This window comes from Capricornis sumatraensis, chromosome 9, assembly GCF_032405125.1.
Source record: "Capricornis sumatraensis isolate serow.1 chromosome 9, serow.2, whole genome shotgun sequence".
Classification (NCBI taxonomy): Eukaryota; Metazoa; Chordata; class Mammalia; order Artiodactyla; family Bovidae; genus Capricornis; species Capricornis sumatraensis.
This window is the reverse complement of record NC_091077.1, coordinates 101226331-101283421: the sequence shown is the minus strand read 5'-3', so window position 1 is coordinate 101283421 and position 57091 is coordinate 101226331. Positions and strand designations below refer to the sequence as shown.

At 40.0% G+C, this 57091-nt stretch overlaps 1 protein-coding gene and 1 pseudogene across 1 annotated transcript; both read left to right on the top strand.

Moving 5' to 3' along the window:
• Positions 1 to 5929: 5929 nt before the first annotated feature.
• On the top strand, positions 5930 to 39668 carry GIN1 (gypsy retrotransposon integrase 1). Its single transcript, XM_068981183.1, has 8 exons — positions 5930 to 5974; positions 19510 to 19655; positions 21411 to 21604; positions 23215 to 23520; positions 31055 to 31246; positions 31336 to 31509; positions 31961 to 32246; positions 39094 to 39668. Exons 2-8 carry the CDS (start codon positions 19517 to 19519, stop codon positions 39366 to 39368), a joined length of 1566 nt encoding a protein of 521 aa, XP_068837284.1. The 5' UTR covers positions 5930 to 5974; positions 19510 to 19516; the 3' UTR covers positions 39369 to 39668.
• Positions 39669 to 47303: 7635 nt separating this feature from the next.
• LOC138086363 (large ribosomal subunit protein uL18 pseudogene) lies at positions 47304 to 48142 on the top strand (annotated as a pseudogene).
• Positions 48143 to 57091: the final 8949 nt, after the last annotated feature.

Sequence of the window (57091 nt, the reverse complement as noted above, 5' to 3'; positions counted from 1 at the left end):
TTGATGCTGGGAGGGACTGGGGGCAGGAGAAGAAGGGGACGACTGAGGATGAGATGGCTGGATGGCATCTCGGACTCGATGGAAGTGAGTCTGAGTGAACTCCGGGAGTTGGTGATGGACAGGGAGGCCTGGTGTGCTGTGATTCATGGGGTCGCAAAGAGTCAGACACGACTGAGCAGCTGAACTGAACAGTATTAGATGTGGCAATACAAAGTAAACATGAACCTTTTTCTTAAGGAGCTTAAGCTCTAGAAGGAAGACAGCCAAGTAAATTAACATTTTCTGTTTTAGTGTGGTAAGTGCACCAACAAAGCTGGAAACAGAAATATGCAATAAGGTCTCTATTCATCTAAGGAGGCAACAAAGAGAGCTTTTTATCAGTACATATAAAAGCATGTTCACTTACATATGCATATATGTATGCAAGTATGTATATATGTACACACTTTATGGCATTACTTTAAAATTGTACTTTTCCCCTAATTTAGCTACTCTAATGAAAGCAATAAAAATCCTGTTCTACAGGCAGAGTTGAAAATTAATTTTCAAAATTAGCTAGTGTCCATTATGAAAAGGCTAGAGTACATAAAAATGAAATTTTAGAGATCAATAATACCATGACCCAGTGGCAGAACTACTGAATGTAACTCCTAGTTATGGAATTACGGGGCTGTGTTTACTACTGGACCCTTTACAATATAGTTTCCCACAAGTTCGAGCTCCTTTACACATGTATTATGTGTGAGTAGAAATATGCTTTTGGAGAAAAATGTGTATCCTGTACATTTCTTTCAAGAGTATTAATGAATGATTTACCTGTCCCCTTCTCTTCATTTAAATTCTGTTTCAGTCTTCAACACTGCTTCAAGTATATAAATGTATGTCCCCCATCTGATTAAGGCTTTAGGTCTGAATGTCTCATTCACTCATTTGGAGAGAGACAACACACAAATCAACAAATAAATGTATATTAGGAAGACCTCAATAATATAGTGATATTTGAGTAGAAATCCGAATTAAATGAGGAAACCAGTCATGGAGTTATATGATAAGAGCATTCCAGATAATAAACAAACTATAAAGGTCCTAAAACACAGAAATACTTGGCATATTTCCTATGACCAAGGAAAAGTAAGGAGACCATTGCAGCTGGAGCAGATCAAGCAAACAAGGAAAAAATGGCGGGAAATAAAGTTGGAAAAGTAACTAGGATGCATACAGAGGACTGAGAATCCCCAGTAAGAGTTTTCAATTTTATTAAATGTGACTGGATTTAAGAGAAAGGGAGAAGTAGAGGCAAGATATACTGACAATTCTTTAGAAGTGCTTTGCTATAAAGGTAGGTAAAGGCCTTCTTGTTTGTTTCTCTTTTGATATATGAATGATACAAATACCAGCTAGTGGTTAAAAGTGTGGATTCTGGAGCCAAAAAGACTTGATGGTGAATCTTAATTCCAGTAGCTGTGTGACTTTGAGCAAGTTATTTAACCTCTCAGAGCCTCAGTGAAAGTGAAGTAGCTCAGTTGTGTCCGACTCTTTGCAACCCTGTAGACTGTAGCCCACCAAGCTCCTCTGTCCATGGGATTCTCCAGGCAAGAGTACTGGAGTGGGTTGCCATTTCCTTCTCCAGGGGATCTTCCCGACCCAGGGATGGAACCCAGGTCTCCTGCATTGCAGGCAGACGCTTTAACCTCTGAGCCACCAGGGAAGCCCAATTGTACCTACCTTTCAAGTCCTTTGACAGATTAAGTTATATTTTAAAAGGTCTTATATCCCACTGGAGAAGGAAATGGCAACCCACTCCAGTGTTCTTGCCTGGAGAATCCCAGGGATGGAGGAGCCTGGTGGGCTGCCGTCTATGGCGTCGCACAGAGTCGGACACGACTGAAGTATCTTAGTAGTAGTAGTATATCCCACTGCTCAGGCAATATTCCATACCAATTTTATCAAAACATTTGGGAGAAGGGCTCAGGTACTTTTATGGCTCCTCAGATTCTAATGTGCAGCTGACTTTGAGAACCAGTGTACAACTCAAAAACAGAAGGGGGAGTATAGAACAATGGAAGCACATAGTAAGCAAAACGTGTTTGCCCCTTCTGAGAGCATGCTATTATTATAGCAAATCTGATGATCTGATAAAAAACTCAAGTGATGAAACAGAGTCTTGTCTTCTCAATGCTTGGCACATCAAACATCAAGTACCTAACAAATATTCCTCCACAAACTTTTTCTTAACAATTTCCAAGATTTTTTCTCTGAATCATTCCCTTTGACCTTTGGTCACCTGCAACCTTGACACTATTTAACTGTTTTGGTTACATATATCCCTTCAAAACATGATAAGCTTCAAGAGAATGAACATTTATTCAACATTGCTACCTGATAAGTAATTTGTAAACTCAGAGCCTCCCAACACATAGCCTCATCATGAATCAATACTTTAAGCATATGCCCAAAAAATTGCCTCAGCATTTTTGGCACCTGGAACCCCCTGGCCAGTTGCCTCCAACACTGCTCTCTTCAGTTTCTCCTGGAAACACTGCACAAACACTTATCATTTTCCATGCATGCTCTAACAAGAAAGAAAGTTTGGAAGCAGTTATGACTTTGTGATTTAGCAATTATTCTCAGCAATACTAGGATTAGAGATATTTTCCTCATTTGATAAATGCTTGCAGTATATAAATGTCCATCATTATAAATGAGGTTCACATGAAGCAAAGAAAGTTCTAGAAATTCAACTGTAATCACACAATCAATAAGAGTTGTAAAAACAAATCAAATCCAGGTCCAAAGACCATCATAAACACTTAAGGGCAAAATCAGGACTCCACAGTCCTTATCACAGCATTATAGTGAGTGAAGTCGCTCAGTCGTGTCCAGCTCTTTGTGACCCTGTGGACTGCAGCCTACCAGGCTTCTCCTCCCATGGGATTCTCCAGGCAAGAATACTGGAGTGGGTTACCATTTCCTTCTCCGGGGGATCTTCCCGACCCAGGGATCGAACCCGGGTCTTCCGCATTGGAGGCAGATGCTTTAATCTCTGAGCCACAGGGAGGCCCTATCACAGCATTACACATACTTAATAAATACTTATAAAACTAAAAGTATGAAATGAATCTATTTTTTGTTCCCCCTACCCAAGTGGAATGTACACTGAAGCACAAGATGATATTGCATGGGCATGACAGGAGAGTAAAGACATTCTAAATGAATTGCTATTTCACCTGAATCCCTGATAAACCAAATATAGTATATGCATTTCCACATTATAGAGTATTTCAATCAACCTACATCCTCTGTCACAAATTCCAAAACACGTAACTGTTTGACTTTAAAGACATTATATTATACAAATATCAAAGTTGAGCCTTTCCCATTTTTAAGATTCTTTCTATAGCAATAGTCCCATAAAGGACTGGCTACATCAGAATTACCTGAGAATATCTGTAAAAACCAAAGTTACTAGACCTACCACAAATCTTCTGCAGCAGCATTTCTTAACCAGATAATCTATATTTTAGCAAATCAATGTATAGCCAGATTTGGTAATCTGTTTATTTGTGCAAAACACAAATACCTCTTAAGGCTGACTTCTAAATTTGAAATTAGTACATGCTACTGAAGTATCCACACTCAAAAGCACTGGTTCTCAAACTCTATATTGCGTTGCAATCACTTGGAGGGCTTGTTAAACCACTAAACTAAGAGCCTGGAGGTCACACCTCTGCCAACCCTCAAACACCCTCTCCCATCCTTTATGCTCCATAGCACTCTGGATCTATCTTAATGTTTCCACTAGAGTTATGGTTTTCCTCCCCAGCTTTTTGTGAAAATTTTCAAATATTCAGAGAAATGGAAAGAACAGCTTACTGTAAACTCCTATATACCCACCACTGGACTCAACAACGGCTCTACTATCTAAGCTGTTGACTTCAACACATGCCACCTCTAAAAATATTAGTATGCATCTCCCAAAAGCAAGGGCATACTCTTACATAACCACAATATCATTTCCACATAAGAAAATCAATGGTTCCACCATACTATTCAAATGTAGTTGAATGGATGCTTTTAGAGAACAAAGATGTCATATATATACATTCCCAGTACTTTTACATAGCATTTATTTGGGTGAGGAGTAAGTGTTCCACCAATTGCTAAATTTAACACCCTCACAACCACCACCCTGCAAGTCAGGAGTTTAAAACTTAAACAGCAAGCTTTGATTTGATACAACCTGCACCTTCTGCCCAACCATTTAATCACTTGCTTTAAACAAAGCCATGTAAATTATTTTGGCTTATGAATTATTTAATTCTGCCTCAGAATAGTAAAGCTCCATGAAAACAGCTTGTGCCGGTCGTCAGACACAAGTAGAAATCTCAAATATTTTTCTTAGCAATACTTTCAGCTACTGAAAACGTTAGGAAAGAAACTGGAAGCCATGACGCGTACTGGTAGGACAAAGGTAATGTAACAGTTAAAAAATTCAGATTGTTGAAGTCTGAAAAACCGGCTTTTCAATACAGGTTCGAACGTTTACTAGCAGCAAAAATTTACTAGAGCAAGTTAAGTGAGGCTTAGAGATGAGCCTTAGTTCCTACCTCTGTCAAATGAGAATAGTAGTCTAATTCACCTGATAGAATCGTTCACAGAAGTACAGAAGAAAATACGTAAAGCACTTGGGACACACAAGAACTCAGTGAATTGCAGCTATCTTTTTTTAATTTGCTTGAAACCAAACCTTTATTTTTCACGCGGAATTTTCAGCAGCGAAGAAAACCCCGTCCCACTGCAGAGCTAAGATGAGCAGGGAGGCTTCCTATTTCCACAGCCAAGCCTCCCCGCACGCGGACGCCGAGGCTAGCGTTCTGCACAGGACTGCAAAGGTCGCAGGCGCCAGGAAGCCGCGGAGAACCTGGTCCGGGGTCCCCAGCCTTCACCCCTTCTCCCTCGGAAGCGCGAGGACGCCACCCTCTCCCAACCGGTTCGGCGAGACAGGGACCCGCAGCCTCCTCCGCGGAGGAGGACGGGGCTTTGGGTCTCCTCGAGCGGGGCCTCAAGCGGGGTGGAGGGAGGAGGCGAGGGGCAGAGAGACGAAGACTGAGGAGGGAAAGGGAAAACGGCCGTTCTCCACCTCCCCTCCCCAAACTCGAGATTGCCGACTCTGGTGGAACGAAACCGCCAGAGCCTCGCTAGCGCCTTGCGAGCTAAGGTGAGACCTCCGTTATCTCAAAAGCCCAGAAGAGGGAAGGAATGGAGGAGGAGGAAGTCGCGGAGGAAAAACGCAGACGCCGAAGGATCCCTTCCAGGCTGTGACGGCCACTCCTCCACACCCGGGCCGCCTTTCTCTCTGGCCACACGCCCGGCGGAGGAGCGGCAGCCAGAGGTTTCAAACAGCTGCCCTGCGGCGGCCGCAAACCTCTGGGGACGACGCTCCGCATCTCCATTCTCCACGGTTCTCCATTCTCCTCAGTTCTCGTCCCCCCCCCCCAGCCCCCCGCACCTGCCACGGCTGCGGTCGTCACGGGAACTGCAGGAGATGTCCGAGTCCATTCAGGGACTCCATTCCCCCCCTTAATCCCGGGGGAGCGGAGGTTGGGGGGCGGTCAGGATTGAGGCGCCCGTCAAAGACTCCAGCTGCTGGCAGGAACGTGGGTCCTCTCTCCTCAGCAGCACCTGAAAGGCCCACAAAAGAGGTACCAAAGGTACTACCGCAGCTCGCGAAGCCCGATCACGCCTCTTCCCCTCCCCCTCCGGGTCTCACACAGAAACCTCCCCGGGCGGAATGATTTCCGGCGAGAGCCGAACGGTCCGCGCCTAACCTTTTCTGACCGCGGCTCCGAGACACCCGCCCCCGGCAGAAACACGCCCCCTGTAAACCACCACGCGGATAGTTCCGCTTCCGGCAGCACCACATAAGTCGCGAGAGGAGGCTTAAGTCTTGACGGTAGCCTTTTGGACCACTTCGGTGAGTGGTCGTTTTAGTATACTCTCACAGCTGCTGATCATTTTAAACTGAGGCGTGACCTGACTAATTTCAAAGCTGGGAGAGGCGACCGGTTTAAAGGGTTTAATTGGCTTTGTGAAGATTGCGCAGGCGCCGTTGGGGCGGGAGGGCCCTGTTTGCGGCGTTACGCCGCCGCCTCCCGCCGAGCGGCCAGGGGGCGAGTTCCGTTGTCGGGCTGAGGGAGGCTCCTATCCAAGATAAAATTATTGGAGGAATTAAGTAATAATTATTAACAGTATTCGCTGGTTTCATTTAATGTTTTACCAGGGACAAAGTGTGAAAAAAAAAAAAAAACCTAATTGAACCCTGAGTTTTACTTAACGGGTCATTTTCTTGCTTACGCTAAATTTAGCTGGACCTTGCCCCTAAGAGTTAGTTAACAAGTAATCAGAATGCTCTGGAAATGCTCAAAGTGGCGTCTGAAACAGAGCAAACTCGGAAGTTGAGTGTGGCATTTGGCTGAAAGGAAAGGATTCTCCTCCGCTCCCCTTACTTTATCCTGTTTGTCATTTCATCAGGTATTTCCCTTTTTTGCCCCAGATCAAAAATCGGGGAGAGCAATGCGAGCTTACAAGAGAATCTTGTCCTTTTGTTTTAAAAGAAAATTACACCTCTGTGGGTTTTCTTTTAAATTAGTATGTCAGAACCAAAATGGAAAAATAGTTTTTTTAAAAATTCATTTTTCACACGTGGCTCATTTGCATATGGAGATTAAGGCGTTTTTAAGTGAAATTTGCACGCTGAAGCTAAGCAGGTTATAGGGAAGTGTCTTGTGTAATTGGATTTCCCAGTCGTCTTCGTTAAAATTGTGCTCTTCCAATTTTTCGTAGATTAAAATAGAGTAATGCAGGAATAAAATTAATGATCCTTAGTAAAATGCTCATTGAAATATTACAGATTTTAAGTTTTAAAGTTGAAACTCGTGCATATTATAACCTTTTAGAGGCTTAAATTAGGTGGTCCTGCTGGGTTTTGCCCTAGGTGAAACACAGTTAAATCCTAATTTTATTTAAAGTGGTACTTAACTGCTTTTGTTGCTCACAAGATAAAGTTACTAAAGGAATTAAGTAATAAGTATTTACACTTAAAAGAAGTATTCACTGGTTTCATCAAATGGAGTAGCCATCATGGTCAATAAAAGAGTGCCAAATGGAGTACTTGGATGCAATCTCAAAAATGAGAGAATGATCTCTGTTCATCTCCAAGGCAAACCATTCAATATCACAGTTATCCAAGTCTATGCCCCAACCAGTAACACTGAAGAAACTGAAGTTGAACGGTTTTATGAAGACCTACAAGACCTTTTAGAACTAACACCCCCAAAAGATGTCCTTTTCATTCGAGGGGACTGGAATGCAAAAGTAGGAAGTCAAGAAACACCTGGAGTAACAGGCAAATTTGGCCTTGGAATGCGGAATGAAGCAGGGCAAAGACTAATAGAGTTTTGCCAAGAAAATGCACTGGTCAAAGCAAACACCCTCTTCCAACAACACAAGAGAAGACTCTACACATCACCAGATGATCAATGCCGAAATCAGATTGATTATATTCTTTGCAGCCAAAGATGGAGAAGCTCTATACAGTCAACAAAAATAAGACCAGGAGCTGACTGTGGCTCAGATCATGAACTCCTTATTACCAAATTCAGACTCAAATTGAAGAAAGTAGGGAAAACCGCTAGAGCATTCAGGTATGACCTAAATCAAATCCCTTATGACTATATGGTGGAAGTGAGAAATAGATTTAAGGGCCTAGATCTGATAGATAGAGTGCCTGATGAGCTATGGAATGAGGTTCGTGACACTGTACGGGAGACAGAGATCAAGACCATCCCCATGGAAAAGAAATGCAAAAAAGCAAAATGGCTGTCTGGGGAGGCCTTACAAATAGCTGTGAAAAGAAGAGAAGCGAAAAGTAAAGGAGAAAAGGAAAGATCTAAGCATCTGAATGCAGAGTTCCAGAGAATAGCAAGAAGAGATAAGAAAGCCTTCAGTGATCAATGCAAAGAAATAGAAGAAAAGAACAGAATGGGAAAGACTAGAGATCTCTTCAAGAAAATTAGAGATACCAAGGGAAGATTTCATGCAAAGATGGGTTTGATAAACGACAGAAATGGTCTGGACCTAACAGAAGCAGAAGATATTAAGAAGAGGTGGCAAGAATACATGGAAGAACTGTACAAAAAAGATCTTCACAACCCAGATAATCATGATGATGTGATCACTAATCTAGAGCCAGACATCTTGGAAAGTGAAGTCAAGTGGGCCTTAGAAAGCATCACTACGAACAAAACTAGTGGAGGTGATGGAATTCTAATTGAGCTGTTTTAAATCCTGAAAGATGATGCTGTGAAAGTGCTGCACTCAATATGCCAGCAAATTTGGAAAACTCAGCAGTGGCCACAGGACTGGAGAAGGTCAATTTTCATTCCAATCCCAAAGAAAGGCAATGCAAAAGAATGCTCAAACTACCGCACAATTGCACACATCTCACACGCTAGTGAATTAATCCTCAAAGTTCTCCAAGCCAGGCTTCAGCAATATGTGAACCGTGAACTCCCTGATGTTCAAACTGGTTTTAGAAAAGGCATAGGAACCAGAGATCAAATTGCCAACATCCACTGGATCATGGAAAAAGCAAGAGAGTTCCAGAAAAACCTCTATTTCTGCTTTATTGAGTATGCCAAAGCCTTTGACTGTGTGGATCACAATAAACTGTGGACAATTCTGAAAGAGATGGGAATACCAGACCACCTGACCTGCCTCTTGAGAAATCTGTATGCAGGTCAGGAAGCAACAGTTAGAACTGGACATGGAACAACAACAGACTGGTTCCAAATAGGAAAAGGAGTACGTCAAGGCTGTATATTGTCACCCTGCTTATTTAACTTATATGCAGAGTACATCGTGAGAAATGCTGGGCTGGAAGAAACACAGCTGGAATCAAGATTGCCAGAAGAAATATCAATAACCTCAGATATGCAGATGACACCTTATGGCAGAAAGTGAAGAGGAACTAAAAAGCCTCTCGATGAAAGTGAAAGAGGAGAGTGAAAAAGTTGGCTAAAGCTCAACATTCAGAAAACGAAGATCATGGCATCTGGTCGTATCACATCATCGGAAATAGATGGGGAAATAGTAGAAACAGTGTCAGACTTTTTTTTTTTTGGCTCCAAAATCACTGCAGATGGTGACTGCAGCCATGAAATTAAAAGATGCTTACTCCTTGGAAGAAAAGTTATGGCCAACCTAGATAGCATATTCAAAATCAGAGATATTACTTTGCCGACTAAGGTCCATCTCGTCAAGGCTATGGTTTTTCCTGTGGTCATGTATGGATGTAAGAGTTGGACTGTGAATAACGCTGAGCACCAAAAAATTGATGCTTTTGAACTGTGGTGTTGGAGAAGAGTCTTGAGAGTCCCTTGGACTGCAAGGAGATCCAACCAGTCCATTTGGAAGGAGATCAGCCCTGGGATTTCTTTGGAAGGAATGATGCTAAAGCTGAAGCTCCAGTACCTTGGCCACCTCATGCGAAGAGTTGACTCATTGGAAAAGACTCTGATGCTGGGAGGGATTGGGGGCAGGAGGAGAAGGGGACGACCGAGGATGAGATGGCTGGATGGCATCTCGGACTCAATGGATGCGAGTCTGAGTGAATTCTGGGAGTTGGTGATGGACAGGGAGGCCTGGCGTGCTGCGATTCATGGGGTCATGAACAGTCGGACACGACTGATCGACTGAACTGAACTGAGGGACAAAGTGTAAAATATAATCAGATTTGACCCTGACAGTTCATCAATTAGCAATTGTAATCAGCTTTATTGCCTTTTCTTACTCCTAGGTATTTCAACACACAAGCAATTATTTGTCAAAGAATTCTTGAAAATATGAGCATATCCATAAAAAAGAAAATGAAGACGATGTAAGATTTATGTTATCTTCATCTTTAGAACTCAAGCCACCTAATTCTCCCTTGTAAATGATTTCTTTCCTTAATAATATTTGCAAATAGACATTTTGTTTATATTTGCTCTGAGTATTACAGCTTAAAGCCATTTTCTCAAATTAACTGCTGGGATGGTTTCTAGGGACCAAGTAGTGAATGTACTTTTGAGAAGGGAAAAATTATTAGTTCTTTTAAGTTTCACCAATAAATAAATAGCAAACACGTGCAGGAAACTTTTAGCCTTCCACTTGGACTTCCTTGGTGACTCAGACGGTAAAGAATCTACCTGCAATGCAGGAGACCCGGGTTCCATTCTTGGGTTGGGAAGAACTGGAGAAGGGAATAGCTACCCACTCCGGTATTTTGCTGGGAGAATCCCGTGGACAGAGGACACTGGTAGGCTACAGTCCATGACGTTGCAAAGAGTTGGACACGACTGAGTGACTAACACTGTCACTTAAAAGGCTATACTTTTTGTGAACTGATTTTTCTTTGTTATGCATTTCTGTTTCTTGTCCTCTGTCTTTACTGACAGAACAGTATTAAGTATTATGGCTGATAAATACTTAAACATTTTAACAATAATTATATATTGCTTTACCATATGCAAAGAGCGTTTCAAATCCATTATCTCATTGATCTTTATAATTGTGAAAAAGAAAGGATAAGTAATATTTCCGTTTTGTCAAACATGGATACTGAGACTTAGGTAACTGTTGCATGCTAGAAATTTTGACTCCTAAAAGCCTTGCCTTTTTAGATAGGCCCTTTCTGAAGTGAAGTAATTGTCACCTATGAAACGTGTGCTCTTTTTATATTCAATGCTACCTCTCCTGTCAGGAAATGCAAGTAATTCTTGTTCATTTATAAATAGTTGAATAGCCACTGTGTCCCTATAAAAGTCATTTTATAGCTTTCTTAACAGAAGCCTGAACCAAGTATCAATATTATGAAAGCTGAGGATGAGAAATAATTAAATTAGTGGGGAGGGGTGTTGAGGTTGGAAAAACATGAAATTTGAAACAACAGAGACCAAGATTTAAATGTCAATGGATGGGCTCCCTTTATTGCCTTGAGGAAAGTGGATAATCTCTCTGAAGCTCCATTTTTTAATCTCTAAAATGTATGCAAAATTACTGCCTACCCCTTAGGATGTTGTGAGGACCTTCACAGTATAGTACCATATACATGTTTACAGCTGTTATTAAAATTTGCGTTTGTAGATATTTTTAAAAATTAATTTTAAAAAATTGTTTCCCATCTGTAGTTTTGGCTTTTCTAGATGTCATAAAAAGAGTAGCATGTAGTATGTTTGTAGCCTTTTGTGTCTGGGTTTCACTTAGTACAATAATTTTGAGATTCGTCCCTATTAAATATATTTGTAGTTCCTTTTTGCTGAGGGGTATTCTACTCTGTGGATCTACCACAATTTGTTTATCCATTCACTTGTTGATGAACATTTAGATTGTTTTTAGGTTTTGGCTGTTATGAATAAACATTCTAGAAACATTCACATACAGATTTTTGTGTGGACATGTACTTTCATTTCTCTTAAGTTAAAGCTGTTTTCCAACATGTTCACACCATTTTTTATTCTTACCAGCAGTGCTTTGCATGCTTGGTAGTACTTAGTATTGGCAGATTGTTGTTGTTTTTTTTTTTTTTTTTTGCCATTTTGATGGATTTGTAGTGGTATCTTATTGCTATTTCTTTATTCTTATTGCTTGATTTCTTTCCGAATATTTGTTAAAGAACAGTTCTGTATGTTTTCCTTGCTGTTGGAGTTCTCTGACAGTGTGTTTGCTTTCATCATTGGTTTTGATTTCCTGTCTCATCCTGTTGTCTGCTTAGTCGTCCTCAATCTAGACCGCCCCCCTACCCCCCGCCCCCAAGGCTGTAGTTTACCCATCCATCTCCCCTCCCCCGTTCCCCCACTTGTTCTGGTCATGGCCGTGCTGTGGTCCACAGCGAGCGTGCCCTTAGTCGGGTTTGTGCTTTGTCTTCATGTCTCATTAAATGGTGTTTTTCCCCCATAGCAGTAAGTTGAATTGGTGTATCACTATGCAATTACAGGAGAAGGCAATGGCAACCCACTCCAGTACTCTTGCCTGGAAAATCCCATGGACGGAGGAGCCTGATAGGCTGCAGTCCACGGGGTTGCACAGAGTCGGACACGACTGAAGTGACTTAGCAGCAGCAGCAGCATTGCGATAGGGAGCTTCCCAGGTGGCTCAGTGGTAAAGAATACATCTGCCAGTGCTGGAGATGCAGGTTCGATCTCTGGTCTGGGAAGACCCCCTGTAGAAGGAAATGGCAACCCACTCCAGTATTCTTGCCTGGAAAAACCTCATGGACTGAGGCGCCTGGCAGACTGCAGTCCATGGGGTCACAAAGAGTCAGACACGACTTAACACCTGAACAGCAGCAAAAACTTGTGGTTTTAATTTGTGTTTTTCATTGCATAATGATGTTGAACGTCTTTACATGTTATCTGCAAACCATATCTTCTTTGATGAAGTGTCTGTTCACATCTTTTTCACACTTTAAAAATCAGATTGTTTGTTTTCTTATTATTGGGCTTTGACAGTTCTTTATAGATTCTGGACCCAAGTTTTTTTTATTGTATATATGACTGCAAATATTTTCTCCCAGCTGTGATTACTCTGTTTCCTTAACAGTATTTTAAAAAGAACGTAAGTTTAATTTTTTCTTTTACGGGTGGTTCTTTATGTTTGCTATCTGGAAGTCATTGTCTAACTCAAGCTTACAAAAATTTTCTCTTTTACTGTCTTCTAGAATTTCTCTAAGTTTAGTTTTTACATTTAGATCTGTAAACCATCGTGAATAATTTTAATTTCTTTGTATGGTGCAAGGTGTTTGTTGAGATTTATCTTTTTTAATGTGGATGTTTAGTTAAGTTGCTTCAGCATCATTTGTTGTAAACATTACTCTTTCTCTGTTGAATTACCTTGGCACCTATGTAAAAAAATCAGTAAATACCATTTCTGTGTAGCTGTATTTCTGGATACTATTTTGTTCCATAGATTGATGGCTATCATTTTGTTGCAGGAAGGGGGACCCCCTTCCAGGGCCCAAAACTGGCCTCTTGTCTAACACTTGGAAATGAATTGTTCGAGGAGACACATGTGCTGACAAAGCAAGAGATTTTATTGGGAAAGGGCACCCGGGTGGAGAGCAGTAGGGTAAGGGAACCCAGGAGAACTGCTCTGCCACCTGGCTCGCAGTCTCAGGTTTTATGGTGATGGGATTAGTTTCCGGGTGGTCTTTGGCCAATCATTCTAATTCAGAGTCTTTCCTGGTGGTGCATGCATTGCTCAGCCAAGATGGATGCTAGCGAGAGGGATTCTGGGAAGTGGACGGACACACAGTGTCTCCTTTCGACCTTTTCCGAACTCTTCCGGTTGGTGGTGGCTTATTAGTTCTGTATTCCTTATCAGGATCTCCTGGCATAAAACAACTCATGCAAATGGTTACTATGGTGCCTAGCTGGGGTGGGCGGTTTCAATCAGTGTGCTTCCCCTAACAATTTTGCCAGTACCACAAGGTCTTGATTACAATAGCATTAAAGTAAGTCTTGAAACAAGGTAATATACAAATTTTCAACTATATTCTTGTTTTCCAAACTTGTTTTAGCTATTGTGAGTCATCTGGTTTTCCATATCGATTTTTTAATTATTATTATTTTTGTCGTGCCACAAGGCATGCAGGATTATTAGTTCCCTGACCAGGAATTTAGCATACCCCCAGTACCACTGGACTACCATCTCAATTTTAGAATCAGCTTGTCAATTTCTACAAAAGAGCTTGTTGGGTTTCTGTTTGCATTGCATTGATTCTGTAAATCAGTTTGGGGAGAATTGACATCTTAGTGAGTTTATACAGCTTTTTTCATTGTTAGGATGGGGAGTGATTTTTTTTTTTCCCACCAGGCAGAAGCCTGTAGAGGAATTTTTTAATGCTATTTCAGAAAGGGATAATTTACTTCCATTGTTGAATATTATAATTTGCCAGTCAATTTCAATCTAAATTAACCCCTTGAGGTCTTTTTTTCTTATCTGGAAAATGGGATATTGTATGGGCTTCCTTTCAGTGCTGTTTTAAAGTATTTTTAGATGAGATCTACTTTTTCATTGTGTGATGTGGTATATTTAATTTTTCAAAAGTCTTTTCATCTTTCCCTACTTGAAGATTAAATATGTTTTACTATCCTTTTCTATATTATAATTGTGTGAAAGAATAGAATAATGAAACAGAATAGAAATAATGAAATAAAGTAACTCTCCTGTTAATAATAATTGGTCTTTCAATTTAGAGAGTGTTATTTCCTGAACATGTTGGAAATTAGAAATACACGTCATCAAGAATGATGTGTTAAAGAAGTATAAAAATTAATTTTACTAAGAGAAAATGAAATGGAATGCCTTTTTCTTCTGTGAAATTACCACCTGCCTTATTTTCTTTATTTAGGAAGTGCTTAGGAAAGAGATTGGAGAAGGAAATGGCAACCCACTCCAGTATTCTTGCTTGGAGAATCCCAGGGACGGCGGAGCTTGGTGGGCTGCCGTCTGTGGGGTCGCACAAAGTCACGACTGAGGCGACTTAGCAGCAGCAGCAGCAGTAGGAAAGAGATACAAGGAAATGACCTGATAGGTGCTTTTTGTTATGCACTTAGAGAACTTAGTATTAACTTGTTTTCTGCCAGGTTTCTTTAGTTCCAGTTAAAGAAATGCTGGAAACTTTTAGTCTGTACCTCTAAGTGACTTATAATATCAGGTTATTAGTCTACAACCTTTTCTTAATCTCTGAAAATTTAAAAAGTCTAGTTTGTGTTTACTTATTAAATGCCTAACTCACAGTTGTCAGACTCTGTGCCAAGGCTTTCCAGGACATCATAGTGAATTCACAGGGTACCATGAAGTGTTTTAAACCTGCAAAGGAAACACAGCTATATTCAACATCTATCAGATGCCTTGTGGACTACTAGTTCACAGTTTCAACATTAGGTCAAACTACTTTCCTCTCTTTTACATCTTTGCAAAACTGGATTTTGGATGTTGGCTGTGGTAATAATGCAAATACTGCATGAAGAAAAGAAGCTGACAGTGTTTAATCTGATTCCCAGGTTTGAGAAGTGGAACACTGACCAGAGGCGCATGCGTACCATTAGTAAGAAACTAGAGTTACCTCCAACACTGTATACTGAATATTTTGTCCCTCCAAAATTCATATGTTAAAGTTCTAAGCCCTAATGAGATGGTATTAGTAGGTGGTGCCTTTGGTAGGTGATTAGATCCTGAGAGGTCTTTATAGGCCTCTATAAGTGTCTTTATAGAAGAGAACTCTGAGAGCTCCGGAACCCCTTCTACCATGTGAGGATGTAGCAAAGATGCCATTTATGAAGCAGGAAGCAAGCTCTTACCAGACGGAATTGACCACTTGTTCTTGAACGTCCCAGCCTCTGAAACTAGGAGAAACAAATGTTTGTTATTATTAAGTCATGGAGTCTATGATACATTGCTACAGCAACCCAGATGGACTAAGACACCCTGGAGAAGGGAAACGGGGAAGGGGAATTGTGGGAACTCAGAGAGGTTTTTAACTATGAGGGCAAAATATAGACATCACTGTGCTTTTTGCGGACATTTGTGTTTCCTCATGGCCAGTTTTCTCCTACCAGTTACAGTTACCCACATCCTCCTGTGTTTCAGTGTGGTGAATCACATGGATTGATTTGCTTATGTTGAAGAATCCTTGCTTCCCTAGTATAAACCTCTGTGTTTTAAGGCCTGTACTTCCTTTGAGGTGTGAGAGTTTGGTCTTTTACTCCTGCAGGCTTTTTAGAGGCCTGATGAGACTTCTTCCCCTTTCCCTTAATGTCCTTTAGGAAATTTTGCAACCTTTACTGGTCTCCGAAATGGAGGCAACAGAGAATTTTACATTTTAAACAAAATAAACATCTTTCTGCAGGTACCGTGCTCTTAGTGGCTAAACTGGGATGTTTTATTAAAGTTTTCTTTTAGATGATTTAGAATATTGGTAGTCCCAAAAGCCAATAAGGGAAAACATGGGGTCATTGGGGGAATGACCCCATGAGGTCACATGGGGAATGTGGGGTCATTTGTAATATATGATAAATTTTACAGAATATAGACCATAATGATTTAAACTAAGAAAAAGCAGGTCCTTCTGTCTCTTAGACTTGGAAGAGCTTGTGTCAGTGTATCTTAGAGAGAAAAGTAAGATAGGGAAAAGATTTTTGCTTGTTTGTTGGTTGTTTTTTTGAGAGTGAAGGAGAATTAATACAAAACTGGAATGACAGGCAAATAGGAAATAGATGGGTAGACTGAGAGTCTCTACTCCCTACTTGAAACCACACACAGCTTCCTAAATTGAAAATTGATGAAGGATGGAAGTTTGCTACAGGATCCTTTGGCAGAGGAAGGGCTGTAGACAGGCTGGAGACAGGATGGATGACATGAAAGTAAAAGCGTTGAGGTTGCAGAGTAGCGCTTCCCCACAGTCAGTTGGAAAAGCACTGAGATTAGAGAGCAACACGGAGCTGGAGAACACCAGGAGTGACTACAGGAAGGACTGAGTGCGCACAGGGCAGACCCTCTTGATGCGCTCACTGTTGCCAGCTTCATCTAGGAAAACTTTTATACACATCTTTTGATGGTCATATTCTCATTTCACTAGGATATAAACTTAAAAATAGAATTGCCAAGTCCTTAGGGTAGACATATGTTTTGCTTTAGAAGAAGCTGTCAGCTTTCCAAAGAGACTGTAGCCTTTTACACTTACACAAACAATGCATGTGAGTTTCCTCCTAACACCTGCTGTCTGTGTTTTTAAATTTAGCCTTTTTGGTAGTGTATAGTTGTAAATAATTTTGGCTTTAGTTTGCATTGCCCTGGGAGTAATGATGTTTGAGAACATTTTCACTTGCTTATTATCCCTTTGGGCATTCACTTTTTTTGAAATCTCATGTAAGGTATTTCCCTATATTTTTATATTTTTATCCTTTTCCTTTTGATTTTGTCATAATTCATTGTATTTGCTGGGTATGAGTCCTTTGTTAGATGTATATATATTAAAGTTATCTTCTCCCAGTCAGTGGATTATCTTTTCCCTTTCTTAATGGTCTTTTGATAAACAGATTATGATTTTAATAAAATCTGCTGCTGCTAAGTCACTTCAGTCGTGTCCGACTCTGTGCGACCCCATAGACGGCAGCCCACCAGGCTCCCCCGTCCCTGGGATTCTCCAGGCAAGAACACTGGAGTGGGTTGCCATTTCCTTCTCCAATGCATAAAAGTGAAAAGTGAAAGTGAAGTTGCTCAGTTGTATCCAACTCTTAGCGACCCCATGGACCTCAGCCTACCAGGCTCCTCCATCCATGGGATTTTCCAGGCAGGAGTACTGGAGTGGGGTGCCATTGCCTTCTCCATTAATAAAATCTAACTTGTTATAATTTTTTTCTTTTATGAATAGGACTTTTTGTTCCTATTTCAGAAATCTTTATCTTTTCTCAAGGTTTTGAAGATCTTTTTCTATGTTTTCATCCAGAAGCTTTATACTTTACTTTTCATATTTAGGTTTATGATTTATCTGGAATTTTGTAGAAGATGTTGGTAGATGGTTGGTATTAATTTTTTTCTGATACAAATATCCAATTGCTTCAGCATCATTTATTGAAAAGACCATCTCTTCTCCCATTGAATCAATGCCCTTGTTGTAAAGTAATTGACTGTATACATGTGGATTTAATTCTGGACTCTGTATTCTATTTCCATGGCCTGTTTGTCTAACCTTATGCCAAGACTTCACTGTTGTATTTACTATAGTTTTATAAATGGTTTTAAAGTCTGATCCATTTATTTTTGAGATGTTTTAGAAATTGTAATAAGGTACATTTGTTTGATTTTTGTTTGTAACCATTTATTACAAAGTGAAAAAATTATATATTAAGAATTTAATTAGAATAAACTGTTTTATAGAGATAATTAACCTGTCTTTTAGTTATGATAGGAGAGAATTAGCCTTGCAGAACGTTTGCTTTTAAAATAGCCTACACTTTATACTAATCTAAGGTTAAGGGATGTTAGAAACACACTGATATTCCAGAGTTGTGAAAAGATCAGAAAAATGGTTATTAAATGTGCAAAGTTTCATTGGCGAAGAGACTTAATAGGCTATTTAAGACCTAGTTCATAGGCCTAGCCTGTTCTGCTTTGTTCTGACCGTCTCTCTACAGTAATATTTTCTTTTACCTTTATTCTTAGATCTTCTGGTGGTCAGTAAACATCCATATTGATTTTGAAAATTCAAAATGTAAAGTCTTTGGATCAGTTAACATTTCTAGTGGGAAACAGAAGGTATACTCTGGTGGGATTTTAAAGAAAATTTAATAACGCTCCTGTTTATACACCTGATGGGAAGGGTCAAAGAAAGCAACATGGCTCCTGGAGACTAGCGACAGCAGGAAATAGCTACCACCTCTAGGGCTGAAGTGTCAAGAAGAGGAGAGCTGGAGACACACACGATGGGCTCCCTGGTAAGGAGCTGTGGTTGTAGAGGGTTGCCGCTTAAACCAAGGAAGGACCTGGGAAATAAATATCCTGATGTCTTCTACTGCCTGATTTGACTGCTTGTACCTCCTGCTGGACAAGGCCAACCAAAAAACTGTAAATGCAGTCTGTAAGGGTCAGTCTGTTAGGGTACAGCAGCAGGGAGAGTAAGGTCAAAAATATATCTGGATCAGTTGGGTGGTGGCAGACAGAATAACCAGCACAGAATAGTTTGTTTCAACTGAAAATACGCAAGAAAAGATGTTTTTCTTTTAATGTAATGGTTTTTCATAACGCTTAGGGTCCAAAATAGAGAAGTTTTGTTTTGGCCAGTACAGCCAGGCTTTTCTTTATAACACAGAGAAAGTACACACAGAACAAAAATCTTTTCCATTCAAGAAAAATTAGCTTACACGTAGTTCAGAATAGTGTATGAAATCTAGCATAGCTAAAATCTTTGTCATTTATCATCTGAACATTTTAAAAATAGATCTTTTTCTTAAATGATTTAGATTTTTTGTGACCATGAATATATTTAGAAGTAACATAAAACTACATTTTTCCTTTTATCACCTATCATTTATTTAAATGTCACATAACAGAACCATCCTATATAAGTAACATTTCAAGTGACGTGTAATAAGAGACTTTAAGCAAAACTTTTTGAAGTGTACTTGTTCGTTTCCTTTTTTCCTAGTATGTGGAAATTTTTCAGTATTTCTTTTCAGTTGGAAAGAGACAAGATAATGTGTCATGTTGTATCTCAAAAATAGCATGTGGATATTCTAGTTCATATACATCATACTGTTCCTTTTCTGTACTGCAATTATTTCTTGTCACTGATAATATTCCAGGAAAGTTCAATTCACAGATAAGCACAAATATGACACAAGCCTGAACTGAAATAGCAACTGGATTAGCTTATCACTTAAATTGTATCTTTAAATACCTTTTACCTAGGTTCATAATGGTTCGTAGTGGAAAAAATGGTGACCTTCATCTTAAACAGATTGCATATTATAAACGAACTGGTGAATATCATCCAACTACACTGCCTAGTGAGAGAAGTGGCATAAGAAGAGCAGCAAAAAAATTTGTCTTCAAAGGTAAAATACCCCCAATTTTTAGTATAGAGTTTTATATAGGTGCTTCTCCGTGTGGAGTTCTTTGTGGAGTCCTGAAAATTTCTGTAGCAGTTGGTTGTTGCTTAAATTGATAATGCCATTCAGTCGAAAGCAAAATAAAAACCACATTGAAGCCAACTGAAGGCTAGTAAGCATGAAAGGGGCATTTCAAATCATAGACAGAAAATGATAGCATGAAAAACACCAGAAAACTTGCTCTTGTCCCTCGGTGAGTCCTACTTTAGTGGTGGACTTGCAAGCACTCACGTCCCTCTCAATGAAGAACTGACTTGATGTCTAATATGAAAATGTTGACAAAGTTAACTTATTTACTGTATTATTTCCGTGGTTCCTCCCTCTTACTGCTGTTAAGTGGTTTCAGGATCATATTTATCTTTGAACTCCTAAACTCCCTGAGTGAATTAAATGTTTGAAAGGCAGTGGAATATTTATCTTGAAAGATTATGATCATTCTCCCCTCTTTGTCCTCCTCCTCCAAAAGAGAAGAGAAGTTTGAGATGGATAAGCAAAAAGTACAGTCACCAGATGGCTAAATGAATGTTGGTGTTACTAACAGGAATTTTGTCTATAGGTACAGAATCAGACTTTCCTCAAAGCAGGTCAAGAAAATTCTAAGATTATAAATAAATACCTGCTTATTTCTCCCTGCATACATCCCTTCCAGTAACTCCCTTAAATTTAAGAATGCTAAGTTCCGTTAGTCACATCCCACTCTGCGACCCCGTAGACTGTAGCTCGCCAGGCTTCTGTGTCCATGGGAATCTCCAGCCAAGAATACTGGAGTTGGTTGCCATTTCCTTCTGCAGGCAGTCTTCCCACCCAGGGACTGAACCTGCATCTCTTACGTCTCTTACATACCTATTACATTTTACACTAAAGAGAATTCGTCCATTCGTTCATTTATTGATTTATGCACCAATTGTTTACTGAGTTCCTACTATGTGCCAGTCACATTTTAGGCCTTGGGAATACACTGATGAATGAAATAGATTAGCCTCCTGGCCTTAAGTTGCTTACTTTCTAATTCAAGTAAGGAGTGTTCCACTCAGCATATTCTTAGCTAAGCACACTAATAATGGTGTCTTTTGGAGTTTGAATATTCATCCACACTGGAGAAGTGGCAGTTCTCTTCATGCCCTGATTACATTGCCCAGTCATAGACTCTTCTAGGTGTCTCCAAAGGAAAGCAGAACTGTCCTGTAGATTAAAGTTCTGCTCCTTTTTTGGCTTTACTAACCCTATTTCCTACTCAAATCCAGAAAAACTTAAGAGAAGTTGTGGCTTACAAAAATACAGCTCTGATGAAACACTCTTTTGGAAAACTCTATTCCAGAAGTTGCTTATCTATACATAATTTATTTGCTAATTCATGCTATTTTTAGGAGGTGCCTGCTGCAAGTATTTTTCTAGTTTGATTATTCCCATAGGAAGATGATTTTATACTCCCATATTACCATGTGCTTTGGTAAACAAGCTAGCTCTACTTGATTTGATCGCTACAAAACTATAGCAGCTAGTTCTGCATATCCAGTAAGTATAACAGCTGAAGATGTTTCAGATTGTATGGTAGCATCATCACAAATATTCTATCTTAGAAGGAGAAAGATTTAACCAAAACAAAAACCCTCATGGTTTGAAGATAAGGCTGTGATTATCTCAAAACTATATAGATGTCTAAAAGTTGCAATAATATCATTTTGGTGTTTTTTATTCCAGAAAAGAAGCTGTTTTATGTCGGAAAAGACAGAAAACAAGATCGCTTGGTAGTTGTTTCAGAAGAAGAAAAAAAGAAAGTCCTAAGAGAATGCCATGAAAATGACTCTGGAGCCCATCATGGCATATCCAGAACCCTTACTCTGGTGGAATCCAGTTACTACTGGACTTCTGTGACCAATGATGTCAAACAGTGGGTATGGCTTATGTCTTTAGAATATTTGAATAATGTCTTTACAATATACATTCAAAATTCTTTACTGCTCCAGATTAACTCTAGATATGACTTCTCATTAAGTACTTTTTGTATGTCACTTCTCATTAAGTACTTTTTATATGGGTAGGCTTTTGTGCAGAACATTTAAAGAGAGTTTTATTTCCCTTCAAAAGTCTTCTTTAAAATCACTGAAATATAATTTGAACTAGAGCAAAGCACTATTTAAATATTTGAATTTACTATATTTAGATTATTTTAGGCACAGATTTTCATCATTGAACTATTTTGTGTGGCAGAATTTAAATGGGGCTGAAGTTTCTTTGACTAAAAATAAGTCACTACAGTTTTAATGACATTCGTACAGTCTTTTCTTGAGAAGAGAATATGTTTGTGATAAATCAAGCCCAGTATGTTTCTCATCTTTTGTGCCTTACTGTCTTGACATAGAAAATGTCAAGTATGACAGAAACCCCCAACCAGCAAATCAAGTTGTGAAGATAATGAAGTTATTCTGAGTTTTGTAACATTATAACCCATTAAGACCTTCAGCTTCTTCTGATAGAAAATTCAGGGATTCTTGCTGCTGGGTCGGCTGATCCCTACTGGTGTGCTCGTGTGCTCTCTGTAGCAAATGGTAGAAATTCCTTGGTTTATGTGTGAGGATCCTTTAAGAATTATGATAGTGCATTAAAAGACTGTCATTTCAGGCATAAAAAATTAACATATCTAATTTAACCAAGTATCATTTGTGAATCTGTGGAGCTATTCCAAAGACCTCAGTGTTTGTATTCACCTTTAGAACCTGCTACACACTCCTTTTCCAACATTCACTGAAATCTTTGTCAAATATTTATCATTGAGAAATGATTTTTGGATGTAAGGTTATTCGTGATAAGAACTAGTTGAAGTTAGAAAATAAAAATTTTAATCAAAAGTAACTATATTTCAGTAAAATCATTTTAAAATTTTTGTTCAGGCCTTGATTTGAAAGTAGTTTCCAAAATAGAGTTCCAGAAATACGTTGAACAATGGCACCTTCCATAAGTTGGTCAATTTATATCTTCTCATCTCAGTAAAATGAAAACTCCATGACAGCATGGGCTATATTTTTGTTCATACTCTTTTCCTAGGACCTAGAGGAATTTCTGACATCTAAAAATATTGCTTGAATAAAGTTATATTTTAATAAATATTATTGCAGTAGATGAATGAATGAACTTATAAGAGTGGTATCTTTAAAAGAAAAATCTTTTTGCTTATAGAAATTATATACTCACATACTGATGTAAAATTATAGCAAATGTGTTTTGAGATCTAATCATTTAATAAATATTTATTGATTGTAAACCACAATTATGTACCATGTGAATAAACCCATTAATGTGGTAATTGAATAGTAGTAGCAAGTAATATTTGATTATTCTGAATAGGTTTCATTTTATTCTGAGTACAGTCCAAAAGTTTCTCCCTTAAAACATAAAGTACATATATCAACCATTACAAATCTGAACTGATTTATAATACTGCTTTTTTTATATTGGATATATTAACACTTGTCTATCTTTTCTTTATTGTATGCCCATTTTATAGGTATATGCTTGTCAGCATTGCCAAGTGGCAAAAAATACAGTTATTCTAGCACCTAAACAGCACCTTCTCAAAGTGGAGAATCCATGGAGTATAGTTACTGTTGATCTGATGGGCCCATTTCATACAAGCAACAGAAGTCATGTATATGCTATAATCATGACAGATTTGTTCACAAAATGGGTTGTGATTTTGCCTCTTTGTGATGTTTCAGCATCAGAAATTTCTAAAGCTATTATCAACATATTTTTCTTATATGGGCCTCCTCAGAAAATAATAATGGACCAAAGAGATGAATTCATTCATCAGGTAAGACAAATAAACTACTTAGATCTAGAAGTATATTTTACTCACTTTTCAGTGCACAACACAGCTTATTATATGATACTTAATAAGTTTAGATAAATTCCTACAGATATAAAGGTTTAATATTGTATAGTACAAAAGTAGTTGAACTGGAAATTAAGAGACCAGTATTTTAGTATCAATATTTACTATGCCACTAAATAATTGTAAACTTATCTTTAGTTTTCTTCAAACTAAAATGAGATTGGACCAAATAGTCTTTTTTTGCTACTAGCTTAAAAATTCTGTGATTGACACGTAGAGGGAGAATTGACTAAATGGAGAAGTATTATATATCATTTCATGAATGAGAATATTCAATATTAAAATATCAGTTTTTCCCAAATCAAAATTAATTTATATAATTAATGGATTTTTTATCAGCATTAAAAAGGAGGAAGCATTTTCCCTTGCCCTGGCCTTTTTATCCAAATTAAAGTTAACCTTAAAGAATAAGGAGACAGTAATATATACAAAAATTCTAACAAAGGAATATAACTACTATACTTAGAGGTGTATTATTAAATTTTTACAATTGACAGAAGACTGGTATAAATAACCAGACTGTCTTAAGTTCACAGCACCTTTGATATCTCAATCCAGAAGAAATACCTAAAGTTATACTTATTAAATAGTTAGGGCTTGGGCCAGGGGGTTCCTAAGGTGATCTCTAGGTTTTATATTAATAATTCACTAGGAGGACTCTGCAGATGGTCATACTCATGCCTAAGATTTATATAATTAAAGAATACAAAGCAAGATCAACAGAGAAAAGGCTCATGGGGATAAGTCCAAGGAAAAACCAGGAACAAACTTCCAAGACATCCTCTCCCAGTGGAGTCACACAGGACATGGTTAATTCTCCCAGTGAAGAGTTGTAGCAACACATGTAAATTGTTGTCTACTAGGGAAGCTCATTACAGACTTGGTGCCTGGGACTTTAACTGGGAGCTGATCACATTGGTACCCAAAATTCTAGACTCTCTAAAGAAGTTTTCAGCATAAACCACCTTCTTTGAAAAACAGTTAAGCACCATGAACCACCCTTAATCGGTTAGGGAATGGTAGAAACCCTCACAGAATCCAGGTTTCTAGTCATCAGCCAAGGGCCAACTTTGTAAGCAAGACTTTCACAGGATAGCAGCCTTACTTCTGCTGTGTTAACTCTTTCTGCTGCTGCTGCTGCTAAGTCACTTCAGTTGTGTCCGACTCTGTGTGACCCCATAGACGGCAGCCCATCAGGCTCCCCCGTCCCTGGGATTCTCCAGGCAAGACTCTTTCTACACACGTCCAAACAACTTAGTGTTTATGTCCTAATCACTTAGCCATTTAAGAGAATAGTAGTCATAAATTGAAAGAAAACTATTTTCATTTCATTCTTAAATAGCTGCAGTTAGTTACTAATGGGATATATACACCTGTTGACCTCTGCTCAGTTTTTCAAACCTTGGAATCAGATTGAACACTGTAATCATTTCCTGTTTCACAATGATTTTTATACAATTGTTGCTTTTTATCATAGAGCATAGAGCAAAAGTCGCTTAGTCATATAAGACTCTTTGTGACCACTTGGACTATAGCCAGCCAGGCTCCTCTGGTTGCCATTCCCTTCTCCATGGGATCTTCCCACCTCAGGGATTGAACCTAGGTCTCCCGGATTGCAGGCAGATTCTTTACTGTCTGAGCTACTAGGGAATCATAACACTTATCAAAGAACAGTTCTGTAAAGATACATCATTATTGAGAGGAATGTAGTCTTACCTAATCTAATGTTGAAACCGTAAACTACCTTAAGCTAGTAGTTTCCAAGGTGTCCAACAGATCCCAAGGGGGCCCTTTGGCACAGAGTTTGGTAATTATGTTCAAAATGATAGAGCTGGTATCACAAGAGAGTGGAGTTGGGGAAGGATTATTTAATACATTTAATTTAGTTAATAGCATAAATAAAAATTTTGTAATTATTTCTTTATTTCTATAATATGATTTTAGGATTACTGCATATCAAAATTATTTTCAGATAAATTAAAATTTTGGTTTTTTTTTAATTGAAACAAACAAAAATTCAATTAACTTAAAGAAAAAAAAAAAAAAACTCCAGAGACTGACTTGACATTCCAGGCTTAGGGAGTAGAGGCATAAATACAAATGGAAAAATCACCAAATTTGGGCTGTTTAAAAATTAGAAATTCATATGTGGTAAAATAACCAACCATGAAGAGATATCCCACATCCAAGATAAGAGAAACCCAAGTGAGACGGTAGGTGTTGTGAGAGGGCATCAGAGGGCAGACACACTGAAATCATAATCACAGAACCTAGCCAATCTGATCAGACAGACCACAGCCTTGTCTAACTCAGTGAAACTAAGCCATGCCGTGTGGGGCCACCCAAGACAGATGGGTCATGGTGGAGAGAACTGATAGAATGGGGTCCACTGGAGAAGAGAATGGCAAACCACTTCAGTATTCTTGCCTTGAGAACCCCATAAACAGTACGAAAAGGCAAAATGATGGGATACTGAAAGAGGAACTCCCCAGGTCAGTAGGTGCCAATATACTACTGGAGATCAGTGGAGAAATAACTCCAGAAAGAATGAAGGGATGGAGCCAAAGCAAAAACAGTACCCAGTTGTGAATGTGATTGGTGATAGAAGCAAGGTCCAATGCTGTAAAGAGCAATATTGCATAGGAACCTGGAATGTCAGGTCCATGAATCAAGGCAAATTGGAAGTGGTCAAATAGGAGATGGCAAGAGTGAACATCTGCATTCTAGGAATCAGCAAACTGAAATGGACTGGAATGGGTGAATTTAACTCAGATGACCATTATATCTACTATTGCGGCAGGAATCCCTCAGAAGAAATGGAGTAGCCATCATGGTCAACAAAAGAATCCGAAATGCAGTGCTTGGATACAGTCTCAAAAACAACAGAATGATCTCTGTTCGTCTCCAAGGCAAACCATTCAATATCACAGTGATCCAAGCCTATGCCCCAACCAGTAACGCTGAAGAAACTGAAGTTGAATGGTTCTATGAAGACCTACAAGACCTTTTAGAACTAACACCCAAAAAAGATATCCTTTTCATTATAGGGGACTGGGATGCAAAAGTAGGAAGTCAAGAAACACCTGGAATAACAGGCAAATTTGGCTTTGGAATACGGAATGAAGCAGGGCAAAGGCAAATAGAGTTTTGGCAAGAGAACGCACTGGTTATAGTCAACACCCTCTTCCAACAACACAAGAGAAGACTCCACATAGGTATCACCAGATGGTCGGCATCAAAATCAAATTGATTATATTCTTTGCAGCCAAAGATGGAGAAGCTCTATACAGTTAGCAAAAACAAGCTCGGGATCTGACTGTGGCTCAGATCATCAATTCCTTATTGCCAAATTCAGACTTAAATTGAAGAAAGTAGGGAAAACCACTAGACCATTCAGGTATGACCTAAATCAAATCCCTTATGATTATACAGTAGAAGTTAGAAATAGATTTAAGGGACAAGATCTGATAGATAGAGTGCCTGATGAACTAAGGACAGAGGTTCATGACACTGTACAGGAGACGGAGATCAAGACCATCCCCATGGAAAAGAAATGCAAAACAGCAAAATGGCTGTCTGGGGAGGCCTTACAAATAGCTGTGAAAAGAAGAAAAGCGAAAAGCAAAGGAGAAAAGGAAAGATATAAGCATCTGAATGCAGAGTTCCAAAGAATAGCAAGGAGAGATAGGAAAGCCTTCCTCAGCGATCAATGCAAAGAAATAGAGGAAAAGAACAGAATGGGAAAGACTAGAGACCTCTTCAAGAAAATTAGAGATACCAAGGGAAGATTTCATGCAAAGATGGGCTCGATAAAGGACAGAAATGGTATGGACCTAACAGAAGCAGAAGATATTAAGAGGTGGCAAGAATACCCAGAACTGCACAAAAAAGATCTTCACGATCCAGATAATCACGATGGTGTGATCACTCACCTAGAGCCAGACATCCTGGAATGTGAAGTCAAGTGGGCCTTAGAAAGCATCACTACGAACAAAGCTATGGAGGTGATGGAATTCCAGTTGAGCTATTTCAAATCCTGAAAGATGATGCTGTGAAAGTACTACACTCAATATGCCAGCAAATTTGGAAAACTCAGCAGTGGCCACAGGACTGGAAAAGGTCAGTTTTCATTCCAATTCCAAAGAAAGGCAATGCCAAAAAATGCTCAAACTACCGCACAATTGCACACATCTCACACGCTAGTGAATTAATCCTCAAAGTTCTCCAAGCCAGGCTTCAGCAATACGTGAACCGTGAACTTCCTGATGTTCAAGCTGGTTTTAGGAAAGGCATAGGAACCAGAGATCAAATTGCCAACATCCGCTGGATCATGGAAAAAGCAAGAGAGTTCCAGAAAAACCTCTATTTCTGCTTTATTGAGTATGCCAAAGCCTTTGACTGTGTGGATCACAATAAACTGTGGAAAATTCTAAAAGAGATAGGAATACCAGACCACCTGACCTGCCTCTTGAGAAACCTGTATGCAGGTCAGGAAGCAACAGTTAGAACTGGACATGGAACAACAGACTGGTTCCAAATAGGAAAAGGAGTACATCAAGGCTGTATATTGTCACCCTGCTTATTTAACTTATATGTAGAATACATCATGAGAAACCCTGGGCTGGAGGAAGCACAAGCTGGAATCAAGATTGCCGGGAGAAATATCAATCACCTCAGATATGCAGATGACACCACCACCCTTATGGCAGAAAGTGAAGAGGAACTAAAGAGCCTCTTGATGAAAGTGAAAGAGGAGAGTGAGAAAGTTGGCTTAAAGCTCAACATTCAGAAAACAAAAATCATGGCATCTGGTCCCATCACTTCATGGGAAATAGACGGGGAAACAGTGGAAACAGTGTCAAGACTTACTTTGGGGGGCTCCAGAATCATTGCAGATGGTGATTGCAGCCATGAAATTAAAAGACGCTTACTCCTTGGAAGGAAAGTTATTACCAAACTAGACAGCATAGTAAAAAGCAGAGAGATTACTTTGCCAGCAAAGGTCCGTCTAGTCAAGGCTATTGTTTTTCCATTGGTCATGTATGGATGCGAGAGTTGGGACTGTGAAGAAAGCTGAGCGCTAAAGAATTGATGCTTTTGAACTGTGGTGTTGGAGAAGACTCTTTCGAGTCCCTTGGACTGCAAGAAGGTCCAACCAGTCCATCCTAAAGGAGACCAGTCCTGGGTGTTTATTGGAAGGACTGATGCTGAGGCTGAAACTCTAATACTTTGGCTACCTCATGTGAAGAGTTGACTCATTGGAAAAGACCCTGATGCTAGGAGGGATTGGGGGCAGGAGGAGAAGGGGACGACAGAGGATGAGATGGCTGGATGACATCACCAACTCGATGTACGTGAGTTTGAGTCAACTCCGGGAGTTGGTGATAGAGAGGCCTGGTGTGCTGAAATTCGTGGCGTCGCAGAATCGGGCATGACTGAGCGACTGAGGTGAAAATAACCAAAACATAAAGGCCAAGAAACAGGCCAACAAAAATAAAGCAGATTCGTGCAGGAAAGTGTTAATGCCTTTATTATAAAAGATTCAAACAAAAAATTGAGTCAGTGACAAATGTAATTCACAAGAGGGAATAAAAATATGAAAAAAAGTATCAAACCTAATAGTAATGAGTAAGGTACTCATTTTTGTTTATCCATTTCAAGAAAAATAGTAAAAATAACAATAATATCAAGTAGATTACAGATAAAATATAATACAGCTCTACATTCCTGGTAGTATTGCAACTCGAAACTAACTCTTATAAAACAATTTGCCAGAGATCCAGTAAGAGCCGTACAGACACACACACACACACACACATGCATATATGTCTTCTGGTTAAACTAAAAATCTGGGTGAAAGATTTTATTACATATATTATACATACATATTTTATGTGTAAAACTACATAAAAAATATATGGAATCTAGAAAATGATACTGATGAACCTATTTGTAGGGCAGCAGTAGAGAAAGAGACATCGAGGACAGACTTGTAGACACAGCAGGGGAAGGAGAGAGTGGGACAGATTGATAGAAACACACGATTACCACATGTAAAACAGACAGTGGGAATTTACCGTATGATGCAGGGAGCTCATCCTGGGGCTCTGTGGCAACCGTGAGGAGTGGGAGAGGGTGGGAGGGGGTGGAAGGTGGGAAGGAGGTTCAAGAGGGAGAGGACATATGTATACTCATGGCTGATTCATGCTGATGTATGGCAGAAACCAACACAACACTGTAAAGCAGTTATTCTCCAATTAAAAATAAATACATTTAAAAAATTTTTAGAACATTAAAACAAAAATAAATATAAAGAAGCTAAAACCAAAATTTGTATGGTTAACCATACAAATTGTATGGGGTTTTTAAGAGTAATGAGGTTACAGATTTTTTTTTGAATTTTTCAGTTTGTGTTATCATTATGTTGCTTTTATAGCTTTTAGTGGTTAAAATATACATAACCATCTGTTGTTTTGTGATTGGTGCTCAGCAATAACTATAGTTCTTCTAGCCTTCCAAATAGGCTGTCCTAGCCTCTTGCAGGTAAGTAAACCCAGGTAACACATCTGGCCAGAGAAGTGAATGAACATGTGCCACTTTTAGCCCAAAGTTTTGAAAACGTCATGCTCAATTCTTCATTCTTCCAGTCTTATTCTTTCTCTGGAGAATCAACTGAATATTTTAGGTATTACTCTAAGCGATAGTGGATTTTCTCTCATCTGGGATTGTTGAGGTGCCTAGGAGAGGACAGTTGCTTTGGAGAGACACCCTGACCTGTAGCTGACCTTGTCCTAGCAAGTAATAAAATTTTTGAGTTGAATCCCTGAGCCTTGATTGGGTTTTGTAACTTGCCTACCTTGACTAAGGTAGCAGTCATCTGCAAAATAAGGAATAACAATATTAGAGCTTTTGTTTATTTTTTCCATCCAATAAAAAAGAAAGGAAGCTTTTACTAATATGTATAAATTGATAATAGCCTCCTGAATCAACAAAGCAGAAGATTGTGTGTCGTACATGGTATGGAAATGTATCTTGGGAGAAAAGTAAGAATCTGCAATGTGGGAGTCCATAGTGGCCCCTCACTCATTTTTTTGCTTTACTGACAGCAATCTAGTTTCTAAATATTGTCCAGTTTTCACCAAACTACCCTTCATGGAATGGGCTTCCCAGGCTCGGCAGTAAATGCAGGTTTGATCCCTGGATTGGGAAGACCCCCTGGAGAAGGGAAATGGCAACCCACTCCAGTATTCTTGCCTGAGAAATCCATGGACAGAGGAGCCTGGCGGGCCTACGGTCCATGGGATCACAGGAGAGTCAGACACGACTTAGCAACTGACACAGCAAACAAATGGTCAAGGAAGAGACAAGAGTTAAATTCTTGTGAAGCCTTTGCATCGAGGGAAAAATAAAATACAGACTTGTAAAGTCTCTGTTGTTTTTATGTATTTTTCAGATCAATGGAGAACTATGTGAATTGTTTGGCACAAAGCAAATTGTTATTTCTCATGCCTCCCAAACAGTTAATCCAACTGAAAGTACACCTAGCACTATCAAAACATTTCTTTCCAAATATTGTGCTGACTACCCAAACAACTGGGATGACCACCTGTCAGCTGTTTCATTCGCCTTCAATGTTACTCACTTGGTATGTATCTTTTTATAATTCAGTACTTTGGAGTTATGATTATCTCTTGGCTGCATGTTTTATTACAAATTGTTTATTTTTCTTGATAGGAACCTACTAAAAATATACCATATTTTCAAATGTTTAATCGAAATCCTTACATGCCTGAATCTTCTGATATTCGTGAAGTGGATGGTGATAATAGAAGTATGTTTGCCAAAATTCTAGATGCAATTAAAGAAGCTGATAAAATAATGGAGAATAAGACATCTTCAATGGGCCAGGTGATTCTAATAGAAAAAAAACTATAATGAAAAAGTCTATAAAATGATACAAAAATGTTTTTTCCACATATACACACACACGTACATATGATATTCACTGAAACCAAATTTTTTCTATTGAATTCTGCATGTCTTCATTAAACAGTGTGTTTATTAGCTATGAAATTCTGAGAGACATTAACAGGACCATGAGTTTTGGAATGAAGGCGCAGCTGAATTGAGACCCCTGGTCTTGCTTCCCAGTTGTTTAACTTGGGCCTGTTACTTCCTCTCATATTACTTTATTTTCTTTATAAAGTTGGGGTAACAGTGATTTTGAAATATTATTTTAAAATATTAAATGGGATTCTTCCATAGCTTTCAGTAGCACCTCAATAAGTAATATTTTTATTATAATATTATCTGTATTTGCCTTCAAGAAACTATAGCTCTTTTTTTTTAATACTTGCAGATGGAGAACAACAATTTTAATGAACTAAATAAAAGCAAAACCATTGTTAAAAAGAAACCAAGGCCATTAAATCCATTTCATCTGAAAGTGGGTCATGAAGTGTTAAGGCAGAGAAAAAACTGGTGGAAGGACGGCCGCTTCCGGTCCGAGTGGGTCGGCCCCTGTGTCATAGACCGCATCACAGAGCACGGGGGCGCTGTCCTGCGGGACAGCTCCGGGGCGAGGCTGAAGCGGCCCATCAAGATGTCCCACCTGAAGCCCTATGTCAGAGAAGCGGGCGAGCAAGGTAAAGGTCTGCCACCTCTCCACACTGGTACTTTCTGTGAATGGAAAGAGAAGTTATATTATCAGAAATCTCTCCTCCTCCCTGCCTTGCCTTTGGTTAGGTTGTATTTTCCCTTTTCATTTTTATAAAATTTCGTACAGTGTTGGAGCCCAAAGAGTGTATTTTTTTATTAACATATGGTTTCTGAAACTGTCAGTCAGGTTTGTAAGAGATTTTATTTTGATTTCTAGTGTACTTTTCACACACTTACACCGTTCATGTGCGAGACACTGGACATCTTTCATAGAGGGAAGAATTATATGTTCATCATTTTCACCTTCAGAATATTTTGTCACTTTTAGCATGCCATGATAGTAGCTAACATAAATAATGCCAAAACAAACACCATCTGGATTTCTGTTGTGAGATAAATATATTAGGGGATGTTCAAAAATGTGATTGGTTTTTAATGTTGCATCTTATCCCGGCCCTGGTAAACGCAGGGGAAGGCAAGAGTGAGAGGTTCTGAGAACGATGCGCTGTTATAACAGGTGAACAGCACCCTAGACAATGCTACTCGCTCCACAGTGTGAATCTGGATAGTTAAGATGTCCTGATCTTCTCTAATACTTTCCTTCGTGGACTAGAGCTAATTGACATGGCTTTCAGTTTAAATCCTACTTTATTGAAGCTTTTATTTTGTCTTCTAGTATCTGCTCTCTAGACTTTCTTTGAGGTAAGTAACTGAGAGGGAATACATTGGTATCTTAGCTAGTTACTTTTGTTTTTTCTGTAAAGAAAGATAAAATAATTCAAAATTATTTGAATCTGAGTAACAAGAAAGATAATTTAGTGCCTTTTAAAACAGTATAAACAACTGTGTTATTTAACAGGCTTAAGTAAATAATAAATAATAATTACAAAAATAATGATAATAGATAACCCTCTTTCTTAGGATATGAAGCCCTTGAGGCTGCTCAACTGTTTCTCATCTGGGTCACAACTCTGATGTTAAAAGCTCTTAGTACCTTTCTTTCTGCTTATGACAGAACCAGTTGCTGTAGTAAACTTATCTTGGACCATTCCAACTCAGAAAGCTCCCAGTACCTTCATTCTCTGTTAAAAGAAGCACTTTTACTCCTTGTGCCTTCTCAGTCCTAAGCTACCCTTTATGATTTCTTCCTTCTGCAAGTAGGAACAAAAGATTTAAAGTGAAGGTTGTCCTTTCTTCCGATTTTCCCCTCAATCTTTGGTGTTTAGGACTTGATTCCTTCTAATGTATTAACCTTCCTAAATTAATGCAAAATCTCTGCTTAAAATGTTACTGCATCAGGATCTGTTTCACCATTTTGTAACTTGCTCTTGCCAAAGAATTTCTTAAGGAGACCTAACATTCCGCTACGACTGAATATTTCAGAATCCAGCTGAATAGAACAATTTCTAAACAGAAGCAGTACAAGTATTGCTTTGTGCTTAAATTTTCTACAGATTATTCTTCAGTAATGCAAGGGAAATTGCAAAATTAGTTCTAGTGTACATATAAGGAAGCTGAGATTGATGAGTAAAATTGTTTTTTCTTATTAATCAAAAGAAGGACTAATCCAGCTGAAGTCTGGTTCCTGTTTACTCTGATCTGTTTTTGTGTGTTTCTCTTATTTGTATAAATTCAAAACAAGTGTGATTTCTGTCATCTTTTCCTTTGATATCACATGTTTTCCTGAAAATCTTCACCTCAAAAGCTGATTTTAAAGTCTTTGAACTAAATTTAAAGTAAATATAATGCCTCTGAGTAGTCAGCCCATTGTTTTGACATAAACTTGAACATAGTGTAGCCAGAAGGACTATGAGTTTGTCTGCATTGTTGCTTTCACCAGCCTCGAGATGTCATAACTGCATTAAAGCTCACCAGCCAGAAGAGACATGCTTCTGTTGCCAACTTCTCATCCGTTCTCACCCAGAACATAACAGAGAGGGAGCACATTCAGTACTAGGTCGACAGTGTTTCTCATTGCCGTTTAAGCAGGCCTATGTGTCTGTCTGTCTAGTTCAGTTCCAGGCACCTTTTCAAGACTATTCCAACAAGAAATTTTATGTCATACCTTCGTGTCTGTTCGTAATCATAATGTTTTCCTTTGAGTGGAAAAATGTTATTGACTTCCCATTATTGTATGTGACATAGATTTTGAGTAATTCTGTTTTGATTGGGAATTATCGTGATCAGTATGTGTCTGCCTCCCCTAAAGGCCTTGGTCTGATTGCCCCTCACAGTTTGAGAAATGGTTTTTATTTTTTAATAAGTTTCCCATTGTTGCCATAACAATTTACCACAAATTTAGTGGCTGCAAACACTTACTGTCTCACAGTTCTATACTTAGAAATCCGGTGTAGATCCCAATGGGCTACAGTAAGGCATGGCAGGGCTGTGTTCCTTTCTGGAGGCTCAAGAGGGTATTTTGTGCATTTTCCACCTTCTGGAGGCTGCTCTCATCACTTGACTTGTGGTCCTCTTCCTGTCTTAAAAGCCAGCAGTGGGGTAGAGTTTGCCTCACGTTACATCACTCCAGCCTCCTATTCTTCCTTCATCTACTGCGTTTCAGGACACCTGTGCTTGGGCTCATCCTGATAATCCAAGATATCCTCTCTACTTTAAGGTTGATTGGTCAGTTGGTTAGCAACCTTAATTCCATCACTACCCTAATCCTTCTTTACCATGTTAGGTAACGTAATCACAAGATTCATGAATTAGTACATACCTACCATTAGGGGTCCACTATTCTGCCTAACAGGAGAAGGAAATGGCAACCCACTCCAGTATTCTCACCTAGAAAATCCCGTGGACAGAGGAGCCTGGTGGGCTGCTGTCAGTAGGATCACACAGAGTCGGACACGACTGAAGCGATTTAGCAGCAGCAGCAGCATTCTGCCTAACACAGTTATGGTCTGCACTCACAATAGAAAACAGAGCTTAGTCCCTATATTAAATAAAGCTTGACTTTATTGTTAATGCACAGTCATCTGTTGGTATCCACAGGGAATCAGTTCCAGGACCCCTGTGTATACCAAAATCCACGTGTGCCCAGGTGCCTTGTATGAAATGGCCCTGTTCTCCCCCACCTCCACATCCGTGGTGCAAACCCTGGGGTATGAATACCAACTGTGGTTCCTGCACAGCGCCTCCCTTTGACCTCTCAGTTATGTCATCTCAAAATAAGAATCATTCAGTTCTCTGTTAGTACTGGTTTATCTACTATAATAATTAGTATCAAACTACAGTTATTTATTTTATCATGAGAAAAGTACTAGTATGGCAACACATTGTCCTAGTTTTAGGCTATCAGACCATGTATAGGATTAGTCAAGACACTTCATTTCAGAATGAGAAAATTATTTGTCCTGAAACCTTATACTTTTTCTATTTGAAAAAATAAGTTAATCCAAATCACTGAGACTTTTTGAGGCCTTGGTTTTGGTTTTTATTTTTCTCCTTAGGGAAATGTTAATATTCTTATCTCACTTTGTTTTTTACTCTAAGACTAAATAAGGAAAAGTATGTCAAAACTGCTGATAACACCTTCCTGACATGTCTTGAAAATACCTCTCCTTCTGAGAAACTAAAGACTTACACAGTCAGTCTGGTCAAAACTGAAATAATGCTTTCATCAAGCATTTATATTAGTAACGAAATCAATAGAATGAGAAAATAAAAATTAAGTAAATTCTGTCATGTAATGTAACTGAGTAGACTAGTCCTTTAATATGGTTTTGTTTATCTCTCTTTATTTTGGGGGCTAAAACTTATCTTGTTCTTTACTTTTTCCGTAACTCAGGATTATTCTAGATTAGTACTGTCTAATAGATATATAATGAAAAAACTATGTAATATATAATTTAAAATTTTCTAGTAACCATGTTAAAAAAGTAGGTGAAAATAATTTTAGTTATATATTTTATAATAATCCAATATATCTAAAATAGTATTATTTCAGCATTCATGTAGGCCTCAAAAATCTCTTTCTGGTAGATCTTTGGTAATCTTTTTTGAAGTTAAAGAACATTTCTGTTGGCTGTACTAGGTTTAGAACAAAGCAGGATGGAAACATATTTGACCTTTCCAAATGAATGAGAATTGTTTTTTCTGTACAAAGGCAACTTGAAATCTCCAGAGTAGTTTTCCATTGCATATAGAGTAATTTTTGTAGACTTTGCTGAATATAATCCTGATTCGCTGCAGTTTTGTCTCACTAAGTTACTTTAAAGATTACTTAAGAAAGTGTGTGTATACATTCAGATATGTATATTGGTTACTTGCATATGGAAGCTCTTGTCTTTTACAAACAAGTGAGGTTGGTCAAGTCCTTTTGTTTCAAAGTCTGTGTAACTAGGAGGTGCTTACATTCAAGGTCTTTGAATGCATTTTCAGGAAATCAAAGTGATAACTTCTAAAAACTTTGTATCTATCCATAGTTTCCCTGTTGATACATGTTTACTGGACATATTTTTCTATAGTAGACCTGCTTTATCTGTATGGAAAAACATTTTGAGACAGAAAACTTCCTTCATCAACGATCTCTGCAAAGATCCAATTAGGAAATACTTAAAATGCTTATAGTAACTGCTCTCACTAATACATTGTGGCATTGTACCCTGAACCTATGAAATTCTCCATGACTTATTAGAAAAATTTTATCAGCAACATTTTTACCCTACCTAACCTTTCAAGTTCTTTTAAATGACTACCTAGCTTTCTCTGATATTAACAGACTAATAGCAAACTTTGATGTTGAACCTCTAGCAACACATTCTAAAGGTGTTTCAACTTCACTGATCGTGTTTTCCTCTTTCCTGCTACTATTGAGCATAGCACGTCTCATGGGTTGCATGATTTTTTTTTATCTTTCAGAATTGTTCTCTTGTTCAGCATTTCCTTGCCTACTAACATAGAAAATTATCACCTTCAATTATCCATACTTTTATTTCCATCATAACTATGTGTATCTTAACAGCATTTTCAATGTAATTACTGTTTTTGCGTTAATAAGAATTGGTGAGGTTAAACTTTGAAAACCTCTCAAAACTAAAATAACCAAGTACACTTTCCCTGACGAAGAAGTAAATGGGCAAAACTAAATGTCCATACAAGCCCAAGTCTACTTATGCCACTTATTAGGAAAAAACATAGCTTTGTTTGATCTTTTGATGTTTGTAAATTTAAAGTTCATAAATGTGTGACTTACAGGGTTGGAATAGATTCAATTAGCTTTTCACATATTCAGTTCACTTCAGTTCAGTCGCTTAGCTGTGTCCGACTCTTTGCGACGCCATGGACTGCAGCACGCCAGGCCTCCCTGCCCATTGCCAACTCCCAGAGTTTACTCAAACTCATGTCCATTGAGTCGGTGATGCCATCTAACCATCTCATCCTCTGTCATACCCTTCTCCTCTGCCTTCAGTCTTTCTCAGCATCAGGGTCTTTTCAAATGAGTCAGCTCTTCGCATGAGGTGGCCAAAGTATTGGAGTTTCAGCTTCAACATCAGTCCTTCCAACATTAGTATGAGGATAAGTATGGTGGAATCATGTTCTGGGATATATTAGCACATTTATCTGCTCTGAGAAACTTTCATTGATCTCTAGTCTAAATGAGCTATTAATGTTCCTTTTGCTCTTTCTTGAACTTCAAATTTGAGGGTTCTTTAAAATCTTCATTAAAATCTTTAAGAGATTCTGTTAATGTTTTGGGAGAAAATCCAGAAAGAGAAGACAGGGGTCCAGGAAGCTAATCAGTGGTAGTTCAGGTCCAGGAAGCTAATCAGTGGAATAGTTCCTTGTTGTAATGAATTAAAATACTATGTAGGGTGGAGTTCTTTTACCTACATTAACCTTTGTTTATAAAGATTCTGCTGCTTTGCCATCTGTTTAACCCTCATTTTAAACATTTTTTTTCCCTGATAGTGAAGATAAATTTGCTGAAAATAGAATAAAATATTGACAAGGAAAATTCCTTGTCGGTATTTTAGTATAGATTTAGCTACACCTTGAAAGTTCATGAGCACTTTAATATTGAATTAGACTTAAGTAAGCTAATTAACCTAATCAATGGTAGCCTGCCTACTTGCACATACCTCTTATATAAACCTGATTCTAGGAACTTTATCTTCATTGTAGTTTATCACTTCATAGTGTGAAAATTTGATGTTATTGTCCTAATATGAATTCCATAAAGATTAAAGAATTATCTAAAGTTGTAAATAAAAGGATTTAACCATTCCATTTATTAAAGTATCTTTCAGGACCCCATAAATGCATCCAGAAATGCTTTGAGATATATATTAAGGATATCATCAACATCAAAAATATAGTTTATAACTTTTGTTTTTAACCTATACTGTGATTCTCAGCCCTTTCCACCCCCTCACTTACACGTACCAAAGACAGATCAAGAGAATACTCTGTAATGGCCTATAGGGAAAAGAACCCAAAAAAGTTGGATATATGTGTATGTATATAACAGGTTCACTTTGCTGTACACCTGAAACTAACACAACATTGTAAGTCAATTCTACCACAATAAGTTTTTTTTTAACTTGTAAAAAAAAAATCCCTTTATATTATTCCTTTTTTTTTTTTTTTAAGTCTGGCTCTCTTAATTCCTTGATCTCTCCTGAATTCTGTATGTATGAACCGTCAAATTCATATATCATTTTATTCATTCTTCTACATGTACTTATTTAGGAGATATGAGAACCCATCAGAAATTAATCTTGATAGTTAATTTGTATTACTTGGGATTTTATTCCTTATTTTATATTATTTCGTTTTAAAGTGGTTTAATTATAGTTCTAAAAGGCAAACTTGTGTTCCTTCTTTCAGATAGCCTCCATCTCTTACACGGTTCAGTAGTGGCGGATCATGACTATGTTGGAATGCCCGAGCTTCCAGTTAGAGCATACCAAGCAAGTATTCTGGTGGAAGATGGGGCTGTTGGAGTAGTCGACAGTGAGTTACTGACGTCAAGCAAGGATCGTGAACTATTAGAATACAGAAATACCAAAATCTCTCCACTGATGGAAGATCCTAATGCTCTTGAAAAGCAGACTTTTAGTCTCTTGGACTCTTCAAACCAGGTCCTTGAGTACTTAACTTAGTAAACACAAAAATTCATTTACAGTGCTGTTTAGAGAATACATCACCTTGAATCTTATCTTTGCCATTCAAAAAGATTACATAGAAAAGTATCTTGACAAACTCTTAATGACTAAATCCTGAAGGTTTATTTTGTAATTATTTATCTGAAGTTGTTCTTCTTTTGTGTATATATGTGTATATATATATTTAGGCAAAGGAAGCATGTAATATATGGATATTATTTTTTCTTCTACAAACACAACAGGCAAAGCATGCTTACTTCTTAGGAAGTAAACTAAATTCCAACTCAAAACTGGTATTGTTACCATGTTTTCAGTTTCAATTTTTTTTTTAATATTCCCCCCTTTTAAAAACTGTTTGAACTACCTAGAACTGCATTAATAAATATTTATTGAATGTGTTAAATGAAACCTGTTCCTGTGTCGTTGAAACATCTAAAACTATTGTAGTTACTTAATGGGCTCCTACAGTGCATTGGTAAGTTCACCTTGTAGACAGGCTAAGGATTAGGATCTGAAACTATATATTGGATTGAAAACGTGTGCATTTCCATAGTATATATTAAAGTCAAAAGCATCCATGAATAAATTTTTTTCTGCAGTCTTGAAAAAGTAAACTATAAAATAACTGATATTAAAGATTTTAAACTATAATATCTATAATAGTTACAACTTTGCTCAACAAATATTTGTTATAAAGCACTTTGAAGAATGTTGTGGGATATATAAAAGCTATGTGTGTCTTGTCCCCAAAAGACTTACAGTCTGGTAAGGAATATAGGTCATACAAGCCACATACACAACAAATTGCCAACCTCTGCTGGATCATTGGAAAAGCAAGAGAGTTCGAGAGAAACATCTACTTATGTTTATTGACTACGCCAAAGCCTTTGACTGTGTGGATCACAACAAACTGTGGAAAATTCTGAAAGAGATGGGAATACCAGACCACCTGACCTGCTTCCTGAGAAATCTATATGCAGGTCAGGAAGCAATAGTTGGAACTGTACATGGATCAACAGACTGGTTCCAAATCGGGAAAGGAGTACGTCAAGGCTGTATATTGTGACCATACTTATTTAACTTACATGCAGAGTACATCATGAGAAACAATGGGCTGGATAAAGCACAAGCTGGAATCAAGATTGCTGGGAGAAATATCAATAACCTCAGATATGCAGATGACACCACCGTTATGGCAGAAAGTGAAGAAGAACTAAATAGCCTCTTGATGAAAGTGAAAGAGGAGAGTGAAAAAGTTGGCTTAAAACTCAACATTCAGAAAACTAAGATCGTAGCATCTCCATCACTTCGTGGCAAATAGATGGGGAAACAGTGGAAACAGTGTCAGACTTTATTTTTTTTGGCTCCAAAATCACTGCAGATGGTGACTGCAGCCATGAAATTAAAAGACGCTTACTCCTTGGAAGGAAAGTTATGACCAACCTAGATAGCATATTAAAAAGCAGAGACATTACTTTGCCAACAAAGGTCCATCTAGTCAAAGCTATGGTTTTTCCAGTAGTCATGTATGGATATGAGAGTTGGACTATAAAGAAACATGAGCACTAAAGAATGGATGCTTTTGAAGTGTGGTGTTGGAGAAGACTTGAGAGTCCCTTGGTCTGCAAGGAGATCCAATTAGTCCATCCTAAAGGAGATCAGTCCTGGGTGTTCATTGGAAGGACTGATGCTGAAGCTGAAACTCCCAATACTGTGGCCACCTGATGCAAAGAACTGACTCATTGGAAAAGATCTGATGCTGGGAAAGATTGAAGGTGGGAGGAGAAGGGGATGACAGAGGATAAGATGGTTGGATGGCATCACTGACTCAGTGGACATGAGTCTGAGTAAACTCCGGGAGTTGGTGATGGACAGGGAGGCCTGGCGTGCTGCAGTCCATGGGGTCACAAAGAGTCGGACATGACTGAGTGACTGAACTGAACTGAAAAGGAAAAATGATTAGAGGAAAGAAATCAAAGACTTCATCTTATATCACTGACCAGATAGATTCCACATAAAATTCCAGAAAGAAGCCTTAAGAAAACATAGTTGTCTCAGTGATTCCTGTCCTCCCATTAGCAGAACAAAGTTGACAGGGTCATACGGAACTCTGGTAAATGTAAGTGGTCAAGTTCCCTTTTCTCAACTCAAATGAAGTGAAATTCTTTTTCAATATCTGAGTAAGTTTTTTCCCACTGTAACAGGGTAATAATGAGTCATTTTAGAATTAGAGTTTCTAAACCTTTTTTTTCTTTTAGAATTCTGCCTCCCCTAAATACTTTCTCACACAGATCTTCATCCTATGTGCACTGATCATGTTGGGTTCCACTACACTCTGTCTACAAATCACCCCAAATTCTTAGTGGCTTAAAACAAGACTTCTTAGCCACCCTCTTGGTTCATTAAGGCTGCATTTTCATCCTCACTCCAAGATGCAGGCTGAAAGAAACTAACTTCTGGAATACCCCTGTCACCATGGCAAGGGGAGAGCGTGGTGAACTGAGCACCGGCTGTGAAAAGACTTGGATGTCCTTCTTACTTGCATCACGACAGTCAAACCTGGTCACGTGCTGCTAATGGGTACAGGTTTCTTTTTGTAGTGATAGCAGTGTTCTAAAGTTACTCGTGATGGATATGTAACTGAAAATACTAAGATCCATTGAGTTGTATACTTTAAAATGCTGAATTTTATGAGAGTTATATCTCAATAGAATTGTTGTGTAACAGTCTAAACAAAAGTTTAAAGAAGAAACCAAACCTAGCCACCTAGCCATGCCCAATACCGCCCTATTGTATGCCTTGAAAGGAGGAAAACTAGGGTATTGGTGGATTACTGCAATGACGGCCAAAACTCTTTTTTCCAGGTTTTATTAAAGGCCATTTATGCTGATGGTTACTTTATTTCCTGATAGTGAACATAAGCTGTTCAAATAAAAATGCTGATTTTATTACTGAAATCTCAGAATTTGAATGTAGATTCCAAATATAGATATTAAATAAATACACAGGAAATACCTACAAATTAGATAGATACATACACATAATCTTATCGTAATGTTTACAGGGCCCTGTCAAGAGAGAAAATAGATTCTTACATACCTTATGCCCAAATATTTAGAGGTGATAAATCAAGCTAATAAGCTATACCTCAGGCTTCCTCGAATTCTTGGACTCCTCCAGCCTGACACGAGTAAGCGGCAAAGCAGGGCTAGCTGGCCCCAGAGCAATCTTTGTCTCCCTCCATCCTCCCTGAAGAATGACTTTCCGCCCTCCCCTGCTGCGCCCCTCCTCCATCTGAGCCCCTGCAGATGCACCCTCGGACCGGCCCAAGCCTTTGCGGTGTGATCTCCGCCTCTGTCCACCCCCCAGGAGGGAGGCCTTCGAAGAGGTTCTCCAGGTGGGAAAGGGGCCCATCTCTGAGCCCTGAGAGCTCTCTCTATGTGGAGGGACACTGTCAAGGGGGACAGAGCACAGCCCTTAAGCCAAGAGCCCAGAGTGAGTCCCTCTTACCAGGATTTAACGGAGTTGTTCTGTAAGCAGAGAGGAAAATTTTGACCAAAAAAATAGCAATGTCTTCATGAGGCTTTGTATGCCACCTTGTGGTATTTTTTATGAACACTTAAAAACATAGCAGGAAATGCTGAGTATACTAAAGAAAATTTTTTGAATGAAAGTAATTTCTTCTCTTGAAACATTTTTAAATGTCATAATTAAAATTACTTATTTCATCATCTTTTAAAAAGGTAACTAAGGTTTACGAAATAAAACTTACTAGTTATGAGATTCATTCATACCCTCAAAAAAGATATGTATTATGTCCATGTGCTGTTCTGGCACTAAGGATATATCAGTGAGAAATCTCTCTGCCTTCCTACACCTTGAAGTCCAATAGGAGAGTGAAACAGTGACCTGTAGTTCTTAATGAATACATTTCTTTACTTATATCCAATCTTAAAATCTCAATGATAGCCTTTTGTGTAGACATCTTGTTTGGGACCCTTACATTAAGCCTCTTCCACTTACTTTTGACTGTGTATAAAGTTCTAATAATGTTTTATTCAGAGGTCTGGAAAGGACTGGGCCATTTCCAGCTGGAGTTTCTAATCATGATGATTAGTAATTAAACACCAAAATAAGCATTTAAGAAGCAAATTTTTTTTCAAACTTTTATTTTCCACAGATGAATTTGTGATTGAGAGGGTAATGCCAGCTTTGTGCAGTGTTACAATTAAAGTTAAACAAGCAAAGGTCAATTCAGTGCCATCAAATGAAAAAGTATCTAAATTGGTAGCTTGCCCAGAGTGTGAGGACTAGGTTGACGGATTCTCCTGCTTCCCCTAATCTCTCCCTGTCCTCCTCACCCAATTTCTCCCTCACCCCCCATTAACCCTACTTCCTTTGTGTACTCACGCAAAACTCATTAAGAAGGTACGGTGCGCTGGGTCCAGTGGACTTTGCTTATCTCACCATCTCGTTGTCCACACTTGGCAGGTCCTTGCCAAGAGCACATAGTGAGGAGAGCCATTTCCTTGGGCTGGCAGGTAGCTAGAGGAGATCAGATAGCCAATGACGCCTTCGCTCACTCCTTATCTCCACAGCCCAGTAGAGCTTCTGTTCTAATACGAGGTCCCAGGAAATGAAGATCAGAAGAGAAACTAAAGGGAACGGAGCCTGACTTCACTCCTTCCTGTGTATTATTTTGAAGTAGAAGTGAAGAGAAAAGTTCTCACTGGAATGGTCCTTGCAGTATGCTTTCCTCCTGCACTCTAACATGTAATCTACAGTCTCTGGGTTTCTGTGCTTTTCCTTTTTCCCTTTAGAATTCCATCCTTACATATATAAATATATGTATACACATACATATATATATATATACAATTCATTAAAAAATTATATGTGGTAAATAAACAGTGATGAAACCATCATAGTGGTGGTTTATGTGACTTAGTCATAGCTAGAAGCAAGTCAGCAGCAAATCCGCCTCAAGTTTGAGAACAGCACTTACAGTGAATCCTCACTGATCACTAACTATGTTAATAATCACCCATTTTACCTGAGGTAGTTAATACATTATTAGTTTAAAAGGTACTCACTTATTTTTATGTAATATTAAAAAAACATAAAATCTAGAATATATAAAAATTCATATAACTCAATACACAAAAAGAACCCAATTTAAAAATGGGCAAAAGGTTTGATTTACATTTTCTCAAAGAAAGTATGCAAATGAGATACCACATCACACTCATTAGAATGGCTGTGATAGTTTTTAAAAAGAAAAAGAAAATAACAAGTGTTGATGACACTGTAGAGAAATTGCAGCCCTTGTACATTACTGATAGGAATGTAAAAGTAGAAAATGGTTCAGCCACTATGGGAAACTGTTTCTCCTTCAGAAACCTGAACATAGACTTATCATATGACCCAGCAATCCCACTCCTAGGTATATACCCAAAGGAACTGAAAACGCCCTGGAACAGATAATTGTATGCCAACGTTTCTTGTAGTATTATCCAATAGTCAACAGGTAGAAACAATCCAAGTGTCCACTGACAGATGAATGAGTATAGAAAACGTGGTATATACATGCAAAAGAGTATTATTCAGCTATCAAAAGGAATGAAGTTCTGAATAATGCTACCACATGACTGACCCTTGAAGAAACTATCCTAAGTGAAATATGTCAAATATAAAAGGAGAAATACTGCATCAGTTCAGTTAAGTTTAATCTCTCAGTCGTGTCCAACTCTTTGTGACCCCATGAACCACAGCAGCCAGGCCACCCTGTCTATCACCAATTCCCGGAATCCACCCAAACCCATGTCCATCAATTCGGTGATGCCATCCAGCCATCTCATCCTCTGTCGTCCCTTTCTCCTCCTGCCCTCAATCTTTCCCAGCATCAGGGTCTTTTCAAATGAGTCAGCTCTTTGCATCAGGTGGCCAAAGTATTGGAGTTTCAGCCTCAGCATCAGTCCTTCCAATGAACACCCAGGACTGGTCTCCTTTAGGATGGACTGGTTGGATTTCCTTGCAATCCAAGGAACTCACAAGAGTCTTCTCCAGCACCACAGTTCAAAAGCATCAATTGTTCGGTGCTCACCTTCACAGTCCAACTCTCACATCCATACATGACCACTGGAAAAACCATAGCCTTGACTAGAAAGAACTTTGTTGGCAAAGTAATCTCTCTGCTTTTTAATATGCTATCTAGGTTGGTCATAACCTTCCTTCCAATGAGCAAGCATCTTTTAATTTCATGGCTGCAGTCACCATCTGCAGTGATTTTGGAGCCCACGAAAATAAAATCAGCCACTGTTTCCACTGTTACCCCATCTATTTGCCATGAAATGATGGGACCAGATGCCATGATCTTAGTTTTCTGAATGTTGAGCTTTAAGCCAACTTTTTCACTCTCCTCTTTCACTTTCATCAAGAGGCTCTTTAGTTCTTCTTTGCTTTCTGCCATAAGGGTGGTGTCATCTGCATATCTGAGGTTATTGATATTTCTCCCAGCAATCTTGATTCCAGCTTGTGCTTCCTCCAGCCCAGCGTTTCTCATGATGTACTCTGCATATAAGTTAAATAAGCAGGGTGACAATATACAGCCTTGATGTACTCCTTTTCCTATTTGGAACCAGTCTGTTGTTCCATGTCCAGTTCTAACTGTTGCTTCCTGACCTGCATACATGATTCCACCTATATGAAATATCCAAAACAGGCAAATCCATAGAGATAGAAAGTAGATTTAAGGGTTTACCAGGGCTTAGGGGAGAGGAAATGGGGAGTTAATGCTTCATGGCTACAAAGTTTCTGGTTGAAGTAACGAAGATGTTTTAGAAATAGTGGTGATGACTGCACCACAGAGAAGTGTCATCAATGTCACTGAACCGTAAATGGTGAAAATGGCAACTTTCATCTTATCTCAATTTTGCCACAATTTAGAAAGATTAATAATTAATATATAAAAAACTATTGACTTATTCACTTAGGTGAATTGTATGATATGTGAGTTGTATCTTAATAAAGTTGTTTTTAAAAGGTCATGGGATACAACTTAAATTGTGCTTAGATGAAAATTTATGACCTATATACTTACTTATAATTGATGCTTTTGAACTGTGATGTTGGAGAAGACTCTTGAGAGTCCCTTGGACTGCAAGGAGATCCAACCAGTCCATCCTAAAGGAGATCAGTCCTGAATATTCACTGGAAGGACTGATGCTGAAGCTGAAACTCCAATACTTTGGCCACCTGATGCGAAGAGCTGACTCATTTGAAAAGACCCTGACACTAGGAAAGATTGAGGGCAGGAGAAGGGGACAACAGAGGATGAGATGGTTGGATGGCATCACCGACTCAATGGACATGAGTTTGAGTAAACTCTGGGAGTTGGTGATGGACAGGGAAGCCTGGCGTGCTGTGGTTCATGGGGTCACAAAGAATCGGACATGACTGAGCAACTGAACCTAACTGACATACTTACTTACATTGGAGAAAATAAAGTTTACAAAGTAATGAGCTAAGCATCCAATTTAATGTGGTAGAAAAAGAATAAGTGACCAAGCCTAAGGAAAACAAGGCATGAATCATGAACATAATAGAAATTAATAAAATAGAAAATAAGTTTATAATGACAGGATGAACTAAACCGAAAGTTGCTTTTTTGAAGACACTAATAAATTGAGACAAATCTAGCAAGTTCTAATTTAAAAAATAAACAGAATTTATAAATACAAAATATTATAAAATGGTCAGAATGCCATATAATGCAGATATTTAAAAGACAAATGATATTATAACTTAATCCTGATAACTTCAAAATCTTTATAAAATTGATAAATTCTAGAAAAATTTAACGTGCAAATGTGGTTCAAGAAGAAATAAACCAGCTCTTTGGCAAGCCGTGAACCCCAGGCTCTGTTCCACAGCATGGGGTTTGTTGAAGTTGTCAAGAATAAAGGCTACTTCAAGAGATACCACTGAAATTTAGAGGAGAGCAAGAGGGCAAAACTGATGACTATACTCAGAAATGATTGGTAATTCACGATAAAAATAAGTACAACACACTCAAATACAGAATGACAGTTCATGTAACCAACCGAGGTATATTTGTCAGATTACTTACACCAGTCTAAAAGGAGATATACGCAGCTTATGCTCACGAACTCCCAAAATAAGGTGTGATGGTTGGCCTGACAAATAACCCTGCTGCATATTGTACTGGCCTGCAGGCTTCTTAGTAGGTTTGGTATCAGCAAGATTTATGAAGGCCAAGTCGAGGTGACTGTGGATGAGTACAGTGTAGGAAGCCCTGGTGGTCAGCCAGGTGCCTGCACCTGTTGTTTGGATGCAACACTTGCCAGGTCTACTACTGGAAATAAAGTTGGGGACCCTCAAGGGAGTTGTTGATGGAGGCTTGTCTATCCCTCACAGTATCACATGATTCTGTGGTTATGATTCAGGAAGCAAAGAACTCAGTTCTGAGGTTCACTGAAAGCTCACCATGGAGTAAAACATGGCAAATGACAGGCATAGCCTGGCTGAAGAAGATGAGGATGCTTGTAAGAAACAATTCTCTCAATATTGAATGGACTCTGTAACTCCAGACATGATGGGGGAGGTGTATAGGAACGCTCATGCTGCAATTAAGAGAATCCAGTGGATGAGAAGAAGCCTAAGAAAGAAGCTGAAAAGAAGTGGAACCACCCCAAAATGTCACTTGCCCAGAAGAAAGACTGGGTAGCTCAGAAGAAGGCAGGCTTCTTTAGAGCTCAGAAATAGGCTGCCAAGAGTTAATACATGAAACCAGTTTTCTATGAAGATTTTTCAGATAAAGACAATAATAAATATATTGACCAAGAAAATAATAAGCCACGTGATTTTACCAAACATTTATAACAAAATTTAAGGAATACATAATTTTAATCTTATGCAAATTATTTTATGGTATAGAAACAGAAGTACTGCTCCTTATATCTTTGGCAATGAGGATAGCATAATCTTAAAATCTGAAAAAGATGGGATGAGAAAGGAAAATAACAGGTCATTCTCTCATGAACATGAATACAAAGATGTAAAAATAAATTAGTAAACTGATTCCAGTGATCTATAAAAATACACGTTATGACCAAACTGAGTGGATTCCCAAAATGCAAGTTTGATTTAATTAACAGCTGCATTTCTAAGAGAGCTGGCCAAAAAAGAGTAGAAATACACCCTATGTTTTAACGGAGAAAATTTAAGAAACTTTTTAAAGATGAACAGAACCCACAATGAACGGTGGGACATCTGGTAACCAGAAATAGCCAGAAACCTCTAGGCCTGAGGGGGAAAGAGTGGAAGTGCCCAGTGAGAGATGAATTTATGGAAGAAAATTTAACCGTCAGTGGTGGTCATCATAGAGAAAGGCAACCTCATCATAGAGAAAGCCAGAACTGTACAAGTCAGAACTGCGACGATCACGGTTAGAACTGACCCTCGGAGAGGACCACCCTCCCATCTCATCTCGGGCTGCCGCTGCTGCTGCTGCTAAGTCGCTTCAGTCGTGTCCGACTCTGTGCCACCCCATAGACTGCAGCCCACCAGGCTCCTCCGCCCATGGGATTTTCCAGGCAAGAGGACTGGAGTGGGGTGCTGTTGCCTTCTCCCATCTCAGGCTAGTGCTTCTCATTTGTTGGTGCCCACCCCGCCCCCCCAAGAGAAGCCAGTGGCAGGGAGCTTGGGGTTGGGATGAAAGCAGTAAGGATCAGCCTCCTGGGAGAGCTGAAAGGGCAGAGAATTGATGCAGGTGAGCGATTTGAGAAGAATCAGCAAAACCACATAATCAGATGTTAAAAAAAAGAAAAAGGTCACTTAATCATCTAGTTAGGTGGCAAACATTTTCTGTAAAGGACTTAGCTAGATAGTAAATATTTTTCAGCTTTGCAGACTATACATTCTGTTGGAATCACAAAATTCTGCCATTGTAGTAGAAGCAGTCATATTACATACTGAACAAAAGGGTGTGTCTGTTTTCCAATAACATTTCATGTACCCCCTGCACCCTGCAAAAAATTTGCGGACTGAATTCAGCCTGTGGGTCAGAGTTTGTAGACACTTTATCTAGTAGATGCAGAGAAAGTATTTGCTCAATGTTAACAACCATGTGAAATAAAAAATTCTTGGCAAACTCAGAAGGGCATTCCCTTATCCTGATAAAGTATCAGTTCATCTCAGTCACTCAGTCATGTCTGACTCTTTGTGACCCTATGGACTGCAGCACGCCAGGCCTCTCTGTCCATCACCAACTCCCAGAATTCACTCAAACTCAAGTCCATTGAGTCAGTGATGCCATCCAACCATCTCATCCTCTGTCATTCCCCTTTTCCTCCTGACTTCAGTCTTTCCCAGCATCAGGGTCTTTTCAGATGAGTCAGTTGTTCACATCAGGTGGCCAAAGTATTGGAGGTTCAGCTTCAACATCAGTCCTTCCAATGAATAGTCAGGACTGATTTCCTTTAGGATTGACTGACTGAATCTCCTTGCTGTCCAAGAGACTCTCAAGAGTCTTCTCCAACACCACAGTTCAAAAGCATCAATTCTTTGGTGCTCAGCTTTCCTTATAGTCCAACTCTCACATCCATACGTGACCACTGGGAAAACCAAAGCTTTGACTAGATGGATCTTTGTTGAAATCTAGACACAGTCAATAAATTCATTAAAAGAGGTTCAACATTATTAATAGCCAGAAAAAAAAAAAGCAAAGTAGAACCATTATTTAAAACCTACAAGATCGGAAATAGTTTAAAATACTGACAAGGATGAGGACAGAGTACAATTAATACATTATTGATGAGTCTATAAATTGATCTAGCTATTTTGGATAAACAATTTAGTATTATATAGCAAAGCTGAAGATGCACAGGCCTATAATCCAGTAATTTTGCACCAGGAGCTGCGTTGGAAGAGGAATATTTGCAATAGCAAAACACTGGAAACAACATAAGTATCTAGCAACACAATGAGTAAGTGGATTGTGCCGTACTCATACAATGAAATACTTCATAGCAGTGAAAAAGAACAAATTACAGGCTAACATAAAAAAGCATGGAGGAAGTCAGGAGCACAACACGGGGCAGAAAAATCAATGTGAAAAAGAAAGAGAGACATGGGTAAAGTTTTGAAGAAAGTGAGAAAGGGAGGCGATGCCTCCGGGCTGTGGGTGAGCATTCCAGAGGAGAAGAGCCAGCGAGTGCAAAGATGCTGAGCTGTTTGTGTTTGGGATAGTTTGTGTTTTGAGGGATAGTAAGGGGATAAGTTCTGAGTAAGGATGCTCAGAACAGAGTAAGAGGAAGTATAATAAGAGGTCAGAGAGGCAAAGGGGTAAAATAAATTGTTTCATGATTTGTAGGTCACTGTATGGAGTCTGCTTTTTAGTTTGAATAACATGGTTGCTCACTGACAGTATCTGACAAAAGTGATCTGACCTGACACGTGTTTTAGATCATCACTTTGGAAGCTGGAATCAGAATGGACTGAGAAAGGGCAATGGAGGGCTGGTTAGGAGACTGTTGCAATAATTCAAGTGAGAGATGACGATAGCATGGGTAGCAATGGATGTGGTGAGAAATGCTTAATATGCGTTATATTTTAAAGCTAGATTACCTGGAATTTGTTGACACTGAAAGTAAGTATTTAAGGAAAACAGCAGTCTGTGATGACTCTAAACTTTCTGGGTTTGTACAACCAGAAGGATGGAGTTGCCGCTGAGATGAGGACGACTTGGAGGAGCAGGTTTGGGAAAGACAAAGTAAGTTCAGTTTTGAACAGGTTGTGTTTGAGATAGACATGCAGATGGATCTGTCGGGTAGACTTTTGGATATAAGAGCCTGAAGTTCAGGGGGTAGGAATTCAGTATTCATTTATGCACCGTCAGAACTCTTCAAAAGAAAACTTGTAATATGTGTCCTTTGGGGGAAGCCAAGGCATTATCTTTGCATCAGAGTTGCACTTGCTGTTGACCCACCACACTCCTTGTTAATTATTGCTGAGGCAGCAATCGAAAGCATCGGGTGATTGATTACACACTCTGGCATTATTTACATTACCTGGCAGAGCAAACAGATGTTTAAGCAAGGCTCCTTGTTTCATGAATGATGGCAGCTGAGCATTCACCTCCCTTCCCCCTTTGATGGATATAGCTGATGCTAGCACCATGTTGATGAAAGTGAAAGAGGAGAGTGAAAAAGTTGGCTTAAAGCTCAGCATTCAGAAAACTAAGATCATGGAACCTGGTCCCATCACTTCATGGCAAATAGATGGAGAAGCAGTGGAAACAGTGGCAGACTTCATTTTTCTGGGCTCCAAAATCACTGCAGATGGTGACTGCAGCCATGAAATTAAAAGACGTTTGCCCCTTGGAAGGAAAGCCATGACCAACCTAGACAGCATATTAAAAAAGCAGAGACATTACTTTGCCAACAAAGGTCCATCTAGTCAAGGCTATGGCTTTTCCAGTGGTCATGTATGGATGTGAGAGTTGGACTATAAAGAAAGCTGAGCATCGAAGAATTGATGCTTTTGAACTGTGGAGTTGGAGAAGACTCTTGAGAGTTCCTTGGACTGCAAGGAGATCCAACCAGTCCATCCTAAAGGAGATCAGTCCTGGGTGTTCATTGGAAGGACTGATGCTGAGGCTGAAACTCCAATACTTTGGCCACCTGATGTGAAGAGCTGACTCATTTGAAAAGACCCTGATGCTGGGAAAGATTGGGGGCAGGAGGAGAAGGGGACAACAGAGGATGAGATGGTTGGGTGGCATCACTGAATCGATGGACATGGGTTGGGTAAACTCTGGGAGTTGGTGATGGACAGGGAGGCCTGGCGTGCTGCGGTTCATGGGGTCACAAAGAGTTGGACACGACTGAACGACTAAACTGAAGACCATGCATAAGGGACTATGAATAAAGCAGGCAAAGTCTCAAGAATCTCATTCTCATCTGCCAGTGGAAAGTGAGTGAGGCAGAGTGTCAGTTTCTGCCGCCGCTTATCGTTCTGCCATCACATAGTACTTTGTCTTTCCTAAGGAATTCACAACCTGATGTAATTTTCACAGAATTTTTGTTCCAATATCACCTTCCTATTTCCACCTCAATTTGCATTTGAAAACTGGAGGGAGAACTCCCCTCCACCACACACACACACACACACACACACACACACACACACACAGAAAAAAGATTAGATTCTTTGCAATATCTTCTATTCCGCCTCTCAGAAACTTGAAGTTATTAGTCTTTAATTGCAATCGTCCCTTCAATTCCTATCAGGGAATAGATTCTAAAAGTCTTAGCATCATACCTAATTTTTCTAAGATACCTGAATTATCAATTTCACTGGGATTCAGGGCTTTACTGAAGCGATAAGACGCTTCTGTTCACACAGAGGGAGACGCTGTGTTTGGCTGCAGTGGTGAAAGGGTCTCATCTCAACTCTGACGAGTGACTGGAAGGCCGTGCACACCCTGAGAAGCAGAGTGGGTGCTGAAGGCAGAGAAACAGCAGGAAGCGAGGTATTTTCTGTTCTCCCCTCAAACCTCTTCGGCTCTTTCCATCATTAGCTTCACATCTCCCCCCAGGAAGAGGCCTGGCCTTTAGAGTTTCAATCTCACAGACCGAGTCTCCTCGAACTGGAAAAGCTAAAAAAGGGAGCAGATCTTCCTGCTGGTGGGATGGGGGTGGGGGGGTGTCATGGGGGGGGTGTTAATCACCGCAGAGGCACCATCAGGCTGGGAGAGTCTACTGTGGGACACAGACTTCCAAATAAAGCTCACCCCGGATCTGGGAGCCGCCTCCTAAGTGAGGCAGGCAAGGTGCAGACCACCCTGAGGAAGGGTTCAGAACGGGCCTAGGCAGCCAACCCAGAGGCGTTCCCCCCGCCCCCACCCGCCTCCCTGTGTGCAGTTAGGAAATTACTTAGCCATTCTCCTGGTAAGTAGGAGCAAGTCAGCATTTGAAGATGCCATGACATGGCTGGGGAGGCCGAGAATGCATTTTCACGTGGCCCAGATCTTTGTGGGAGTTTTCAGGCCTTGAGGTTGGACAATGGTTAACCCGATTTGAGATTATGGGATGGTTTTTTCTTAGGAAGGGCTTCCCCGATAGCTCAGTTGGTAAAGAATCCACCTGTAATGCAGGAGACCCCGGTTCGATTCCTGGGCTGGGAAAATGCCCTGGAGAAGGGATAGGCTACCCACTCCAGTATTCTTGGTTTTCCCTTGTGGCTCAGCTGGTGAAGAAGCTGCCTGCAGTGTGGGAGACCTGGGTTTGATCCCTAGGTGGGGAAGATCCCCTGGAGAAGGGAAAGGCTACCCACTCCAGTATTCTGGCCTGGAGAATCCCATGGACGGTACAGTCCATGGGATCGCAAACAGTCGGACACGACTTGGCGACTTTCACTTCTTTTTTTCTTAGGAGCTTTGTTGAGATAGGTTACAAGCCACACAATTCACTCATTTAAGGTGACAATACAAAAGCTTTTAGTGTTCAGAGCTGTGGGTTAGGTCGCGTGACACACGTACATGTAGACTTGAAACAACTTGAAACCCGCTGCCAGAGGGGGCAGCAGAGCGCAGCAGCCGGGGACACCTGCGCTCTCGCTCTTCCTCCTCCTCTGCCCACTTCTGCTGCCAAGGAAGCCGTGCCCACCGCTTTGCAATCCTTCCCCACAGCTGCAAGTTATCCCCGGGCCCCAGCGAGCTTTCCTGGCTCCACGGTCCCCCTCACTTGGCAATGCACCAGGGTCTGCTTTGTGCGCCCACGGTCAAACGTACAGTCCGAGTGGGTCCAGGCCTGGTGGCGGCAGTGGTGTCATTCTTTTTTTTTAATGGCAGTAGATAAATGTTCAGTCATTTTTTGAACGGCACTATGTATGTTTATTTTTCCTTCTTAAGAGTGCATGTGAAAAGCAGCTAAGCAACTTCAAGGTTTTCCTTTTTCTGGTTAGAAAATAAGTTGGAGAACGGTGGCCATCAATCCTGTCAGGATTGATGTGTGAACCCTGATGTTCCAGATATTTTGAGACAGCTTCTGGGCATGTGTTAGGCTGTGCCCTGCAGGCTTGCAAGGCTTATAGTTGCACAGCTTCAAGACCAAAGTAAGAACCCAGAGACAGTGACAGTGACCTCAATGGTTTATTGGGTGGGAGATCTTACTCATCTGAAGCAGAAGGTCCTGGAGCAACCTCCCCACGGTGTACAGCAGGCAGGACATGGCAGCAATCTTCACTATTCGGGAGAGAAGGAGGCTACAAGGTAAAGCGGCAATGGATGTCAGTTTAGCTCATCAGTTACCAGGGAAACAGGCAGCTAGAGGCATGTCTTCACGGACCCTTAGGTTAGCAAAGATCACAAGGGCAGCTGTTTCTCTTCAATAAGCTAGCAGGTGGAGTCATCTGGCCTAAGGGTTAGAACAGTCACAAGCTGGGACAGGAGACAAGCAGACTCATGTGTGTAGGAACGGGGGGATCAGCGGGGTTTGTAAATGGAAGGGCACACCTGTCCTGAGCGACCTGACCGTACACGCCACCATACAAACCCCGCATGACCCTTACAATCCTGATCCAGCCCTCTTCCAAGATGCCCTTGGGGTCGGTTATGTAGAGTTACATGTGTATGCTCAGTTGCTAAGTTGTGTCTGTTTTGAGACCCTATGGACCGTGGCCCGCCAGGCTTCTCTGTCCATGGGAGTCTCCAGGCAAGAACACTGGAGTGGGTTGCCATGTCCTTCTCCAGGGGATCTTCCTGGCCCAGGGATCGAACCCATGTCTTCTGCATCAGCAGGCAGTTTCTTTACCACAGAGCCACCAGGGAAGCCCTATGCAGAGGTACACTTCCACCAAATACCACAACTCAGCACAGACAACAGCAGCTGAAGAGTACCAAGCTCAAGCGCCAGCTGCTTATCAAGCCAGTTGTTCGTAGATGTGAAGAGGATGTCAATGGATCCTTAGGAGAAGGCAATGGCAGCCCACTCCGGTGCTCTTGCCTGGAGAATCCCAGGGACGGGGGAGCCTGGTGGGCTGCCGTCTATGGGGTCGCACAGAGTCGGACACGACTGGGCGACTTCACTTTCACTTTCATGCATTGGAGAAGGCAATGGCCACCCACTCCAGTGCTCTTGCCTGGAGAATCCCAGGGACGGGGGAGCCTGGTGGGCTGCCGTCTATGGGGTCGCACAGAGTCGGACATGACTGGGCGACTTCACTTTCACTTTCATGCATTGGAGAAGGCAATGGCCACCCACTCCAGTGCTCTTGCCTGGAGAATCCCAGGGACGGGGGAGCCTGGTGGGCTGCCGTCTATGGGGTCGCACAGAGTCGGACATGACTGGGCGACTTCACTTTCACTTTCATGCATTGGAGAAGGCAATGGCCACCCACTCCAGTGTTCTTGCCTGGAGAATCCCAGGGACGGGGGAGCCTGGTGGGCTGCCGTCTATGGGGTCGCACAGAGTCGGACATGACTGGGCGACTTCACTTTCACTTTCATGCATTGGAGAAGGCAATGGCCACCCACTCCAGTGTTCTTGCCTGGAGAATCCCAGGGACGGGGGAGCCTGGTGGGCTGCCGTCTATGGGGTCGCACAGAGTCGGACATGACTGGGCGACTTCACTTTCACTTTCATGCATTGGAGAAGGCAATGGCCACCCACTCCAGTGCTCTTGCCTGGAGAATCCCAGGGACGGGGGAGCCTGGTGGGCTGCCGTCTATGGGGTTGCACAGAGTCGGACACAACTGAAGTGACTTAGCAGCAGCAGCAGCAGCAACAGATCTTCAGTGTAAACCCTGCAATCAAACTCATTTGACAGTGAGGCCACGTTGTTGCTCAGTCAGAACAAATTCCCCGCACTCACAGGCTAGGGGTGAAATGTACCATACAGGGAGATCATGGCCATGAAGCAAAATACACGTGGTAATAACCTTCGGAGATCACACTACCCCTGTGTGGTGTGTGTCCCGACCTGCAGGACCATCCGGCCTGTCCACCCTCGGGGCCCACAACCCCTGCTGAATCCTGGACGGGTGGTCTAACAACGGACCACAGAGTTCACATAACAGTGCCCTTCCCATGGGGGCCCAGAGAGACTACGTCACCAGTCTTTGGTGAGGCTGGGAGAAGACAGAGGAAACCGGGAAATCCCTTTCTGATCCCATCCCCCTCAGGGCAGTGTACCCAAGCCACTAGGACTTATCTGCATCCCAGAGACATTGCACAGTGTATTTATTCCCCGCGGTAGACCCAGTGGCAACGGCAAAAGTGAGTTACTGTCCTGACCGATAGCTGGCAGTGGTCCCTCGGTGGTCGCCAGTTGAACCTGACTCGTTGACGAGTTGCCTCTGGGTTAATATGGTGTCGGCACTGGGGTGATGCTCCAGCATCTTCAGTTCTAGTTCACGTGGCCTCCTGGTCCACATGTAGACAGAGCAGATTTCTGCCTCAATTGTTGGGTCTATTCACCCTTTCGATTACCCAGCAGCACCGGGGTTCTGGGGCAGCTGGAAATACCAGTGCGTGGCTTTTTTGTCAGCTCACTCCTGATCTTCACGGCTTGTGAAATGGGTTCTTTGCCTACTGTTGATGTCCCTGAGGGTCCCCTATGTAGCGTATAATTGTTCTAGACCCTGCACATTCTTTTTTGGCCTTTCTCTGGGACTCAGGTAGGCTTTTTTAAAAAACACA

Bases quoted from the DNA above. Each gene is read 5' to 3' on its own strand.
- GIN1 (XM_068981183.1), top strand. From the start codon at position 19,517: ATGGTTCGTAGTGGAAAAAATGGTGACCTTCATCTTAAACAGATTGCA. The intron at 21,605-23,214 runs GTATGGCTTATG...CCCATTTTATAG, and splicing joins CCAATGATGTCAAACAGTGG to GTATATGCTTGTCAGCATTG. The intron at 32,247-39,093 runs GTAAAGGTCTGC...TCCTTCTTTCAG, and splicing joins CAGAGAAGCGGGCGAGCAAG to ATAGCCTCCATCTCTTACAC.